Consider the following 56,632-nt stretch of genomic DNA (forward strand, 5'->3'; position numbering starts at 1 on the left):
AGAACAAATACTTGTGTATTTCTGGCGTTTACTTCTAAATTTGGTCCAATGGGGGTCTGTGGTCTAATTTGTGTCAATTTTGGGTCAAAAGTTTGAGAACCACTGGCCATTTTTACAAACAGTTTGTCTCAAAGGGCTTTACACGGCATCATAACAACATCCTCTGTCCTCAGACCCTCACATCCACTGAGGGACAGTGATGTCTTCATGCAGGCTGAAGTGCGTGTGCTGCTGCTAAGACAGGAAGTGAGCCGTCTACAAGGAGACACAGCAAAGACACAGCAAAGAGACAGAGACGAACAGAGGAGCTGTTGAGCTGAAGCCCCAACATGACGGTCACAGAGAGTCTGACGGGATCTCTCCTGCTGCTGCTGGCAGGTTTGGATTTGTCTTTACTGCTTTACACCTCCAGTCATGTTGTCCAGTGGTTTCCAGGGTTAGGGTCAGGTGGCCTCCAAAGGTCCAGGGTGACCCTGTCAACCTGAGAAGCCCATTAATCTGAGTTTTTTGGATTATTATCCTTTGAGACATGCAACAGTTTAATGATTTATTTGAGCTTTATTCAAGTTTTACTACTTAAATTCCACCACTGGATCTGGTTTGGTTCCTGACTGTGTCCCTGGTCTTTGGTTCTGGGTGGGTTTTGATTTTATACATCAAGCTATCTGCATCTTTAAAATGTGCAGCTGCTTTAGGTGATTTATATGTCTATATTTAACCTACTTTTATCAGATTTGATTAGATTTTTGTCTGCTGCTGTTATATTTCACATGCTCACAGAGTATAAATGCTGTATCTGCCCCTTTACCCAGCACTAACATGGAGTGGGATCCCCACTTATAGCACTCATCCCTATAGACTGAGTTTGCTTTCAGTTCTTTTTGTGTAACCTGCAAACAAAGAAAGCAACAGACAGACGGACAGAGAGGAAGTAACACCTTGTTAAACCAGTAGAGGTTAGAGTTTTAGAGTGTGTTTGTTTTGTAATGTAGGCCACAGTGTGACTGTGATAGTCCAGGCAATCTAGCTCATTTTGGACCCAAAAATACAACTAATTGTAATAGAGTTTTTTTCACCATACATCATTTCTATGAGGTGTCCAGAACAACATACTAAAAGTCCTAAGAAATCCTATTGGGAGAAATATGTTTAATTCTCATCAATCCAAGACTAATTTACTGTATAAAGTCAATAAGTCCAGAAAACAATACACCCCAATGGGGTTATTTTTTTCCTTTACTCCTACCACAATGAAACTTTGCACAATGAAAGTATACATGAAAAGTAAAAATTTTTGTATTACAAGTTTCTCTTAAAATGAATTTGAATATGCAAATGAGCAATACACTAATTGAGTTATGGTTTCATTGTGGAGTAAAGTGTATTTTGGGCAAGCTCATTTGCATATTCATATCCATTTTCAAAGAAACTTGTAATACAAAAAATGTTACTTTTCATGTACACTTTCATTGTGTAAAGTTTCATTGTGTTCATTGTGATAGCAGTAAAGGAAAAAATATCCCCATTGGGGGTGTATTGTTTTCTGGCCTTATTGGCACCATAGACTTTATACAGTAAATTAGTCTTGGATTGATGAGAATTAAACATATTTCTCCAACTAGGATTTCTTAGGACTTTTAGTATGTTGTTCTGGACACCTCATAGAAATGATGTATGGTGAAAAACATTCTGTTACCATTAGTCTGTGGGAAAACGCTATTTTGCCTGTACTGTGACTGACTTTGGCCCCTCCAGGTGTGTGGTGTGAGAAAGCAGCAGTGTTTGTGTACAGGAGACTTGGGGACAGTGCCCTGCTGCCCTGCACCAACCTGCTGTCCTCAGACTGCTCCCTCACCAGCTGGACCTTCTACAAGGGGGGGCAGGTGCGCTTCACCCACGAGGTCACCGGGGGGCAGGTGGACGTGGGCTCAGACAAACTGGGCCGCATGTCGGTCACAGCCAACTGCTCCCTGCAGCTCCGGGAGCTCCAGGCGGACGACGCCGGCTCCTACGTCTGCCTGCACGGCGGCGTGGTGGTGACAGACGTCTACCTCTCTCTCCTCACCATCACCGTCCGTTCTGGAGTCAGCCAGCTGCGACTCGGAGGGAGCCTGGCCCTCAGCTGCATCCTCTTCACCTACTACGATGCCGGCAACTGCAAGTCCTACTCCAGCACGTTCAGCCTCAGCTGGGTCAACCAGGATGGCTCTACGCTGCCCACAGACTCCAGGTCAGTGCTCAGTCTTGTTGTTTAACAATGAGCCTACTGTGGAGGGACAAAACAAAGTAAATGGAATGAAGGGAATGATATAGAATCATACACCCACAAACAATTAATTTGCTTCACTTTGGTTCGTTACTTAACTATATTGTGACATCACTGTGTCTCAGAACAGAACTTGTAAGGCCTGCACTGTGTCGGTAGTGGCAAATCCAGTTTCAATGTATGTATGTACAGTGTCAATATAGACTTTTGATCTGCCAGCTTCTTCCAGGAGAGAGGAAAAACCAATGTTATTAATGGAATGGAACAGTGACAGACTTCCTGTTCTATTCTATTCTATTCTATTCTAACTAAAGCTAAATGTTTGTTTGTTTTTCTTAAAGATAACAATTTGACTGTGACTGTGTATTTAAAGGGATATTTCAACATTTTGGCAAATTGGCCCATTGCCATAATCCTTATAGTTTTAGGAGTAGTACCTTTAGCCTATTTGTCGGTGCAAGCTATTTTTAGAACGGCGGAGCAGAGCCGTGAGCTGCTCAGAGCTATGCTACAGAGGCTCATGGGATTTCTTGGTTTCCCTCATCAAATACACAATCCAACAACTCCAAAACGCTCTGGTGGACAAGTTGTGACCTGCACATTCACCACGCTATGAGATAATAACACAACGTTACCAGACAGAGTTGTTTTAGAGGGAAATAGACTGCTTGATGAAAAACTGTCTCTGAAGGCAACGCGCATCAGCGGTTTTGCATGAACTTCCCTCTAAAACAACTCTGTCTGGTAACGTTGTGTTATTATCTCATAGCGTGGTGAATGTGCAGCTCACAATTTGTCCACCAGAGCGTTGTGGAGTTGTTGGATTGTGTATTTGATGAGTTTGATGAGGGAAACCAAGAAATCCCATCAGCCTCCGTAGCGTAGCTCTGAGCAGCTCACAGCTCTGCTCCGCCGTTCTAAAAATAGCTTGCACCGACAATTAAAGGTCATGAACCTATTGCTAAAACTATAGGGGCTATGGCAATGGGCCAATTTGCCAAAATGTTAAAATATCCCTTTAAAAATGTAAAAATGTGACATCATTACTCCTTTTCACTCCTATCCTTCTGTAGGCTACAATATAAGCAAAAACCTATATTTAATAATTTAATTTGTTTTCTAGGGCTGATGTTAATATACGTTAATAATAAGGTGGATGATAATTTACTTACCAATCAATCATCTAACCTTGAGTCACATACCGTGGAATAATTCTTTAAAAGGCACAGCAATGTCCCAAAACAGCAGGTTGCTGTACTTCATGTTTTTACAAAGAGACATGAGGAAATAGCTGATAGAGACAGTTTTCAGCAGCAGAATAATCCGTATGTGGTGCTCTAGCAGGGATTCGGGGAACCAGGATGATGAAGGCTGCTGTTATGGAAATGTTGAATGTTGAATTGTCAGAATAAACTGCTGCTTGTGTTCGTGATAATAAAGGAGCAGCTCAAAAAACATACAAATATATAAAATACTCAAAACTGCAATGTTTCTCTGATGAATTCTCCCTCATGCAGGTACGAGGTGGTTGTTTCCACTCGTTGCAACATGACTCTGGTCACCAAGCTCCAGAGGGAAGACAACCAGAGGAAGTGGAGGTGTCAGGTGACCACCACAGGAAACAGCAGGGCCGTGTTTCAGGACTTCACCTCCGCCTTTCTGTTTGACGATCCCTCCACACAAGCCGTGACTCCATCTGCGTCTGCTGTGGACTGCAGCACGCCGCTCCCCATCAGCCGCATTGTGCTCTGTGTGGCTCTGCCGGTCATGGTGATGATAGTGGGGGTCTTCACATGGAGGACAGACGTCAGGAGGGCCAATAAGGCTGCAGCTGTCCTCTGATCCCTGTCCAGGGCCGTTGCTAGGAATTCTGGGCCCCCTGAAAGAATACTAAAGTGGGCCCCTGACTTTTCCACTTTTTTTCTTAAACTACGTATGTATTATCATTTGTTATTTAGTCTACTTTGTTTTGATGCTAATGCAGCATTACTAGTATTAGTCAGGGTCTTATGCAGAATAATTCAGTCATACAAAGATTAGACCAGTGCTTCTCAACCTTTTGTACATCAAGGACCCCTAAATTGACACAAATTAGACCACAGACCCCCATAGTAGTAAAGTAAAGTAAGTAAACACCAGAAATGCACAAATATTTGTTCTGAGACTGAAGAACATTTTTTATACATTTAAATTAGGGCCAATGGCGTGAATTTTTGGAAATATTATATAGAAATTTCTGGAAAAAAGTGGTCCAATTTCTCTAAAAACATTTAAACATTTCTAGGAAGAAGTGGTAAAAATTCTCAAAAAAAAGTGAAAAATAAAAAAAGGAAAAAAAATTCTCTAAAAAGAGTGGTAAAATTTCTCGTAAAAAATGTTCAAAATAAAAATAAAAAAGTAAAAATGTTCTAGAAAAAAGTGGTAAAATTTCTAAAACAAAAAAAGGAAAAAAAAAAAAATTCTAAAAAAAGTGGTTAAGTTTCAAGAAAAAATCGGGGACCCCCTTCAGATCTCTCAAGGACCCCTAGGGGTCCTCGGACCCCACGTTGAGAACCACTGGATTAGACTACTGGGGTTTTTGTGGGCCCTACTGGGCGCTGGGCCCCTAGAATTATCATCACTTTTCTCCCATATACAACGGCCCTGTCCCTGTCCCTCCTTCTTGTTTTTTCAGAAGAATGTCTCCACTCTTTCTCTGTTGTGACTTGCTATTCAGATTTTGGCTTTTATTTCATATTTTACACATGAAGCTAAGCTAATGACAGTAAGCTAGTTTGCATTTCAGTGTGGACAGGTTCTTACATTTCATGTTTTATGTTCTATTTTCATGTTTTTATCAATGAAGACATAATACAGCAACTTTGTCTGGATGAACCATGGACAAAAAAAAGCACAATAAACTAATTACATCCAACTGTCTGTGTTTATTTATAATGTGGTAGTGTAGCAGGCAGCGAGAACAAGAAGGCTACAGTAGGCTACAGGTAAAAAAAATGGTTGTATTGAATAACATAATATAGATGTAGGAACACTGAAACAGAACAGAAAAAATGGAAAACAACAAGTGAATTTAGTTTTCTGTGTGTCAGTATCTGACATTATAATCATGACAGTGCTATGGAATTTTGCTATTAGAGTAAAAAATGTTGATAATAAACAATTTCTTTGCAGGTATTTCCTTATCAAAAAAGACCAAATAAAATAATTATTCAATTTTCTATTTTGATTCTACAAGGGATATCTAATTTTCTGTTTTAAAAAAGGTTGAGGTCGCACCAGAAGATTTGACTGAAGGGACAACCCCAAAAAAGATCTGTCTTTTTTCTGTGGTGACAGAAGGAACAGAGAGCTTCAACATTTAACGCTATACTTCACAACAGCTGAGTTAACTGGATAACATCTGTGCCATATTTTCAGAGAGACTTGTCGCACCTTATTGGAAACAAAAAACAAAAAATCCCCTCGGTAATAATCACACTTTTAAACCCAGTCTATTTCAAAATCTAAATTGTTCCAGACAAATAGGCTACAGAAAGTTTTTTTTTAATCATTTTTTTTTAGCAAATTTTATTGACAAGTCAAGAATTACATTTAGTAAAAAATAAGAACAATACAATGCCAGGGGGTCGCGGTATTCAAAACAGTATACAAAACATTGCTATTAAATCAATAAAATATTATATAAAATGCATAACTCAGTGGTTTTAATAGCTTTTTTGTTTGATGATTATTGGATAGTTGTGAAGTGAAGAAAAAGTGGTCCAATTTCTCCAAAAACATTTAAACATTTCTAGGAAGAAGTGGTAAAAATTCTCAAAAAAAAGTGAAAAATAAAAAAAAGTAAAAATTTTCTCGAAAAAAGTGGTAAAATTTCTCGTAAAAAAGTTTCAAAATAAAAATAAAAAAGTAAAAATTTTCTAGAAATTAAAAAAAAAAAAAATCTAAAAAAAGTGGTAAAGTTTCAAGAAAAAATCGGGGACCCCCTTCAAATCCCTCAAGGACCCCTAGGGGTCCCCGGACCCCACGTTGAGAACCACTGGATTAGACTACTGGGGTTTTTGTGGTATTTTGCAAGTAGAACAAGCAGGTTGATGATGTAATGATCTTTGTTGTTCACATGATAGGAGTGGAACCCAAACAGCACATTCACTAAGAGACACACTATTCTGAGAAATAAAAGTACAAACATCTTACCAGAAAACACTACAGAAACAGGTCAGACCTCTCAGGCGGCGGAAACAACGTCATTTCCAAACGCGTTTTTAGCTACGGGATTCAAAGAGGGACAATCTGGTGCTGCAGCTGAAGAGCGGAGCTAGCCTCGGCTAACTAGCTGTTCACCACAACATGGCAGCACACCTGAAAAAACGAGTGTATGAGGAGTTTTCCAAAACGGTACAGGTAAGCAGGCGGAGCTGTGACTGCTGCTGGCTGGGGACTCGAACCCGGGACTGTTACCCTGACAACTCACTCACTCATGCTAATGCTAAGTGGCTAACGACCGTAACAAGCAGTAACAAGCAGCAACAACAGCCCGGAGCAGCTCAGTCTGTTGTGTTGTTTGACTAACAACAGCTGAGCTCCAGTCAACAACAGCCTAAAGAACACGTTAGACAGCACTGGGGTCAGCTAACTACACTATGTACACAGTGTGTGGTGTGGTGTTGTGTTCAACAGTCCGTATTGACACTTTGTGTTGAGGTGCTGTCATGCTCTGCTACGTCATAATATGATCAAACGTTTATTATGACTTTCTATGAACTATGACGGTTATCATAGTCAATCAGAAGACGTAGCATTTTATTTGACATTGTTTTGGATTATTACACTGTGGAAAAATTAAATCCAAAAAGTTTCACACAGTAGAAAGCATCCTTTACTGTGCTGTTGTTCAGTGACTGTGTGGTTGTGTTGTCACTGTTGTTACATGCTCTCCCTGCAGCTGTTTGCCTAACACATTTCATTTATTAGTATAGATAGATAGATAGATAGATAGATAGATAGATAGATAGATAGATAGATAGATAGATAGATACTTTATTAATCCCAAAGGAAATTCAGTTTCTCAGCTGCACAATAATAGTTTATTTGAAGTGGACTATTATTCATGAACATACAAAAACAATTATTTGATGTAGATATGCCAGATTTCGCTAGAGAGCTCATTTCAATCCATAGTCTGTAATCCGTACACATGTGTCTAATGTGGTACCTTCAACATCTCTACAGATGGTAGTTTTTGAAGGAACTCATATGAGGCAGTGCCGTAGTAATAAAGGAAGATTGAGGTTTTTGTCTGCAGAAAATATCACACTATGAGGAAGCCATTGTTTTATTATTATTATTTATTTTTCTCCATAAATAATGTTTCAAATCAAGCTTTTGCATTCTGACAGATTCCCCATGAAGAAGCTCCGGCCAAGAAGTTACGTCTGTCCAAACCCAGTAAATCTGCGGCGTTGCACATCGACCTGTGTAAAGCCACCAACTCCACCGACGCCCTGCAGTACCTGCTGCAGTTTGCACGCAAGCCTGTGGAGGCGGAGAGTGTGGAGGGTGTGATCCGGATCCTGCTGGAGCACTACTACAAGGTAGAGGACTACACAGGAACATCCCTGCAAAGCTGGAACAGTATAGATTGTTTGTTTTGTTTTGTTTTATTGTTTACAGATCTGTTGTGCGCATACATAGTCTATAAAGCCTCTGTCTGAAGCTGTGTGTCATGTGAAAGAAATCAAACCGCTGCTGCTGTTGCTGTTCTCTCCCAGGAAACAGACAACTCAGTGAGGTTGAAGATCGCCTCTCTGCTGGGTCTGCTGTCCAAGACTCAGGGCTTCAGCCCCGACTGCATTGTAGACGACACCATCAACACACTCACCAATGAGAGTAAGCTTTCTTTACACACACATGCACTTTAACCCTTGTGCCTGGTCCTCATTTAGGTTCACTCTGACCCGGGGAGAACAAAAGTGTCCACGGAAAAAACGCCATAAACATACTATATGAAGATTGCAAAAAAAACTAAAAATCCATCCAAATCAGGTGTTACTAGTCCAAGACTGGTATAATCCCCCCTCAACAAATCCAGTTTGCATTCAGTATATTGTAAATATCCCTCTTTTTGTGTAGTTTTTTTTTAGCCAATCTTGGTCATAGGACCCTATATACTGGCATTTAAGGGGTTAAAAGTCTGAAATTAATTGAATATTTATTAATATATGTATGCAAAAAAAAAACAACTGGAAAAAACCTTTTTTTTTATTTTAATTTCTTTCTTCAATTCATACATATCATACATACACATACAAAAACATACCCTCTCATACGTGCATATACTGATTAATACAAAAATAATCAATGATGTTACTAATCTTAAAATTGATAATAAGTAATAATGACATAACACAAGTATCAAGAGAGTAATGGAATGAAAGTAAAGTAAATAATATATTATAATAATAAAAACACCAAAAAAACACAACAACAATGGAGAAAGAAAAACACACACTCATACGCACATACAAGAAATCTTAACGTACACTTTTTTTATGGTGTTTTTTCCGTGGACACTTTTGTCCTCATCAGGTGTAACCTTTTTGAGTTGGGCTAGTTGGGTGGACCCCAAAAAAAAATTGGGGGGGAATTCCAAAGTGAAAAATGACTTTTTTACCAAACTTGATGGTAATAACCCTCGAAAAATAAAAATGAACATCTTTGTCCACATCAGGCACAAAGGTTAAATTCATTGTCATTCTTATTCTTCTTTACTTTTACATTCAATAAACCTGAAAGACATCCTGTTGTTGTATGTGTTAGAGACAGAGACAGAGACAGACAGGGTTTAATGGAAATCCCAGTTATTCATTCATTCATTCATTCATACCCCAGCAATGCATTGACACATTTCATAATAAAATAAAATAAAATTTAGTTAAAAACGTGTTGATCTTCCAACTAAAAGAACACACACAATAAGAGCTGCTGTGTCTCCAGAGTCCCACCAGGTCCTTGCTCAGCTGCTGGACACTCTGCTGGTCATTGGTTCACAGCTACCTGAGAGTCCCACACTCAGACAGAGGCTCATCGAGGTGGCCTGCAAGGTAACACAGTACAGTACACACACACACACACAGTGCTCATCATTACGTGTTTGCTCTTGACAGTGAAACACTTGTGTCTCTTCTCTCTCCTCCTCAGCACCTGTCTGATACATACTTTGGGGTTAGGAACAAGTGTCTCCAGCTGCTGGGATGTCTCGGCATGGTGGACACTCCTCTGAACAAAGACGAGGGACCGGGCACATCCATAGGTGTGGCCCTTTTTCATTTCATGGAATGATATGAAACTTTTTCCTTCTTTAGTGTAGGAAAAAGTGTTCAAGACACAGATGTGAAATGATTTTCATAGATGTTTATTTTTGTGTCATTCAACCCCTGTAGTTCATGATGACGTTTCCAGTTGTGGTGTGACATGTTACCATGGTTTTGTTGTGGTGTGTTAGGTGGAGTGAGGGATGTCCAGAGCATCATCAGTGACTACTTTGGAGACCAAGACCCCAGAGTTCGCACTGCAGCCATCAAAGCCATGGTAGGACACCACTGAAACCTGCACTCAGCAAAAAAAAACAAAATCTTTATCTATGTATTTAAAGGGATATTTCAACATTTTAGCAAATTGGCCTATTGCCATAATCCCTATAGTTTTAGGAGTAGGTTCATTACCTTTAATTGTCGGTGCAAGCTATTTTTAGATTGGCGGGGCAGAGAGGTGAGCTCTGTACGCTGCGTGGCATTTCCGGCTTTCACTCATCAAACTCATCAAATACACAATCCAGCAACTCCACAACGCTCTGGTGGACAAGTTGTGACCTGCATATTCACCACGCTATGAGATAATAACACAACATTATGAGGCTGAGTTGTTTTCAAGGCAAATGCAGCCGGAACTACATTCTGGACACGGCTGCTGGGCGAAGTAGTTCTGAGTAGTGTTACATAACTATACGTTATTATCTCATAGCGTGGTGAATGTGCAGCTCACAACTTGTCCACCAGGCGATGTGGAGTTGTTGGATTGTGTATTTGATGAGTTTGATGAGGGAAACCAAGAAATCCCGTGAGTCTCTGTAGCGTAGCTCTGAGCAGCTCACGGCTCTGCTCCGCCGTTCTAAAAATAGCTTGCACCGACAATTAAAGGTAACAAAACTACTGCTATGACTATAGGGATTATGGTGATAGGTGAATTTGCCAAAATGTTGAACTCTCCCTTTATGACTCAAGGGTTGGAGTGTGTGCCGAACTGCAACTCCTTTCATTTCTATGTACTTTGTGTTTCCAGTTGAATGTGCTGTGTGCAGCTCTACAGTCAAATCAGATTCTATCCATTGGAACAGTTGTACCTTGTCTGTGTCCCTCAGTGTTGATACAGTGGGTGGGTGGGGGGGGGGGGGGGGGGCACTTTATATGTATTCTCTGAGTACACCTCAGCTCATTGGGTTTGCTCTTGACTCTTCTCCAGCTTCAGCTGCATGAGAGAGGAATGAAGATCCATCAGATCATCTATGAGCAGGTAACAGCACTGTTTAACTGTGTTCACTTACTGGTTGGCTACAGTGTCAACTGTATTTCTCTATGGCCATATAGTTATACAGTAATGATAATAACAACAAATGTCTGCCACCAGGACGGTGTGGATTGCTGTTGATTATGAGGTTAAAGGGATAGTAGCATTTTTTTAAAAGTGGGGTTGTATGATCTACAAATAGCCCCTAAGTACTTTAATTGCAGTAGAAGACTCTCTGCACTCCTCCCGTTAGCAACGCCAGCCCATAATAGCCCTGCCCAGAGATTTACAACATACAGTGTTGTGAACAGACCCAAAGAAACGGCCTATTTTCACGGCCTAAAAGAGGTTTTACCTGAAAAAAAATACACAGTTCCATTGTTCGCTATAATATAATTTTTTCCAGCCCCTCAAAGTGCAGGAAAAACACAGTTTTTATTTGGAGCTAACCAACTGCTGATCGGCGGGCGCTAACCCTGGGCGGAGGGATACGTGAGTTGGTTAGGTCCAAATATAAACTGCGTTTTTCCTGCACTTTGAAGGGCTGGAAAAAATTATGTTATAACAAACAATGGAACTGTGTATTTTTTTTCAGGTAAAACCTCTTTTAGGCCGTGAAAATAGGCCGTTTCTTTGGGTCTGTTCACAACACTGTATGTTGTAAATCTCTGGGCAGGGCTATGGGCTGGCGTTGCTAACGGGAGGAGTGCAGAGAGTCTTCTACTGCAATTAAAGTACTTAGGGGCTATTTGTAGATCATACAACCCCACTTTTAAAAAAATGCTACTATCCCTTTAAGGATAAAAATATCCTGAATGATACTGTGCTGTATTTGTGCGTGTGAAGGTGTTAAAGTGGTGAATGTGATTGTCAGACTGAAGCTAAGTGTTAAACGGTGTTGTCAGGCCTGCAGGCTGCTGTCAGACGACTATGAGCAGGTCCGCTCTGCAGCCGTGCAGATGGTGTGGGTGCTCAGCCAGCTGTACCCAGAGAGGTGAGAAGACTCTGACTTCCTGTCGCTGCAGGCGAGGCGTCAGCGCAACGTTCACGTCTACAACAAGCTGGTTGTGTGTCTGTTGAATGCTCCCATACAGTCAGTGAGAGTGTGACTGTGTTCTCTCTGCTCCAACCAGCATTGTGCCCATTCCATCGTCCAATGAGGAGATCAGACTGGTTGATGATGCTTTCGGGAAGATCAGTCACATGGTCAGCGACGGCTCCTGGATGGTTCGGGTGCAGGCTGCCAAAACATTGGTGAGACCAGAACACACTGTTGTGACTCTTTATCAAGTCTGAATAAAACTATAAGACACACTGGACACCTCAATGGTACACATCTATTTATAACACACAGATAAAGTACCTGAGGCTTAAAGGGATACACCAACTTTTTTTTCCGTGTCTTGCCTCACTCCTGAGTCCATGACCAGCAGATAGACACCATCCTTTTGACTGTGCGTGCAGTAACAAGGGAGATACGGGGAAAGCTGGCGCACCACTAATTAGCTTAGCTCAAACGCTGGAAGTGTATGGGTAGTGTTAGTCTGCCTCCTACCCCAGCCAAAATCAGCAGTCAGAAGCTGATTTCATTTTAGCTCTAAACTCTGTAAATATATCACTTTATCAACATTTCAAACATGTTTAGGCGAGAAAGTAGCCGTTTAGATCAGCAGTGTGTCGTTAATTTGTCTAAATACCAGCTGTTTACAATTTTGTTCGGACGAATTCGGCGCTACTCAAGCTAGCCGTTGTGACCAACGCACTTCCGGTTACTTTCACAAAATAAAACACCTGTTGCCCTTTACATACAGAAAACCATGACGATAGAATTAGTGCTTTTACTTTGAAATAGGAAGCTAACCTACCCTCGATGTAGCTAGCTTCAACCAAAATAAACCGTCTTAGCTTGAACCCTCCGTTTTGACCGATCTCGTCCCATTACCGGCATTTGACCGCTCAAGATGCCTTACCGGAGAGCTTTGTCAGCTCTGAGACGAAGATCGCCCCGTTTAGAGTTGCTGAAGAGTTTCTCTGATGACTTTAGGTGGAGGCAGGCTAACACCTATACACTTCCAGCGTTTGAGCTAAGCTAATTACGGGCGATACGGCTCTATCTCCCTTGTTACTGCACGCACAGTGGAAAGGATGGTGTCTATCTGCTGGTCATGGACTCGGGAGTGAGGCAAGACACGAAAAAAAAAATGTTGGTGTATCCCTTTAAACATAATACTTTATAGTGAAACTGTGTGTGTGTGTGTGTCAGGGTTCAATGCCGCAGGTCAGTCCTCACTTTCTGGAGCAAACCTTGGATAAGAAGCTGATGTCAGATCTCAGGGTGAGTGCCTGCTTCCTCTCAAGTTGTCTGTTGTAGAAAAGCTCTGGAGGTGGATCAGGACAGCTCCACTCACCCCCCCCCCCCTCCTCTCTGTGTCCAGAGGAAGCGTACAGCCCATGAACGGGCCAAGGAGCTGTTTGCCTCTGGAGAGTTCTCCTCCGGCAGGAAGTGGGCAGACGACGCCCCTAAGGAGAAACTGGACACCAACACCGTCAACCTGATTGCCTCAGGGGCCTGTGGGGCCTTCGTTCACGGACTGGAGGACGAGATGTTTGGTAGGGGGGACATGTTTGAAAGCAGATGTGTAAAGTCTGGTACATTATATTTGTTGATTTCTAATCAAGGAGGAGATGATATGTATCGACGCCTCAGAACTTATTTCAGTTGCTTAAAGGAGAATTCCGACCATTTTTGACCCCTACATCGTTGTCCTGATGGTCACCCAGTGTTGGTGGGGCAAAAAACGCGACTAAAATTGATGCAGGCTAACCGGAGTTACCATGGCTACCTGGCGCTAGGGATAGCGACAACGCTAAAGTATGGGGGCAATTCTTTCAACCACAACAAACACTCAGAAAACAATCAAATATCTATGGTACATGACTGGAATCCTTATGACACACCACTGAACTCATATAGTGTACAGTATAAACTTTGTGTTTTTGCATGTAATCACTCACCCATAGATATTTGATTGTTTTTTTAGTGTTTGTTGTGGTTGAAAGAATTGCCCCCATAGGTTAGCGTTGTGGCTATCGCTAGCACCGTCTAGCCATGGTGTAACTCTGGTTTGCCTGCATCAATTTTAGTGGCGTTTTTTGCTCCAACCAACACTGGGTGACCATCAGGACAACGATGTAGGGGTCAAAAATGACCGGAATTCTCCTTTAATTGAGGTTTTCAATGTGAAGCTTCTCTCCTTTTGCCTTTTATTCCACATATGTTGTCTCACTGTTCCCTAAGGTTTTACAGTGTGTGTTGGTATGGTAACCACTCAGCAGGCCAGAGGCGGTGATGTGATGTTGAACTGTATCTGTATCTTCAGAGGTCCGTATCGCAGCGGTGGAGGCCTTGTGCCAGTTGGCTCGCTCGTCTCCCAGCTTCGCCGAGAAGTGTCTGGACTTCCTGGTGGACATGTTCAACGACGAGATTGAGGAAGTGAGACTGCAGTCCATCCACGTGCTGAGAGAGATCTCCACCCACATCACGCTGAGAGAGGACCAGCTGGACACGGTGCTGGCCGTGCTGGAGGTACCTGAACGCAGCCTCTGTGTTCTCTTACACAGTGGTTCTCAACGTGGGCTCCGGGGACCCCAAGGGGTCCTTGAGAAATTTGAAGGGGGTCCCCGATATTTTCTTGAAACTTTACCACTTTTTCTAGATTTTTTTAATTACTTTTTTTGTTTTAGAAATTTGACCACTTTTTTCTAGAAAAATTTTCCTTTTTTATTTTTATTTTGAACATTTTTTACAAGAAATTTTACCACTTTTTTCTAGAATTTTTTATTTTACCACTTGTTCTAGATTTTTTTTTTAACTTTTTGTTTTAGAAATTTTACTGCTTTTTTCAAGAAAATGTTTACTTTTTTATTTTTATTTTGAAATTTTTTTACGAGAAATTTTACCACTTTTTTTCTAGAAGTTGTTTTTTTTTTTTTTTTTTTTTTTTTACACTTTTTGGTTTTAGAAATTATACCGCTTTTTTCTAGAAATGTTTTACTTTTTTTTTTTTTTTTTAATTTTTACCACTTCTTCCTAGAAATGTTTAAATGTTTTTGGAGAAATTTGACCACTTTTTTTCCAAAAATTCACGCCATTGGCCCTAATTTAAATGTATAAGAAAGTGATGTTCTTCAGTCCCAGTCTGGTGTTTACTTCTAAATTTGGTCCAATGGGGGTCCGTGGTCTAATTTGTCTCAATTTCAGGGTCCTTGATGTACAAAAGGTTGAGAAGCACTGCTCTAACACACTGTGATCTGTCCCGTCTGTCTCCAGGACTCCTCTCGTGACATCAGAGAAGCCGTCCATGAGCTCCTGTGTTACACCAACGTCTCCACTAAAGAGTGTATCCAGCTGGCTCTGCTGGATCTGCTCAAGAACCTCAACAAGTATCCCACTGACCGCAACTCTGTCTGGAAGTACGACTCTGTCTTTCTGTGTGTTTGATGATGATGATGATGGGAAGTTGTGGAAACTGTGTTGATGAGCTGATGATTGATTGATATTTTCTTTTGACTTGGTCCTCAGGTGTCTGAAGTTCGTGGGTTCCCGCCACCCAACACTGGTGCTGCCGCTGGTTTCTGAACTGCTGAGCACACACCCATACTTTGACACTCCTGAGCCTGATATGGATGATCCAGCCTGTATCCTCCACAAGCCTGAAAACCCTTCAAACACACACATATGCAAGTCAGAGGCAGATACACATCCACTTGTAAACGTCTAGTGCCTGAGTAGCAGCTCACGACCATACTGAGCCTCACAGCCGTTACTGTACTGGTGCTGGTGGAGTTATGGTCTGTCATTCGGCGGCTCAGCCTTAAAGGTTTGCAGTTCCATATTATATTCTGACTGCAGAGTAAAGTATTGACGAGGGTGTGAATCCCAACCCTCACGACCATTCAATAGACAACAAAGTCCATGCTGCTGTTTTGATTGGAGTGGATTCAAGGAGCAGGAGGATGAGATGAGATGATTAACACTCACAAAATCAACTAAGATATCCTTAGATATTTTTATTTCTGAGCTCAGCCAGATATTTTTAAAGGGATAGTTCAACATTGTCAGTGCAAGCTATTTTTAGAACGGCGGAGCAGAGCCGTGAGCTGCTCAGAGCTACGCTACGGAGGCTAATGGGATTTCTTGGTTTTCCTCATCAAACTCATCAAATACACAATCCAACAACTCCACAACGCTCTGGTGGACAAGTTGTGACCTGCACATTCACCACGCTATGAGATAATAACACAACGTTACCAGACAGAGTTGTTTTAGAGGGAAATTCATGCAAAACCGCTGATCTGCGTTGCCTTCAGGGACAGTTTTTCATCAAGCAGTCTCTGCATTTACCTCTAAAACAACTCTGTCTGGTAACGTTGTGTTATTATCTCATAGCGTGGTGAATGTGCAGGTCACAACTTGTCCACCAGAGCGTTGTGGAGTTGTTGGATTGTGTATTTGATGAGTTTGATGAGGAAAACCAAGAAATCCCATTAGCCTCCGTAGCGTAGCTCTGAGCAGCTCACGGCTCTGCTCCGCTGTTCTAAAAATAGCTTGCACCGGCAAATAAAGGTAACGAACCTACTGCTATGACTATAGGGATTATGGCAATGAGCCAATTTGCCAAAATGTTGAACTATCCCTTTAAAATGAAAACAGCCTCTGGCCACATTCTGCTTTTTTTTTGCAACATTTTTCTAGAAAAGAAAACTGAAGCAACAATTAAGTGGGATTTCAGTGTGAACTGGCTGCAAAGTGCATATCATACATTCTTTAACCCTTCTATGTCTGATCAGTTTTCATTTTGGATGAATGCTAGTGACTCCCTTACCATTAGGTCACTATATCAATGTGAATTGGTGTATTGTTCCATCCCTAGTCTACATTAGGGCTGTCAGTTTTTAGAAAAATGAGGTTCGAACGATTATTGAATGACCCGTAATTCGTTCGGATATATTCGAATATTACCCCCCCCCCCGCGCAGCACGCACAGTCGCGGTGTTTTATTTTGAAAATTGACCGGATACTCTCGTTGTTTCATGTTTGACTTCCGGCCCAGCTTGATGCGATTGCTCGCGGCTCTCACACAAAATAGACCAGACGCTCCACGGCGCGAGCCGGCCGCGGAGGTGCACGCCGCGAGACCACACCAGCGGTTAATATGGGCACAGAAAGTAAACTGGCTCCGCTTCTCGGCTGTTCGCGGCCCTTCCGCGTCCGGTGGACGTTCCGCGGCGCTATGCAGGCACCGGGCACTGCAGCCAAAGACGGTAAATAGAGTATCTTTGCTGCAGCCTGCATATCGAGCAGGTCAATACTGCTCGAATACGAACTTTCCCCCCCACATTCGAACGAATATTCGAATGTCGAATAAAAAGTGACAGCCCTAGTCTACATAGAGTACACTGAATGAAGACCCAGAAACCATAGGCAGTAAACCATGGCTCAGTCTTGATCCAGTCATATCCGGTCTGGTCCAGTCAGCTCCATGTAGAAGATGTGTTGCTCTCATGTTGTCATTACCAGAGCGTCTCTAACACATGGGCTGTGTATGTAGTGTGTGTTGGTGCTGGGTTGTGTCAGGTTGACCTCTGACCTCTCCTTGACTCTGGCCGTTGCTCTCAGACATTGCAGTGCTGGTGTTGGTGTTCAACGCTGCCAGGTCGTGTCCCACCATGCCGGCTCTGTTCTCCGACCACACCTTCAGACACTACGCCTACCTGAGGGACAGCCTGTCCCACCTCGTCCCGCCGCTCAGGGTGAGCACTGTTGACACCAGTATTATTGGCTGTTCATAGCTGCAGCCAGGGAGTTTCTGTTTTCATCCTTGTCTGTCTTTTAGTTTGGGGGTACATTTCCATTTCTATTAGTTCTTTAGGCTACTGCTTCTCAACCTTTTGTACATCAAGGACCCCTAAATTGACACCAATTAGACCACGGACCCCCATTGGACCAAATTTAGAAGTAAACACCAGAAATACACAAATATTTGTTCTGAGACTGAAGAACATTACTTTTTTATACTTTTAAATTGGGGCCAATGGCGTGAATTTTTGGAAATATTATAGAGAAATTTCTGGAAAAAAGTGGTCCAATTTCTCCAAAAACATTTAAACATTTCTAGGAAGAAGTGGTAAAAATTCTCAAAAAAAAGTAAAAAATAAAAAAAAGTAAAAAAAATTCTTTAAAAAAGTGGTAAAATTTCTAAAACAAAAAAGTTTTTTTTTTAAATCTAGAAAAAAAAAAAACTTCTAGAAAAAAGTGGTAAAAAATGTTCAAAATAAAAAAGTAAAAATTTTCTAGAAAAAAGTGGTAAAATTAATTAAAAAAAAAACTTCCAGAAAAAAGTGGTAACATTTCTAAAACGAAAAGTTTAAAAAATCTAGAAAAAGTGGTAAAATAAAAAAAATAAAAATAAAAACTTCTGGAAAAAAGTGGTAAAATTTCAAGAAATAAGTTGGGGACCCGCTTCAGATCTCTCAAGGACCCCTAGGGGTCCCTGGACCCCACGTTGAGACCCACTGCTTTAGGCCATACTGTTTGAATCTACTGAAACCAAATAACTATTACTATTATACTACTACTACTATTATATCCCAGTTTTCTAAAATCCAAGCTGACACATTCAGGTCACATGTTCCACAGCCAAACACATGATCACACAAGACGATAACTCTATCAACTCATGAGATGAAACAAGAGCATCTACAATGTTGTCCCTGTCTCACCTGGAGTTGTTCCTGTCTCACCTGGAGCTGTCCCTGTCCCTGTCTCTCAGCTGCCGGGCAGGAAGCAGGTGTACGGTCTGGACTCGGTGGACTCGGGATGTGGTTCAGGTTCTGTGGAGTCAGCCCAGCTCTTCCTCCAGCAGAGTCTCAACAGGGTCAGCACCATCCAGAACCTGGAAGCACCCGGAGCTCAGGACCTGCTGGACTTCACCATACGGTATCCACACGCATGCACGCACGCACGCACGCACGCACGCACGCACGCACGCACGCACGCACGCACACACACACACACACACACACAGCCCTGTGCTTTCCTTCATGTTTTCTGGATAATTGTAACTTTACTCAGCACATGTTTGATGTGGGAGCTCCAGAAATGTCTCCGAGGGTTCTGTAAGTTTGCAAGTGACTAACAAAAGGCTGTGGTCATAGTTTCATTGTGTTCACTGCAAAAACTCAAACTCTTACCAAGAACATTTGTCTTATTTCTAGTCGAAACAATCTCATTCTACTTAAAATAAGACTCATCACATTAGAAGTCGCTTATTTTTAGACACTTTTTACTTCTTTCAAGCACATTTTCACTTGGAATAAGTAGAAAAATCTGATAGTGGAGCAAGTTTTTCTTTCTTATTAGAAGCACAAAAAAACTTGCTTTCACTGGCTGATTTTTCTACTTATTTTAAGTGAAAATTAGTTTGAAACAAGTGAAAATTATCCAAAAACAAGATCATTTTTAGGTGATGAGTCTTATTTTAAGTGGAAAGAGATTAGTTTAGACTAGAAATGAGACATTTTGACAAGAAATAAGACAAATATTCTTGGCAAGATTTTGGGTTTTTGTTATTGGTAGAGCTCAGTAAGATGAGTGTTGACTGCACTGTGGAGGCTGAGGCAGAGTTTGTCCTGTGTGTCAGAGACCTGCAGCGTCTGGGGGAGCTGCAGACGGAGCTGGCTGGAGCAGCGGACTTCTGTGCCACGTTCCTGCACTGCCAGCTGCTGCTCATCAAGGTACCACTCTCTTCTGCTTTGTGACTTCCAAGTGTTCTTTGTTTCTTTCTTCTTTTTTTTTTAGAACTTTTAAGTAACTAAATAATAAAATTAATAGATAAATAAAAAGGGGAGAGAAGGAGGGGGATTAAAATTAGTTGCACGTAGCTGTTATTCCTTTGTCTCCACTGTCCAAAGGTCTCGTCTAACGCTCCTGGTCTGAACCTGCAGGTGTGAGAAATCAACAGCTTACAGTCTCCTGTTAAAGTGATAGTTTGGCAAATTGGCCCATTGCCATAATCCCTATAGTCATAGCAGTAGGTTCATTACCTTTAATGGTCAGTGCAAGCTATTTTTAGAACGGCGGAGCAGAGCCGTGAGCTGCTCAGAGCTACGCTATGGAGGCTCATTATGGGATTTCTTGGTTTCCCTCATCAAACTCATCAAATACACAATCCAACAACTCCACAACGCTCTGGTGGACAAGTTGTGAGCTGCACATTCACCACGCTATGAGATAATAACACAACGTTACCAGACAGAGTTGTTTTACAGGGAAATTCATGCAAATCAGCTGATCTGCGTTGCCTTCAGGGACAGTTTTTCATCAACAGTCTCTGTATTTCCCTCTAAAACAACTCTGTCTGGTAACGTTGTGTTATTATCTCATAGCGTGGTGAATGTGCAGCTCACAACTTGTCCACCAGAGCGTTGTGGAGTTGTTGGATTGTGTATTTGATGAGTTTGATGATGGAAACCAAGAAATCCCATGAGCCTCCGTAGCGTAGCTCTGAGCAGCTCACAGCTCTGCTCCGCTGTTCTAAAAATAGCTTGCACCGACAATTAAAGGTAATGGGCCAATTTGCCAAAATGTTTAACTATCCCTTTAACTTGTATTTTTTAACCACATCATACCATATTTGAAATGTTTCTCTCATAATTGAGTTTTCACCTTTAAGATCTGTAAGTTCTTTTCCACTTCACCTTGATGACCCAGGCCTTCCATCTGGCACCAATACACTACGTATTTTAGCCTTCCAAGTTTTAAAGGGATAGTAGCATTTTTTTTAAGTGGGGTTGTATGATCTACAAATAGCCCCTAAGTACTTTAATTGCAGTAGAAACCTCTTTTAGGCCACGAAAATAGGCCGTTTCTTTGGGTCTGTTCACAACACTGTATGTTGTAAATCTCTGGGCAGGGCTATTATGGGCTGGCGTTGCTAACGGGAGGAGTACAGAGAGTCTTCTACTGCAATTAAAGTACTTAGGGGCTATTTGTAGATCATACAACCCCACTTTAAAAAGATGCTACTATCCCTTTAACATGGTGTGAACATGCTCCAGACATTAGACATGATTAGTGGAACAGAAGTGTGCGTGTCCAGGTGAGGATCCTCATGTGTGACCCTGGCTCTGGTTCCTCAGGCTCTGCAGGAGAAGCTGTGGAACATGGCCGTCCCTCTCTGCCCCAAACAGAACGTCACAGCCACGGCAGCGGCTCAGCAGGTCAGCCACTCCTCCCACACCACGGCATCATCGCCACGAGCCACGAGCTTCACATGGCTCACTCTGCTGCTGCTGTGTGTTTTCAGATCCTAGAGGAGACCTACAAGCTGGAGTTTGTGTACTGTGGTCTGGAGAGCAGGCAGGTGGCCGCCATACATCACGTCCGCCTGCAGGCCAAAGCCCTGCAGCTGGTCCTGACGGCCCGCACCAGGCAGGGGTCGGTACACACACACACACACACTGTGACCAACATGTGGATGACATCTGTACACACAGACTCACTCAGCGACCGTGTGTTTGTCAACTGTCTCCAGGTTGGATCCTCTCATCAGCAGCTGTGAGAAGTTCCTGCAGGATGTGGAGTCTTTTCAGAGGTAACGTCGTCATCTGTCATTTAAACCTTTATTTAAAGGGTTAGTTCAACATTTTGGCAAATTGGCCCATTGCCATAATCCCTACAGCAGCCTACCTACGTAGCAGTAGGTTCGTTACCTTTAATTGTCGGTGCAAGCTATTTTTAGAACGGCGGAGCAGAGCCGTGAGCTGCTCAGAGCTACGCTACGGAGGCTCATGGGATTTCTTGGTTTCCCTCATCAAACTCATCAAATACACAATCCAACAACTCCACAACGCTCTGGTGGACAAGTTGTGACCCGACATTCACCACGCTATGAGATAATAACACAACGTTACCACACAGAGTTGTTTTAGAGGGAAATTCATGCAAAACCGCTGATGCGCGTTGCCTTCAGGGACAGTTTTTCAGCAAGCAGACTCTGTATTTACCCTGTATTTACCTCGAAAACGGCTCAGTTTCGTAACGTTCCGTTATTATCTCATAGTGTGGTGAATGTGCAGGTCACAACTTGTCCATGAAAGTGTTTTGGAGTTTTGGGATTGTGTATTTGATGAGTTTGATGATGGAAACCAAGAAATTCCTTTAGCCTCCATATACCCCTTTCCCACTGGCCAAAAAACCCGTTTAAACCCGCTAACAATCGGCTTTTGGTGGCAGTGGGAAAGGCACACCGAGCAAGTCGTTTGACCCGCGTGGGTCGGCAAGCGACGCGGGTTAAAATCGCCTTTAATCGGCTCGGCTCCGAACGGCTTGCAGTGGGAACGCCAGACCCGCGTCAACCCGCTAATTTACGTGATGACACTGAACGCTACGTGACGCCACGTCATCGCGCCGGTCGCGTCTCATATCACGTACCAAAACAAAGCTCTGCTCCGCTCTGCTCTCATCCGAGACTGGGATCAAAACATCAGAGAACACTGACCAAAAACGATAGAAAAAACGAAAAGAAAAGAAGCGACAGTCTGTTTAACTGACGTGTTGTGCCGCGGACGTCCGTCATCCGGCCGCAGCAGACTCTCTGTCCTCCGCGGTCCTGGTGCTCCAGGTCAGCCAGCCAGAGAGTCTGCCTCGGCGGACGGACACTCCGCGGCGGGCGGCTGTGACATGACTGTGTGTGTCTCTTGCACCGCGGATGAGAGCGGGGCGACTGGTTTATGCTCTGTCTGTCTGATCCCTCAGCGGGGGGTCAGACTCGGCTCATTTTGGTCAATGGGAAAGGGGCCAAATGCCGATTGTTAGCGGGTCGACCCGCGTTTAAAAAACCCGCGTCGACCCGCTAATTTTAGTGGGAAAACGGCTATAGTGTAGCTCTGAGCAGCTCACGGCTCTGCTCCGCCGTTCTAAAAATAGCTTGCACCGACAATTAAAGGTAACGAACCTACTGCTATGGCTATAGGGATTATGGCAATGGGCCAATTTGCCAAAATGTTGAACTATCCCTTTAAACATGGAGCCTCAGCACTGCTTCTCTGACCAGCCCTCATGTTCATTTGTAAAGACACTGAGAAGATGGAAAAGGGAATGTTGGTTTTAGTTCTAGACTGTAGCTCCATTCTAAACACACGAGGAACATTATGGAGCTCTGGGAGTCTTTACCTACAGAGGTGCTGAGCTTCTTAAAGGGGAATTGCAATTTTTTTACAACCTTGACCTTATTTCATAGCATAAAATCCGATCATTTACTCACCACCGCGTATATCCGTATAATGGAGTCTACAGGGCAGCAGAATGCAGCCTCGAAATAACACATTATCTGCAGAGAAACTCCTTCATTTCACCAATATTTAGTTATGATAGGCTAGTGCTATTCCCCTCTGAGTCCGGGGTTAGCTGTTATCAACATCCGGGGTCTGTAGGTTGACCTACTGACCTCTGACCTGGATGATGTCATCTCTGAGCGCTACCGGTTGGTTTCTGCGTGTTTCTGACTTGTCAGAACAAAATGAGCAGCTGGATGAAGTTCAGCTTCCACAGGCTTCCTCTCCTCAACCTGGACTCACTAAAGCTCCGGCTAGTTGAGAGAAAAATGGACCTGAATGCCGAAGTGGAATGATTATTATCAGAATGAGCCGGGCAGCGGTCGGAGATGACATCATCCAGGTCAGAGGTCAGTAGGTCAACCTACAGACCCCGGATGTTGATAACAGCTAACCCCGGACTCAGAGGGGAATAGCACTAGCCTATCAGAACTAAATATTGGTGAAATGAAGGAGTTTCTCTGCAGATAATGTGTTATTTAGAGGCTGCATTCTGCTGCCCTGTAGACTCCATTATACGGATATACGGCTCTCGGCTGGAGCTCATTTCATCACAACCACTTGTAATGACACCAAATTTATCTGGGTGAGTAAATGATTGTATTTAATGCTAGAAATAAGGTCCAGATTGTATAAGATTGTAAAAAACAGTAATTCCCCTTTAAGATTGAATCCAACCCTGTCCCTGCAGATGTTTGATATATAGGGCCAACCTGGATGGGGACTGATGGTGATGAAAATGAAAATGAAACTGATGAACCTATGCTGGTTTAAAGAATAGTCTGCTTTAGATAGTGGAGTGTGTGTTGCAGGATTGCCCCGGTCCTTACCGGCTCCGCCCTGTGCTTTCTGCCCCTGCAGGCTGTTTGTGACGGAGCTGCCCCACCTCCAGGACAGTTTTGTGGACAAGCTTTTGGAGCTGATGCCGCGGCTGTCGTCGTGTAAACCAGTGGAGCTGGTGAAGATCCTCCAGACCACCCTGAGGCAGAGCGGCCTGCTGCAGCTCAAACTGCCCCAGCAGGTGGGACAGATGATTCTGAACCGTTGGAGTTGTGGAGTGGGTTAAAGGGATAGTTCACCCAAAATTCATTATCTACTCACCCTCATGTCAACTAAGAGCTGTGAGAATTTTCAGAGTCCTTCGTTCCTTCTCTGAGTTACGGGGGGGTCCGCGCAGCAGTATTTGTCCATATAATGGTTGTCAATGGATACTAACTTTCTTCGTCCAAAAAGACACACCAAAAAACATCCAAATACCTCCACACAGCTCGTCTGTAATGTCCCTCTTGTATTGAAGCCCCGACATGAGAAATTGTTCCGAAAAAAATTAAATAAGTCTATATTTTAAGCTTGTTTGTAGCGGAAGCTCCCAGTGTCTCAGTTCACTGCTCTTCCTGACTAGCGGAACAGTTTCTCATGTCGGGGCTTCAATACAAGAGGGACATTACAGACGAGCAGTATGGAGGTATCTGGATGTTTTTTGGTGTGTCTTTTTGGACGAAGAAAATGTCCATTGACAACCATTATATGGACAAATGCTGCGCGGGCCCCCCCTAACTCAGAGAAGGAACGGAGGACTCTGAAAATTCTCACAGCTCTTAGTCGACATGAGGCTGAGTAGATAATGAGTGAAATTTGAATTCTGGGTGAACTATCCCTTTAAAGAGCTGTGACCCAGCAGCAGCAGTGACTCGTGGGTTAACTGATAACCTTTGCTCTGCGGCTAACAGATCCATCGGGCCACAGCCACCATCATAGAGCCGACGGGGGAGTCTGACAACCCACTGAGGTTCACGTCAGGCCTGGTGGTGGCGCTAGACATCGATGCAACGCTAGAGCACGTCCAGGACCCACAGAGCAGTGTCAAAGTGCAGGTCAGTAAATAAACACTCACTTTTTTAAATGGTGCTGAGCTCTTCAATACAGTTCAGCATCATATATGATGTAAACCCTTCATCAAGGGGGCGACGTAGAGCAGACGCCGCATCAACAGAGGTTCTGGTCCTCGCTGCAGCAGCCCCAGGTTCAATTCCACCGGGTGGTCCTTTTCTCCCTGTCACCCCCCCTCCTCCTCCCCCCCTCCCTGTCTCTGTCTCTGTCCACCTGTCCTCTGGAAGTAAAAGGCCAAAACATGCTGACAGGATCCTCATCAAAGGGACAAACTGAACGTAGATAGAGTCCTATTGACATTAAAGTCATTTAATAGACCTAAAGAATTTGACCAAGCGTATGAATTTATTTTAGAAATGTATTAACTATGATTCATCACATTTATCACACAACTGACTGTAGAAAATAACATTGACTAAATCCATCAATTCAAGGAGATGACGACTCTATGAAGTGAAGTTTTATGCCTCAGTTTCATTTTATTATCTTTTAATTAGCTTGACTTTAGCTTAGCTTTATCGGTGTACATGATTTTATCATTGTTTTTAATAGTAAATGTTTTTTTTTATGAATGATATTATTTTATATCATCACATGACGGTGAGTGTGTAAAAGCACCAGCAGAACTTAATCCTGCTCTAGACCAGGATTGACCGGCAGCATAAGTCACCATGGTTACAAGGCTGAAGGCTGGCATTCAGTTTAACAGAGTTGAGGCCCAGGTTGATGATGGAAGTGAAGTCGGAGCTTAGCTGGAACCATGGTTTCCATGGTAACCGGGGTGGAGCTGATCTTATGGAACTGATTGATGGGAACAGAGCGAGACGAGGCTTCATGGAACACCCCGAACCAAGAACAGGATCGTCACGGAGACCACTGCTGTGCAAATATGAACCACATTCCATAAGAACACGGTTGTTTGTTTACAGCAGTGTTCTCTGGCCTTGACTGAATCAGATCAGCTCATACACAGTTTGGGTTCAACTGAAATAAGAAGAAATGATGTGTTGTCAATTCAAAACCACCTAAGTTCTCTGCAGTGGTGGACAGTAACGGAGTAAATTTACTTGGGTACTGTACTTAAGTACATATCCAGAGGATTTGTACTTTACTTGAGTATTAGATTTATTCGGTACTTATTACTCTTACTTGAACATTTCCAAGACAAATATTTTTACTTTTACTCAAGTTACTTTCTAGGAAGGCTGAAAAGTACTGGTTACTTTCAGGTCTTTTTCTAAAATCCTATTGGACACAAGCTGTGTTTGTCAAAGAAGGAAACCCTAACCCCTAAAAGCAGCACATCAGTGCAGCTGCTTTCAAAGAGTTCATTCTCACAAACAAGAGTTAAAAGCTCCTTAAATTCATTTAGAAAAAATTAGAGTCATTCATTGATGTGAAAAGTAAGAGATGTACTCTTACTCTTACTTTGACTTAAGTAAATTTAAAAGCATGTACTTTTGGATACTTAAAAGCAAGTACTTTTTTACTCTTACTCTAGTAACATGTGGACTGAGCTACTTTTACTTGTAACGGAGTAAATTTTGACCAGTAGTATTTGTACTCTTACTCAAGTACTGGGGTGGAGTACTCTGTGTATCTCTGCTTCTCTAGAGAGGTTAGGTCCATATCCTGGTGTTAACAGCAGCTCTACATGTCTGTAGGTTCTGTATCCAGACGGCCAGAGCCACGTCATCCATCCTAAACCTGGAGACTTCAGGAAACCCGGACCTGACCGACACCGGCTCATCACGCAGGTCTACCTCTCACACACGGCGTGGACTGGTGAGGCTCACACTCAGCTTCCTCTTCACTCTTCACCCTTCACAGGGACACACACACCCCCCCCTCACTGTGTCTCCTGTCTGTCTCAGAGCCGTGTCAGATGGAGGTGCGCCTCCTGCTGGCCTACAGCTCCTCCTCCCCGGCCTGTAAACAGGGATGGAGCGACGGCGGCGACGGCATCCCGCCACCAGAGGCCGCCGTGGAGGGAACCATCCCCTTCAGCAAGCCGGTCAAAGTCTACATCATGCCCAAGCCTGCCAGACGCTGACACACACCAACACAACAACTGAACTTCTACACCGTCACTCAGCCTTGTTGAGTGACACACATACAAGTCATTAGTGTCATTTGTACAAGGAATATTTTTGTACTCTTGTTTCTCATGAAGACAAATGTGATGGAGACTCGTTGTCACATTTTATTTCCTGCAGCAATAGCAATACATTTTCACTTCTGGATATTTATAACCTTAAAGGGATAGTTCAACATTTAGTCAAATCAGCCCATTGCCATAATCCCTATAGTCATAGCAGTAGGTTCATGACCTTTAATTGTCGGTGCAAGCTATTTTTAGCTTTAACAGCGGAGCAGAGCCGTGAGCTGCTCAGAGCTACGCTACGGAGGCTCATGGGATTTCTTGGTTTCTCTCATCAAACTCATCAAATACACAATCCAACAACTCCACAACGCTCTGGTGGACAAGTTGTGAGCTGCACATTCACCACGCTATGAGATAATAACACAACGTTACCAGACAGAGTTGTTTTAGAGGGAAATTCATGCAAAACCGCTGATGCACGTTGCCTTCAGGGACAGTTTTTCATCAAGCAGTCTCTGAATTTCCCTCTAAAACAACTCTGTGTGGTAACGTTGTGTTATTATCTCATAGCGTGGTGAATGTGCAGCTCACAACTTGTCCACCAGAGCGTTGTGGAGTTGTTGGATTGTGTATTTGATGAGTTTGATGAGGGAAACCAAGAAATCCCATGAGCCTCCGTAGCGTAGCTCTGAGCAGCTCACGGCTCTGCTCCGCCGTTCTAAAAATAGCTTGCACCGACAATTAAAGGTAACAAACCTACTGCTATGACTATAGGGATTATGGCAATGGGTCAGTTTGACTAAATGTTGAACCATCCCTTTAACATCACCGACTGTCTTTAAAGAAGTTGTCAAAGGTCAAATAGTGTCTGTGTGGTTTATCTTTACAATGAGGTCAAGGACACAGCTGAAGTTGTTCCTGATTGGACACAGATGTGAGTCTGGATCCAGATCCAGATCTACTATCACACAGTAGTTCTCTGTGCTCCTCTAGTCTGCCAGGGGATCAGCAGCGTTCCCGTCTTCCCACTGGCTGTAAGCAAGCAGCTGAGAATAAAGAGCCATACTAGACTACAGGTGACCCTCATCTCCTGTAGGCCGTCTCGGTGTGTGTGTGTGTGTGTGTGGCGAGATGAGGGACGTCCTCAGCAGGTGGAGTGGAAGACCCCGCCCACCTTGGCTCCCGTTCCCGCCAGCTTGTTGTATTCAGCAACAGCCTTCTCCGTCTGGAAGACCCTGACGTCCACACCCTTCTGCTTCACAAAGTCCAGAGTGGAGGGGGGCACCTGAGAGGAGACAGACACACACACACACACACACACACACACACACTGGAGTCATGTCCACACTGGACATTGAGGAAGGAAGACCTTCAACTGAAGTACAGACCTGCAGGACCCAGACTACATCTGCCTTCATTTTACACACACTAATTACAGGAATTCTGTTCACAAAATGAAAAACAACAACTTAAAGGGATAGTTCAACATTCTGGCAAATTGGCCCATTGCCATAATCCCTATAGTCATAGCAGTAGGTTTGTTACCTTTAATTGTCGGTGCAAGCTATTTTTAGAACGGCGGAGCAGAGCCGTGAGCTTTTCGAGGTAAATGCAGAGACTGCTTGATGAGAAACTGTCCCTGAAGGCAACGCGCATCAGCGGTTTTGCATGAATTTCCCTCTAAAACAACTCTGTCTGGTAACGTTGTGTTATTATCTCATAGCGTGGTGAATGTGCAGGTCACAACTTGTCCACCAGAGCGTTGTGGAGTTGTTGGATTGTGTATTTGATGAGTTTGATGAGGGAAACCAAGAAATCCCATAATGAGCCTCCGTAGCGTAGCTCTGAGCAGCTCGCCGCTCTGCTCTGCCGTTCTAAAAATAGCTTGCACCGACAATTAAAGGTAACGAACCTACTGCTATGACTAGGGAATATGGTAATGGGCCAATTTGCCAAAATGTTGAACTATCCCTTTAAACATGCATGTGAACTCAACAACCCTCACTTCCAGTTGAATAAAAGACTAAATCTGAGCGGTCCATGTCAGTCCCATAAACTGCTGCCATGTGATCTAATGTCTCAGTGGACCTGTTGGACAGACTGGACAGACTGGACAGTGTGTAGGAGCTTCTACCTGCAAAGCTTCACTCATGCCTCTGCCAATAACCAGCAGGTCCACCCCCTTGTTCAGCACCTCCTCCAGATCGGCCGGTTGAACTCCTGGACGGTGCTGCACAAGGAAAGTCCACTGTTATTACTGGAACTAGAATTCTGCAGTAGCTGTAGTAGTGGGACAGGTCTCTGGTGATCCAGGTGGACTGGGGACCTACATCTGTTTATACAGTCACATTTTGACTTGTCTTCATTATGGCAACAAGAACATGACATAAATCATTTCAGCTGAAGTATTAAAGGGATAGTAGCATTTTTTAGGAAAGGAAAAACGCAGTTTTTATTTGGACCTAACCAACTCACGTATCCCTCCGCCCAGGGTTAGCGCCCGCTGATCAGCAGTTGGTTAGGTCCAAATAAAAACTGTTCCTGCACTTTGAGGGGCTGGAAAAAAATTATATTATAGCGAACAATGGAACTGTGTATTTTTTTTTTCAGGTAAAACCTCTTTTAGGCCATGAAAATAGGCCGTTTCTTTGGGTCTGTTCACAACACTATGTTGTAAATCTCTGGGCAGGGCTATGGGCTGGCGTTGCTAACGGGAGGAGTGCAGAGAGTCTTCTACTGCAATTAAAGTACTTATGGGCTATTTGTAGAGCCACTTTAAAAAAAACGATACTATCCCTTTAAAGTCAGGTTTCAGTAGTAGTGTTAGACGGAAGCTTGACTGATCCTGTTCACACTCACGTCGGTCCCGGTCTCCCTCCAGTCCCAGGCCCGGCTGCCTCCAGGCCAGACCTTACAGTCCTTGTAGCTGGAGGAGCAGCCCTTCACCTTCATGTGGCCCCAGGACAGGGAGGCGATCTCTGGAGAGGACATGGCTCTGAGCCCTGCTGGAGGACAAGGCAGGGACACAGACATGAGAGTGAGGAGTCACGTGCCGATTTGAGCAGCCAGTCGGCCATGATGGAAGGAGACGCTATCGGTTGCCAGGGGCAACACATCAGAACAGCACAGAGACGGACTAAATTCTAGCTCTTTTTTGCGCCAACAGATCAACAAATTACAAGAAAGAATACGGAGAAAGTAAATCACTGGAGCAGTTTTTAACACAGCAGTGATTTCCGGCATTGTAAAACAGTAAATTACGGAGTAGACAATTTTGTTTTGCCCATAGACTAGTATGGCTTTTGCCACCGGAATCCTTCCATCATGGCGGAGAAGGGGGGCGGGGCTCTGACATGGATGTATTAGGGCTCTGAGCTGTGACGACAACTCCTCACTCTCAATACTGTTACAGGCAAGGCTGCTTACTAATCATTGGATTTCCAGTTAGGACCTAACCTGAGGGTTGTATAGTTTAGTTGTTGTTTACATCCATGTCTGTCCAGTAAAGTCAGTTTCATATCTCTGGATCACAACACTTTTCTTATGAAGTTTATTGGCAACCTAAAGCTTTGTATGTGAGCAGACATGACGTAGCAACAACACTTCATCTTGATTGGCTGTATCGTCATGCATATTTGGGGTAACGTGTTTCCGGTTTGTGCACAATGAACAGCTACATAATAATATGCAGGAGAAGAAACTGAAACAAAACATATTTAACAGGCCAACATGAAGTCATTTCAAATACATAAACAAACCTAATTTTTCAGATTGACTTATTGTGTTGATGTAGCCTGTTGTTTCACTTCCTTTTCGAAAACGGCAAAACATGGTGTTTTATTAGTCAATTTGCGGTTATGAATATTAGCTAAAAATAATATGAAGTAATTTCTATAATATTGATGAAATTGGGAGGATGGGACTGAAAAGAAACCAAACAATACAGTTTGATCCGCATGACGACAGATGGACGCCCAGCGTTTGGTTGACTGTTCTAGTTAGTTAGCAACGTGCTGTTTCTGCTCTTTGTTTTTACCGCTGTAGTTTGTCTTGATGAAGTGACAGTGAGTAACACACACACACACACACACACACACAGACACACACCAGCTGAGATTGACATTAACGTCTGTCGGGTGCAGCAGCCAAAACACCGGAGTCAGTTCTGCGGTTGAAACCACCGACTTGTAGCTCTGCTCACTGACTGACTGACCGTCTGTGTGTGTGTGTGTGTGTGTGTGTGTGTGTGTGTGTGTGTGTGTGTGTGTGTGTGTGTGTGTGAACGGCCACTGAGCAGACAGACAGTCAGTTGTCGCATTAAACAGCAGGTTAAAGCCGCGGTCGTGTTGTTTTCCTGAGGTTGGACAGAGCTGCTGCTTACCTTGTTGTGTCGGAGCAGTCTGGTGGTCCAGGCCACGCCCCCTGCTTACACCACGCCCCTAGAGCACTGGAATAAGAGAGTAACGACACGCATTGGTCCAATGGAAGCGCCTCCTGGTGGAGGAATATGGGTTTTGCAAAAGCGCCCAAGAACTGACATCTCTGCATTGTTGGTGAATGAGCAAGTGTGGTGTTTTCAATAATTTAAGGACATTTATAGATCACCCACGTTAATAGCATCATTGAGGATCCTTTACAGATAAACATTAACACATAGGCGAGTAAAAAAACAAAAACAAAAAAAATTGTTGTCTACATTAATGTTTCAATCTACATTTTGTAATAATCAAATTATAAGTATAATTTGATATGACCAAGACATCTAAAAACAAAAACACGGCCGTTTTCATCAATTTACAAGCAAGTGGGCAACACACATACATTGGAGTGAATGAGTTTTCTGGGCGCTTTTGCAATACCAATATCCTGCCACTCGGGGCGCAAAACCCTTACCACGGGAGTCAATGGTGGTGTCCTTACTCTCTTTTACAGTGCTCTACCCTCACTCAGCCAGTCAGACTTAAAGGAGAATTCCGGTCATTTTTGACCCCTAAATCGTTGTCCTGATGGTCACCCAGTGTTGGCAAACCAGAGTTACACCATGGCTAGACGGCACTAGGGATAGCCACAATGCTAAACTATGGGGGCAATTCTTTCAACCACAACAAACACTCAGAAAACAATCAGGGCCCGTATTCCTAAAGATTCTAAGAATCCTCTCAGAGAGCTCCTAACTTAACCTAAAAATTCCTAGCAAGGAGTCTTAGCTTAGGAATGATTCCAGAACACTCTCAGAGAACTCTGAGCAAGGAGTGGACAGAAACTCCTATCTTAGTGAGGAGGTGTGGTTGACCCCCGTTGCTAGGTATGAGTCATCATTTCAAACGCTGTGATTGGTTGATCCTAAAAGTTAGATAAAGAGCACCCGCCCCATGTGTTGAGGCTATAGTCCTCACTGCAGGTGGCCACGGTTCGAATCGCTTGTGGAGCAGTCCTATCCTGCATGTCTTTCTGCCTCCCATTTCCTGTCTCTCTCTCAACTGTTCTGTCAATTAAAGGCCAAAATGCCCAAAAAATATACTTTAAAAAAAAGCTAGATAAAAAATATACTTTTGGTGATAATGGGCAAAGGATGGACCCTCAAATCGATAAATTTAACCATAAAATCCAATCTTATGAAGACTGTGTAATTGTAAAAATTATTTCACATAAAAGAAAATATCTGTTAAATGAATAGTAATCTATACTTTAAAATTATCCTACAAAATGTGTGAAACTTAGATTTATTTGCTTATATGAATTACCATGGTAATTTTTGCACTTTCAACTTTCCAACTCAATTTGGTATTAACAAGGGTAAAATGGCTCAGCTTTAATCAGTGTCCGTGATTGCTGACCGGCCTATAAGAAGCAGTGTTGGTTGGCTTTGCAATCTACCACAAACCAGTGAACAGCAATGGAGAAGAAAAGAACAAGGAAATCCAACTGGACAGAGGAACAGGAACAATCTGTAGCGTTTCATTAATTCACTCTCATCCAGTGTTTGGAGAATATCTCTCCTGCCTCTTCTGTCCACCATTTTGTCCTCTGCTTAGGGAACTCCTAAGCCACTTAAAAGTCCTCTTCCCTACTCTTAACAGATCCCACCTTAGGAGCTCTCTTAAGAGCTAGGATTCTTTAGGAATAGCTTTTATCTTTACTAGGATCTACTCTTAACTTTTAGGAGAAATTCTAAGAAAACATCATGATTCTAAGAATTTTCTTAGAATTTGGCCACTAGGAGCAACTCTTTGCACTAAGAATCTTTAGGAATACGGCCCCAGATATCTATGGTACATGGCTGGAATCCTTAGAGACACCACTGAACTCATATAGTAGAGTATAAACAGTATAAACTTTGTGTTTTTGCATGTAGCCACTCACCTCAGATAGCCGAACTCTGAGACATCCTGGAAAGACATCTTTCCTTGTTGTGATGATTTCTTTCCTAAAATAAACGGTCAGAGACATTATGACATTACCACTGCACTGCTCCACCGGTTAATTTTGTAAAGAAATCATCACAACAAAGTGCGTGGTGTTTGCCTGCATCAATTTTAGTCGTGTTTTTTGCTCCACCAACACTGGGTGACCATCATGACAACGATGTAGGGGTCAAAAATGACCGGAATTCTCCTTTAACCTGACCCCACAGAGAGACATGGCTGCACTTGTTACTGTCCCATTCATCTTTATAGCATCAAGTCCTGCAGTTCAAACACACTGTTTTCACAGTCAAGGCAGGTTTATTAGTAGGCTATAGCCCATTTTTACAAACAGTTTGTGTCAAAGGTCTGTACACACTACAGCATCATAACAACATCCTCACATCCACTGAGGAAAAACTCCAAGAGAAAAAAAAAGAGGAGAAAGCTCAGGGTGAGAGACGGAGGACATAGATACAGACAAGAAGACAGTTTACAAGACAGCACATGAACTAGACAACAGTGGTAGCTACGGCCCTGTCTCTGTCTCTGCTCCAGAAGATTAGCTCCACCTCAGTAGCCATGGAAACCATGCTTCCAGCTAAGCCTAATCCTTCCAGCTTAGCTCAGACTTCTGCTCCATCAACCTGGGCCTCAACTCCATCCCATCAAAGTGGTTACCATGAAAGCCAGCCTTGTAACCATGGTGACTTGTGCTGCCAGGCAATCCTCCCCTCCAGCAGGATTAAGGTGAGGCTTAGCTCCAGCTCTGTTCAGTAGTCTGGAATAAAAAAAAACCCAAACACTGCTGCTTTGCTTTTACACACTGGCAATGCAATGATAAAATAACATTAAAGGTTATAGCTACAACTTTTTCATCAAAAGAATACATTTTTCAAAAATAATGCATCCACAGAATGTCTAGAGGGGTGCAGAATAAAAGTATTAATTTTACTGAATTAAAAAAAAAAAGTATATAAACAATTGTTTAATACATTTTGGTGGGTCCGAAATGTGAGTTCTACACCTTCTGGCCAGGAGGAATTAAACTTGTGGCTATCACCTTTAAATGATATAATTTATTAACAATTAAAAAATAAAATCACCTAACCAATAAAAAAAACATTTCAACAGTGTAGAAAAAGTTGATTTCAGATCTTTATCATTCCAAAGAGTCAGGCTGTGGAGACAGAAAGGACCGTCAGAGACAGTAAGACAGAAAGAGCTCATGCTGTGTGTGGACTCATACTTCCATCCTTCTCCATCTGCTTTATTTCCAGTTGTAGTTTCTTGATCTGCAGCCTCTTGTGCTCTATGGACAGCTGCAGGTATGTCTTATACAGGCGTCCTGTGTCCTGAGGGTCTTCTTGTGGCTGTGACGGGTCCAGCTGTAGGATGTGATGTCCCCTCCCTGAGTGGATCCCCTCAGTGTGGGGCCCCTTGTTGAGACTGAGGTCCAGGGTCTCTGATGGTGGGGGTCCTGCAGCAGCGGCTCTGTGTTCCGTCTGTTTCTTTGATGCTGCAAGGCAACGACACAGTCTGTAGGCTACACAGCTGCAGCTGCATGCTGATGAACAACCTTCATGTGCTTGTGCATCACTCACCGTTTGAAAGGATGTTCTTGTATTTTATCTTCACCTGCTGCCAGCTCCTTTTCTGCCCACTCAGGTTGCTCCTGTTTACACACACACACATGCACTTCTAATATGGCCAATGGAGTTGTATGATAAATGTTACATAGTTTGAAATAACATGCCCAAGGCTCCAGACCAACTCTTCCCTAACTTAGCATTTTAGGAGCGCAAGAAGAAAGTTTAGGGTTGCACATTATAAATCAACTTGCACATTTCCTTTTCATTCATGATCCTCACACACATCAGCCTGACTCCTAGAATTAGAGATTCTAGATTCTTTGAGTTGCCCCTTCCATGTTTCACCAGTGTTAAAAATAAAACAGCTAATTCACTGGTTGCACATGTGCAGGTAACATTTACATTGAAACATTTACTTGCACTGTTTCAAATTGTAGGGGGAAATGCCTCCATAGGGGCAGACTGGAGCCCTGATGTCACTCTGTAATCATTTCTGTACTTCTATACACCAACATACAGTCATTAGTTATGTCTGAATAGTCCAGGCAAAATAGCATTTTACGACAGACTAATTGTAATAGAATTTTTTCCACCATACATCATTTCTATGAGGTGTCCATAACAACATAGTAAAAGTCCTAAGAAATCCTAGTTGGAGAAATATGTTTAATTCTCATCAATCCAAGACTAATTTACTGTATAAAGACTATGGTACCAATAAGGCCAGAAAACAATACACCCCAATAGGCTTTTTTTCTTTACTCCTATCATAATGAAACTTTACACAATGAAAGTATCTATGAAATGTAACATTTTTTGTATTACAAGTTTCTTTGAAAATGAATTATGCAAATGAGCCATACACTAATGGAATATGCCCAAAATACACCCGAATAGTAAAGGGGGGGGGGGGGGGGGGGGGGGTACAAAGAAACTTGTAATACAAAAAATGTTACATTTCATAGATACTTTCATTGTGTAAAGTTTCATTGTGATAGGAGTAAAGGAAAAAAAAAAAAGCCTATTGGGGTCTATTGTTTTCTGGCCATAGACTTTATACAGTAAATGAGTCTTGGATTGATGAGAATTAAACATATTTCCCCAACTAGGATTTCTTAGGACTTTTAGTATGTTGTTCTGGACACCTCATAGAAATGATGTATGGTGAAAAACAACTCCATTACAATTAGTTGTATTTTTGGGTCCAAAATGAGCTAGATTGCCTGGACTAGAACCAAAGCATGGAGAAGGAGGACTCACGCGTTGAGGCGGCCGGCTATGCTCTGCCACGCCCCCTCCCTGGCCTTGTTGACGGCCGTGGTGTTTCCTCTGCTGCTGATCACGGATCTGTGCTGCTCGTACAGCTCCAGCAGCAGGCTCTGCTCCGCCGAGGAGAAGGACTCAGCCCGCTGCTTGGCTCTGCTGCTGCTGCTGCTGCTGCTGCTCGGAGCCATGGAGACGCACTGTCAATCTGCTCTCCACTGCTGAGGGCTTTTCTACTGGCTGAGGAGGGGGAGGGGGGCGGGGCCGAGCTGAGGCTTAACAGGTGAGGCTGGAGTTAGCGCCAACTGGAGCCGTGATGGCCAATAAGAAGCCACTGTTACAAGTCAAGGCAATACTATTAAACTATAATACACCTTCTTATTATTGTTTAATGGCAGTGTGCAGCCACAACTCCTTGTTTTCCTTCCATTTTATTTATTAATACACACAGACAGACACTAATTCAATTCACTTATAACAATTATATTCATATGTACACAGATAGGGGTGTTAGCAAACCATATAGAGGCTTGTAATTGTCCAGAGTTGATATAGCTTTTCTGTCTTTCATGTTGTGCAGTAGTTGCATGTAATATTTCTACGGTATTTTGAATTCAGGAAAACTTGGTTTCTTTGGGTCCATTTACGATGCTGTATCCTCCTTGCAAAATGAAAAGATTCAACAGAAACAGTTCCTTATGCTTAAAGCTTTTTTTCATCATATGAGAGAATTATATCTTTTAAGAGTTAAAGGGATAGTAGCATTTTTTTTTAAAGGGGGGTTGTATGATCTACAAATAGCCCCTAAGTACTTTAATTGCAGTAGAAGACTCTCTGCACTCCTCCCGTTAGCAACGCCAGACCATAGCCCTGCCCAGAGATTTACAACATACAGTGTTGTGAACTGAAAACTGTGTTTTTCCTGCACTTTGAGGGGCTGGAAAAAATTATATTATAGCGAACAATGGAACTGTGTATTTTTCTTTTCAGGTAAAACCTCTTTTAGGCCGTGAAAATAGGCCGTTTCTTTGGGTCCATTCACAACACTGTATGTTGTAAATCTCTGGGCAGGGCTATGGGCTGGCGTTGCTAACGGGAGGAGTGCAGAGAGTCTTCTACTGCAATTAAAGTACTTAGGGGCTATTTGTAGATCATACAACCCCACTTTAAAAAAAAATGCTACTATCCCTTTAAGCTGTATGTCTGCTAAGGTTTCAAACATGTATTTAAGTTCTACCCAAAACAAACAGACATAACGACATTCATAGAAAAGGTGACAAATATTTTCCTCCTGTTCACAGAAAGTACAGTTCATATTAACGTCTTTAAATCTGGAGATGGCCTGATTAACAGGATCAAAACTTTTAACTTTTATCTTCTTTGTGCCACATCTGCAGCTTCAAGTCCACACTGAGTTTCTCTATATGTATATTGGTGCATTTCTTTTGTCTGTTAAATTTATACCACCTGTCTTAAAGTGTACACATACATACATACTGTCTCCTCACAATAACATCTACAGTTCCGCAGGTATAGCGTCGATTATGGCAAATACTTTAGGCGTAATTGGGAATGTATACTTTTTAAAAACTCTGTAGCTAATAGCTATCCTTCCTTCTATTAGTCCTGTGTGTTTTAGGAAAAAGAATCACCTCATGTTTGATGACCTCTTGACCTCGGTCCTCTTATTCCCATGTTTTGGGCAGGGAGCTGCAACACTTTACACTATGAGATTTACTGATGTAGATTTTTAGATATGATCAAATCTCATTTTCTTATTCCCTCGTGATCATGTACCAAATGACTCATTTTGTCTTTTTTTTTTTCACTTTGGGGTCTTGGTTGTTCTATCTGCTCTGCTCTCAGCCAGTGCTTTGCTTGTTCTTCTATACACACCTTCTGTTTGAGATGCTCATCCTGGTCTCAGTGAGCTCAACTGCCACCTAGCGTTCAAAAAGAGTACTACACATGATTAAAAAAATATTAATCATACAGTCAGATGGCTACAGCATCTGAGATGAGCAGGGCTTTGTTCAGTAAAGTGGTTTACAGGCTGACCCAGGGCCAGTCATTCTGTACACCTTCTGCAGCTTTCTGAAGATTCTAGTGGCATCAGATGTAGACACGACCAGAGGAGACCAGAGGAGATCTTACCACAGCATTTTAATGACAACATGTTAAAAGCTTCCACTTCAGGCAGCACATATATACAAGGCAGTGGAAGAAGCTCAACATACAATAACTCCAGACAGATCCTTTTATCCCTGAGACTCCCAAGCAAATGTGGCAAGTTCAATTCCAGTTTGAGACCAGAAAATGTCTGAAAGATGTTTATATGTACAACAGATCACCAGCATGTACCAAACATCCGGACACTTTGGTTGAAAAGGCCAGAAGTGTCCTTAAATGAAACTGGTTGTAAACAACAACCAACACATCAAAATAAGCAGTACCATACAGGAGACACGGGAGAATGATGATAATACATGTGTAATTACAGAAAAAGAACTTTGAACAGAGACTAATCAGAGGGCCCTGGCAGCTCAGGCTCTGAATCCTTAAAGGGATACACCAACATTTTTTTTACGTGTCTTGCCTCACTCCCGGGTCCATGACCAGCAGATAGACACCATCCTTTCCACTGTGCGTGCAGTAACAAGGGAGATAGAGCCGTATCGCCCGTAATTAGCTTAGCTCAAACGCTGGAAGTGTATAGGTAGTGTTAGCCTGCCTCCACCTAAAGTCATCAGAGAAACTCTTCAGCAAGTCTAAACGGAAACCGGCAGGCCGATCTTCGTCTCAGAGCTGACAAAACTCTCCGGTAAGGCATCTTGAGCGGTCAAATGCCGGTAACGGGACGAGATCGGTCAAAACGGAGGGTTCAAGCTAAGACGCTTTATTTTGGTTCAAGCTAGCTACATCGAGGGTAGGTTAGCTTCCTATTTCAAAGTAAAAGCACTTCTGTATGTAAAGGGCAACGGGTGTTTTATTTTGTGAAAGTAACCGGAAGTAACTGGAAGTGCGTTGGTCACAACGGCTAGCTTGAGTAGCGCCGACACTAGCTGGTATTTAGACAAATTAACGACACACTGCTGATCTAAACGGCTACTTTCTCGCTTAAAAATGTTTGAAATGTCGATAAAGTGATATATTTACAGAGTTTAGAGCTAAAATGAAATCAGCTTCTGACTGCCGATTTCGGCTCGGGTAGGAAGCAGGCTAACACTACCCATACACTTCCAGTGTTTGAGCTAAGCTAATTACGGGCATTACGGCTCTATCTCCCTTGTTACTGCACGCACAGTGGAAAGGATGGTGTCTATCTGCTGGTCATGGACTCGGGAGTGAGGCAAGACACACAAAAAAAATGTTGGCGTATCCCTTTAACATTGACATGGGATGACAGTCTCATAAAAACTACATTCTCCCACAATAACAGTTGAAATAAAAAATACCATCTTTTCTTTTAATGAAAACCAAGTCAGTGTGACACGTGTCAGCTTTAGAGATGAGAAATAACAATGAAACGAGATGAACATCCACACAATTTACTTTCAGTCAGTATGCTGTTTTCTGTCTGTTTTCACCCCACCCCTACCATAAAGATCCTGCAACAACATCTCCCTCCCTGCACTTTACATAGTCACAGAACATACACCAGGCGTGTGACTGAGGTGAAGTAACGGGGACATGACCAGGACATAACCAGCTCCCACTCTGTCATTTTTATCGTAGTGTATGTACCATTCAATCAGAAATATGTATGAATGAGAATGAATGAAGTATAGTCAAAGTCAAAGTCAACTGTAAGAATAGAAAACCTTCGTTGTATATTGAAATGTTGTATAAGAAAGCTAAATAGGGGATTTTTTAAATAAAGTTTCTGCCATCAAAATGGAAATCCGTGTCTCCATGAGGTGGACTCACCTGCCAGCCACAGGTCTGACATCACCATGTGTTTTAAAAAGAACCCCATCGTTCAAAGACGGGGGAGGAGGAGGAGGATGCTCCTTAATCCAGGTGTGCGTGGCTGTGCCGGCAGCCAATCACGTGGCCCGCTGCTTCAGAGCTCCTCCCCTGCTGTTGTTACAGTCTGTTTCATCACCGTCTCCCACCAGCATGTGAGTCAGCTCTGAGAAGAGAAAGCATCACTTATCATCTAGGTTCTTCTTGTTGTTTTTTACTTTGTATTTAGGCTGGCTGCCCGTCTGCGCTGGAACCTCCTCCCCCTTTTCCCCTTTCCCCCCTCCTCCGGTGCAAGTTGTTTTGAGTTCAAGGCTAACACAATACAAGACAAAAGCATCAACAACAGTGAAAGCTTCTGTCCACTCACCTGTCATCTCCATGTCCACCTGGTCCTCGTCGCTGTGGTTGTCTGCAGGCGACTCTGGATGCTTGCAGCTGTTCTCTGCTGATGGACCGCTCACAGAGTCAGCTGCCTTGGTTTTCACTCCGTCCCGTTTCCCTGCAGCAGCGCTCAGTTTCTTCCCGTCCACGTTGTCCATCTTGACCGGACACAGAGTCTGCAGCAGACCCAGGGAGTCAAAGTTTTCCCCGGAGCATTCGCCTCGTCTCCTCAGCAACTCCAGCACCTGCAGGTTCAGAGACATAGCACATCACTTATCACTGTGATGAACCGTCCCCTCCACTCAGACGGCTTCGGTTCATTGTCGGCTGTCACACCACACCACAACACAACACAACACACCACCATTCAACAGAATCAGAAGCTACAATCATTACTTTAACCCTGACCTCTCCTCCTCTGTGTCTCTAACCCTCCTCTCCTCTATGTGCATTTGTTTTCAATGAGAAATCAATCCATGGAGTGGTGGATAAGGTTATTTATCATCTACCACGTCACCATGTGTATATCTGTGTAGTCTTATCGGTCATCAACAAGAGATTAGTTTTTTATCTAAGTTTTTTTTTTTTTTTAAGAAATTTAACCACTTTTTCTAGATTTTTCTTTAACATTTTTTTTTTAATTTTAGAAATTTTACCAGTTTCTTCTAGAATTTTTCAAAAACTTTTTGAAAATGTGACCACTTTTTGGAGAATTTTTTTTTTTTTAAGAATTCTTACCACTTTTTTTCTAGAATTTGTTTTAAAAAACTTCTTTATTTGAAATTTTTTATCACTTTTTTCTAAAAAAGTCTTTTTTCCTGAAATTTGTCAACAATATTTCCACAAATTCACGCCACTGGCCCTAATTTGAACATTACAAGTCAGTGATTTAACCAGCACTAGGACTCTGGAGCTGGAAACAAGGGACACATGGAGCTGAGTAAAGGTGGTCCTGATCCTGAAGAGTCCCTCTTTAATAATTACCCCATACTAATACTCACATGCTCTAGAAAAGTGGTTCTCAAACTTTTTTACATCAAGGACCCTAAATTTGAAATAAACACCAGAAATACACAAATATTTGTTGTGAGACTCAATAACGTTACTTTTTTAGTCAACGTATGTTCAAATCAGGGCCAATGGCGTGAAATGTTGGAAAAATGTAGAGAAATTTCTGGAAAAAAAAAGTAATATTTCTGGAAAAAAAGAAAAAGTTGGGGACCCCCTTTAACCCTCTAAAGGACCCCTGAGGGTCCCCAGACCACACTTTGAGAACCACTGCTCTAGAAGAGAGGCTGTGAGTCTGCACTGATCTCTTCTTTCTGAAGACTAACTGAGGGGAATGTGTGGTAGTGATGTTGTGTTTCAGAGATATTCTTTGTGGCAGTGGTGCATTCTGGGAGTTTGGACTCTGGTCTCACCACGCCTGCCAACGCACCTTCATGTATTTGTAGGATTTCAGTTCGCTGATGTTTTCCTCCAGGTAGAGCACGTAGAGGGAGAGATCGTCCCATTGGCCGGCCGGGGTGGGCAGGACGCTCACCGTGGGCAGTGATTGGTAGGTTTCCAGGAAGTGGGCGTATCCGTGGCAGAGCAGGGGACGGAGAGCGGCGTAGATGACCACAGGGATCAGTGCAATGAACAGGACCAGGTTGACCATGCTGGACAGAGACAGGGACAGGGACAGTGGGACAGTCAGTATTCACCTCAATCACAACATCACATGAGCTGCAGTGAAAAGGAGATATGTGTCAGCTGACAGCTCCAGGTGGCTTCTGGGAAAAAAAAAAAAAAAAAAAAAAAAAAAAAAAAAATATATATATATATATATATATATATATATTTTCGTAATAATACCACAGGAAGTGGATATATTATATATTATTGAACATGGCCTGGACGCGTTAAAGGGATAGTTCAACATTTTGGCAAATTGCCATAATCCCTATAGTCATAGCAGTAGGTTCGTTACCTTTAATTGTCGGTGCAAGCTATTTTTAGAACGGTGGAGCAGAGCCGTGAGCTGCTCAGAGCTACGCTACGGAGGCTCATGGGATTTCTTGGTTTCCCTCATCAAACTCATCAAATACACAATCCAACAACTCCACAACGCTCTGGTGGACAAGTTGTGACCTGCACATTCACCACGCTATGAGATAATAACACAACGTTACCACACAGAGTTGTTTTAGAGGGAAATTCATGCAAAACCACTGATGCGTGTTGCCTTCAGGGACAGTTTTTCATCAAGCAGTCTCTGTATTTCCCTCTAAAACAACTCTGTGTGGTAACGTTGTGTTATTATCTCATAGCGTGGTGAATGTGCAGCTCACAACTTGTCCACCAGAGCGTTGTGGAGTTGTTGGATTGTGTATTTGATGAGTTTGATGAGGGAAACCAAGAAATCCCATGAGCCTCTGTAGCGTAGCTCTGAGCAGCTCACGGCTCTGCTCCGCCGTTCTAAAAATAGCTTGCACCGACAATTAAAGGTAACGAACCTACTGCTATGACTATAGGGATTATGGCAATAGGCCAATTTGCCAAAATGTTGAACTATCCCTTTAAGGGCTATTGTATTATAATGAGTGAATGAGCCTCTGAGGTGTTTCATGAGTGTACCTCAGGTGTGTTAGAGAGAGACATGATGTTACCTGAGCAGAGAGAAGACTCCCACAGCGATGAGCTTACACTGCACCTTTTCAGGTATACCGGGGTCGGACTCCAGCAGGCCCACGCGCAGCGAGCAGCCAAACTCGTCTGTGAGTGAGGCCAGGCGCAGGTAGTAGCCCAGGTAGATGCAGGCACACAGCAGCGTGATCAGGGTCAGGCCCCGGCACGACAGGTAGTACAGCAGCATGGAGCGAGAGCAGCGCTTGGTCATCAGAAACTTCTCCACCAGCGGGTAGTTGAAACATCCCTCGCAGGGGTCGCTGCCCACAGAGTCAGGAGAACAGAACATTAGACAGGTTTGGAAAACAACAGTAAACAACAAAAAGGCTGAGCTGAAATAGTCTCATTGCATCAGTTTCCTGACTCAAGGCTTCGGCCCTGTCCCATTTCCCCCACTTCCACTCCATTTTGACCCTAGCACTCGGTTCTGCGCGTTCTGGTGTAGGGGTAGTGTGTCCCAATTCTTTGAAAGGGATAGTAGCATTTTTTTTTAAAGTGGGGTTGTATGATCTACAAATAGCCCCCTAAGTACTTTAATTGCAGTAGAAGACTCTCTGCACTCCTCCCGTTAGCAACGCCAGCCCATAGCCCTGCCCAGAGATTTACAACATACATTGTTGTGAACAGACCTAAAGAAACGGCCTATTTTCACGGCCTAAAAGAGGTTTTACCTGAAAAAAAAAAAAACACAGTTCCATTGTTCGCTATAATATAATTTTTTCCAGCCCTTCAAAGTGCAGGAAAAACACAGTTTTTATTTGGAGCTAACCAACCAATTGCGATAGACTGGCGACCTGTCCAGGATGTACCCCGCCTCTCGCCCAAAGTCAGCTGAGATAGGCTCCAGCTCACCCGTGACCCTAGTGCAGGATAAGCGGTATAGAAAATGAATGAATGAATGAACTGCTGATCGGCGGGTGCTAACCCTGGGCGGAGGGATACGTGAGTTGGTTAGGTGTTTTTCCTGCACTTTGAAGGGCTGGAAAAAATTATATTATAGCGAACAATGGAACTGTGTATTTTTTTCAGGTAAAACCTCTTTTAGGCCGCGAAAATAGGCCGTTTCTTTGGGTCTGTTCACAACACTGTATGTTGTAAATCTCTGGGCAGGGCTATTATGGGCTGGCGTTGCTAACGGGAGGAGTGCAGAGAGTCTTCTACTGCACTTAAAGTACTTAGGGGCTATTTGTAGATCATACAACCCCACTTTAAAAAAATTCTACTATCCCTTTAAAGTTCGCTGACTTAGTGAAAATTAAAACTGCATATAATATACAAAGCAAAGAATAATTTACTCCCTAACAAAGTTTAAAGAATGTTGCTACTATCCCTTTAAGAGCAAGGGGAAGTGCTTTCCAACCCTTAAAACTATTCCTTTAATCGGAGGGAGGTCGGAGGCAGAATTAGTGCAAGATGAAATCACCATCGATACTTTGTCAACTGGTTCCGTTATTGCAGGTGGCACCGGCTTTTCCGGCACATTATCGCCACCATAAACGTCGGAATTAGGGGTGCGTTGGATGAGGTCAGCTTCACTCCCGTCAGTCTTCACAGACAGTCCACAAAGTTGAAAGAGTTTCTGATCACATCCTCGTCAGTTTGTTCCAGGCCACAGAGTTCTTTTTTTTTTTTGACCCGGCTTGTATTTAGGGCCGACCTTTATTTGTTTGTGTAAACAATTGAATACCGGCTGTTATTTGTGGAAATGCGGTATGCTATTATAAAATAACTTCAAATCAAATCTTTATTCATTGATAAGTGTGCGTCTCTCCCCCGGCCCTCCCAACAAAACCCCGCCCTTCTGGAGGCCACTTGAAACCGAGTGCTAGTGTTAAAGGGATAGTTCAACATTTGGCAAATTGGCCCATTCCATAATCCCTATAGTCATAGCAGTAGGTTCGTTACCTTTATTTGTCGGTGCAAGCTATTTTTAGAACGGCAGAGCAGAGCCGTGAGCTGCTCAGAGCTACGCTACGGAGGCTCATGGGATTTCTTGGTTTCCCTCATCAAACTCATCAAATACACAATCCAACAACTCCACAACGCTCTGGTGGACAAGTTGTGACCTGCACATTCACCACGCTATGAGATAATAACACAACGTTACCAGACAGAGTTGTTTTAGAGGGAAATTCAGAGACTGCTTGATGAAAAACTGTCCCTTACGTGTCCCAGTTTGTCAAAAATGTTGAACTATCCCTTTAAGGGAAGAGAAATGGGATTGGGCCTTAGTGTAACAGCAACATGTCCAGTAGACTGACCTGTCCGTGGCCATGCGTTTGGCCAGAGTGACGGCTCGGTTGTAGCAGCGGTCCAGCTCCTCCATGATGAAGCCCAGGTCCGACTGCAGGAGGGGGGCCGCGGAAAACCTCCAGAACAGCGCTGGGGTGTACATGAGCACGGCCACCAGCAGCAGGATGTAGGGGAAGAACTGACACACACAACCAGGTCAAGTCCACTTGTTAGCAGGAACATTAAAAATATATACATTCATATTATATTCTACTTTCATTGACCTACATCTGACCTCATTATTGATATCAAACTCATTTCTTATTAATTTATTTCTAATTGACTAATATTTCTTGCTACCTGCCAACTTAGATATTTATGCTTCTTTATTGATCTTATTAGTCTTAAAGCAGAAGTGAGTGATATTTTTGTGTTAATATAAGTCTTAAATAGTTCTATCTTCCGACAGCAATCACTTACATAGAGTGTTTGGACTGAAACACGGGTCTCTCAGTCCCTCTGCTCTGCTCTGAGCCGAAGAGAAAACATTTATCGTATCCTACAGTTTTTATCCAATGAGGAGAGAGAACGGCATGCAGGGCTGTGTGTGCAGCCAAGGAACGCCGTGAATGTGGTGACGTAGCGACGAGGACTGTTATGGTGCGTTCAAGGAAACTCGTATTTTTCCGACCGTGAAGTGGTACCAGTTCGATCTGGTACGAGTTCACCGGTCGGAAGTTACGAGTGGCCGTTATAGTGACTTTCACCGGTAAAACAGGTCGGAAAAACACGAGTGGGTTGCCTGGAACGCTACAAAGTCGTAAGTTGTGACTTGAAGCTGTAATTTACGATTTCAAAAGCCTGCCTGGAACGCAGCATTAGCCAAAACGACCGGATCACTCACTTCTGCTTTAGTCTGAGTATTACTACTGTTATTATTTATTTGTATCTATTCATACATTCATTTAAGATATCATTTGTTCCTGCTGCAATCATTTTATATAACACATATACACATCTTTTTTGTGTCATTGTTGTGTGAGCTACTGGACTAACTTGAATTTCCCTGCTAGGGATGAATAAAGTATTCTCTATCTATCTATCTATCTATCTATCTATCTATCTATCTATCTATCTATCTATCTATCTATCTATCTATCTATCTATCTATCTATCTATTTATTCACTTGTTTATTTATTTAGCATCTTTTTCTCTTCCTCTATCAACCCTCTTTTTTTTCTTTCCTTTTGTCTGTCTTTTTTTTTTTTTTTTTACTTTTAACTGTATGTGTCCATCTGCTGGGGCTGGGTGCCAGAGGGATGGGGGTGGGGGTTGGTATCTGTTCTGGGGTGTGCTGAATTTATATCTGTAATTACCAGGGCCGTATAGGGGAGAAAGGTGATGATAATTCTAGGGGCCCAGCGCCCAGTAGGGCCCACAAAAACCCCAGTAGTCTAATATTTGTATGACTGATTTATTCTGCATAAGACCCTGACTAATGACTGCATTAGCATCAAAACAAAGTAGGCTAAATAAAAAATGATAATACATACGTAGTCTAAGAAAAAAAAGTGGAAAAGTCAGGGGCCCACTTTAGTATTCTTTCAGGGGCCCCAGAATTCCTAGCAACGGCCCTGGTAATTACTATTGTAAGAAAACGTAGGGGTTTTCTAATATGTAAAATTCAATAAACAGATTGTAAAAAAGAAAAAAAAAGAAAAGAAAAAAAGATTGTAACGCTCTAAAAGCCAGGTCTGTGTCATGAGGCCACTGTGTTTTATTAATGGGATGGGGGGGGGGTTTCTAGGTTTTTTTGTTCTAGTTTTTTTTTTTTAAGTCTAGACTTTTTGTGCATCATTATTTTCTGTGCAGTGTCATACCGTTAAGCAGAAGAAGGGTTAGGGTTTCATCAGGTAACTACGTATAAATACATTACAGCCAACACTTCTAGGCCTGACGTGTGAACCAACATCAGCCAATCACACACATCAAATGTTGATTCATTTTTCAGAGATTTGAGGAGAAGCCTTAGAACGGCAGGTTTGTCTTTGTTTGGGAGAACCTGCTCTGACTCTGATTTGACTAAACCTGCTCCGGTAGATTTGCATGGAAACCTGAGCCCACAATAAAAACACTAGAAAGACAAGACAGGAACTATCATGTCAGCTGTGGGAGTGGCCATTGTTACCACTGAGCCCAGAGGAACTACAGTCACACAGCGGCACAGAAAACACACAACATGTCTGATGAGACACAAGACAGAAACCATCACACACAGTATGTCAACGGATAAGACTGAAGACAAAGGTTCTTGATCTTCACTTGTCTGCATGTGTTATGTGTCAGAGAGAGTGTGTGTGTGTGTGTGTGTGTGTGTGTGTGTGTGTGTGTGTGTGTGTGTGTGTGTGTGTGTGTGTGTGTGTGTGTGTGTGTGTGTGTGTGTGTGTGTGTGGCTTTGGTGGCTTTGGTTTTTACTTCCACTTTGTTTTGCTTGCTTTTGTCAAGCACTTTGTGCTACATTTTATTTGTAAGAACAGTGCTCTATAAATAAAGTCTGACTGCCAGATCAATATAAACCTGTCATACTGTTCTTGTAGAAGTCATTTACAAAGTATTTCCCATTGCATTGCAATGCATTGCCATCCCAGTGCATTTCATCATAAAACTACTAGGCAAGGCAAGGCCATTTTATTTGTATAGCCCATTTTTACCAACAGTTTGTCTCAAAGGGCTTTACATGGCATCATAACAACATCCTCTGTCCTTAGACCCTCACATCCACTGAGGAAAAACTCCATAGAAAACCCTTTTAACAGGGAAAACCAGGAGAAAGCTCAGGGTGAGCAACAGAGGAGGGATCCCTCACCCAGGACGGACAGACGGGACAGAGATGTTGTTACAGACAAGAAAACTGTTTATAACACAGAATGTGGTTAGCATCATTACAACAATTCTATTCATATGTATGTGTGTGTGTGTGTGTGTGTGTGTGTGTGTGTGTGTGTGTGTGTGTGTGTGTGTGTGTGTGTGTGTACCTTGTGAAGCCACAGAGGTAGAGTGTGTGTATGCACAGCAGCCCAGCAGTATGAGTCCACGTAAGCAGCCTGCCTCCAGGAGAAGTTGGTTGGAGCAAAGCAGCTGATCTGAGTCCCTGAAAGAATCACACACAACACACACACACAGACACACAAACATCCAGCACGAGTCAGAGGGATGGTCTCAGTCATTTCATTTGTATTGGTTTTATCTGCAGATTGATCTCTTGAACTGTTCATTAAAGCTGCTCTTAAACCCATCATGTCAAAAAGTAGAATTCATTATTATTCATCATTTGTTTCCAACAGAGTGAGTGAAAGACTGACTGGGAAGCTAAGGAGTCTGGAGAATGACACAAGTATTTACTGCTTCAGTGTTTTTACATCTTTTCTCAAGTATAATTACAAGCATTTCATAAGTGTCAAAGGCTTTTATTGACAATTACATTAAAGGACAATTCTGGGCAAATTCAACTCGGGGCTGTATGTTCCTAACATTTTAGGTCTAAAAGAAGGAATCTGAAGATTTTCAGTTTAATGTCTCCTGTTTTGCGGTAGTTGTGTCTGTCCCCGCATCGCCACGGCAGCGATGAATGGGAGCGGATGGAAGTTCCACTGCTTAGACTGTTTACATCCCTCAAAGCCACAGACAGCGTCAGATGGCGACTCAAACATGCACCCAGAAGTTTATTTACTTCAAGCAAGCCGACATGTTTGTAAAACTAGATCTAATTCAAAGTCTTGCGCGAGACCCAAGTTGACGCTCGGTGTGTTCATGTGCAGTTGGAAGCTCCCGTTTGTGTCATAAACACAGGAATATCAACTCTGGACTTGCTTGAAGTAAATAAACTTCTCGGCGCATGTTTGAGTCGCCATCTGATGCTGTCTGTGGAAAAACATGTACACTTCAAGCAAGTCAAGAGTTGATATTCCTGTGTTTATGACACAAACGGGAGCTTCCGACTGCACATGAACACACCGAGCATCCTACTACCGCAAAACAGAAGCAATTAAACGGAAAATCTTCAGATTCCTTCTTTTAGACCTAAAATGTTAGGAAAATACAGCCCCGAGTTGAATTTGCCTGGAATTGTCCTTTAAGTGTGTAAAGTTCCTTGGATGTCTGGGAGAAGTTGCTCTTGGAGGATGATTTGGTTCTTCATTCATGGAGTCAGAATGTAGGACTGATGGACTTCTTTTAGAGAGAAGACTGTCCCCCGGTCCTCAGCAGTCCAGTCCCTGGACTCAGCTGGATCTACTGCAGGAGACAGTTTCTGGGGCACCCTGAAACCGTCAGCCTTTCTATCTCCAAAGCCCCACTTGCTGTGGCCAACGGTCTTCTCTATCTATCTGTTCACTTTGGGGAGACCAGAAATAGAATGGTTTTTTACAATAGGTGTTGCATTGTTTGGAGACAGCTTGTAGCTTTCCAGTAGCTAGTAGAAAGGCTATCTTGGACTCAAATGGAAGCTTATGAATTAAGGAAGTTTTCTATATACATGTTAGGCATAGATATTCTCCATAAAGTGCTGAAAAATAATAAATTTCATGAGAATTTGTCAGGCGAACAGTACTTTTTTTTTGTCTTTTTTGGGATGTTGAGGGTGATATCTTAAAATCGAGTTGCAACAAACCCCAGAATCTTTTTTTCCTGCCTTCCCCTATGTGTCAAGATACTCTCTGCCAAATGTTATAGTTGTATGACTATTTATACCATTACCTAAATATTTGCATTTACATCATTTCGCCAGCAAAATGACCCAAGAAAGCCCCTGTAGCTTTCCAGCAGCTAGTTGACCGGGTTGTCCACCCAGGTTTTAATCCTTCAAGTTCCTACATATCATCTCTGCTGTCAAACCTTTTACAACGCTCCCTGTCTGTTTTTTTTGCTTTGCCCCCTGGGTATACGTATATAACAGCATCAACACTGAGGCAGCAGACTGTGTCATTCTCTCTCCTGTGTCTCCACTCACCAACAGAAACCTCCTGAGCGAAGGCCAGCGAGATGAGCAGCAGGGGCAGACCCACGGCCACGCAGGTCACCATCTTGTCCACGGCCAGCTCGGTGCGGACGTTGCGGTATCGAGCCTGGTTGGGCTCCTTCAGCAGGAAGTCGCTGAAGACGTACTCTGTGGCCACGTGTGCGATGGCCATCTCTCCGCTCTGCTGTTAGCTGGCTGCAGCACAGAAACAACACTGTTATGTCTGTCTGCTGACTGCTGCCACTTGACTTACATTTCCTCTTTTGATGAACAACCTAACCAACCTCCAACCCCTTTACATCATGCAGGATACAACCACCACACCAACCTTTTCTTTATCATATTGAGAGTATTAAAGGGATAGTATAATTTTTTTTTAAAAAGTGGGGTTGTATGATCTACAAATAGCCCCTAAGTGCTTTAATTGCAGTAGAAGACTCTCTGCACTCCTCCCGTTAGCAACGCCAGCCCATAGCCCTGCCCAGAGATTTACAACATACAGTGTTGTGAACAGACCCAAAGAAACGGCATATTTTCACGGCCTAAAAGAGGTTTTACCTGAAAAAAAATACACAGTTCCATTGTTCCCTATAATATAATTTTTTCCAGCCCCTCAAAGTGCAGGAAAAACACAGTTTTTATTTGGACCTAACCAACTGCTGGTCGGCGGGTGCTAACCCTGGGCGGAGGGATACGTGAGTTGGTTAGGTCCAAATAAAAACTGTGTTTTTCCTGCACTTTGAGGGGCTGGAAAAAATTATATTATAGCGAACAATGGAACTGTGTATTTTTCTTTCAGGTAAAACCTCTTTTAGGCCGTGAAAATAGGCCGTTTCTTTGGGTCTGTTCACAACACTGTATGTTGTAAATCTCTGGGCAGGGCTATGGGCTGGCGTTGCTAACGGGAGGAGTGCAGAGAGTCTTCTACTGCAATTAAAGTACTTAGGGGCTATTTGTAGATCATACAACCCCACTTTAAAAAAATTCTACTATCCCTTTAAAGTTCGCTGACTTAGTGAAAATTAAAACTGCATATAATATACAAAGCAAAGAATAATTTACTCCCTAACAAAGTTTAAAGAATGTTTGCCAGAATAATGACTACATTAAAAAGCTTGTGTTGTGTATCTCTGTGGCTGCCACAGGAGCTCCAACAAAGCAAAAACATAACACAGTTTACAAAGAAATGAAAACATAGTATGATAGAAAGCTATAAACAGGACTGATCGTTTGGGATCTGACTGCAACTTTAATGCTGTTGATTTATTTTAGCTTCATCTGTTGATCTGATGTATAGGTTTATGTGTAGGCTGCATCTGAATCAGAAAATGAGCTAATTGCTGTTTTGGTTCATCCTGTACAGTTCTGTCAGACTCTCATCCAGACTGGCCAATCATTTCAGAGTATGTCTGTGTTGGCTTTGTACTTTCTTATTCTTATTCTGTCTCTTTTGTATTGTGTTTTTTTGTGTGATATGGATCCCCTTGGGTCTGAAATAAAGAATGAATTGAATGTAAGATTTATGCTACTTTCTCCATAGGTTTAACTGAAAAGAAGAATTAAAGGGTCTGCACTTATAATAATAATAATAATAATAATAATAATAATAATAATAATAATAATAATAATAATCTTTATTATGGACTCGAAAAAGTGGTCCACTCTCATACACATACACACTTAGGCTAACATACAAGACAAAACCAAGTAGACAAACAACCAAACAAATAATATAAAATACAGTAATTTGTCACTGTTAGTTTAAAAGAAACAGTGCAAACTATTGTGCCAGTGCTTACGAAGCCTGGATGGATGTGAGCCGATATCCCATCATGGGGCAGGTTAAGGCCTTGATAATACAGTTAACAGATAGGTCCAAACGACACATGAAATTGAACATCAGCTTGCGCAACAATGCAGGACGTGTTGGTACATTAGAAGATACAAATAACTAGCTGGCACTGTGCCACCTAGGAACACGTAGCAACAACCTCATGGCGTCATTATAAGCCACTTTTAGCCTCTGCATACTTTTCATTCTGTAGGAAGACCAGAGATGAGCTGTATATAGGGGGGTGACATTTGAACAGAGCACATTTGACATCAACAGAACATATAGAAAATGTTCTTAACAGCATATTGGCCTGTGCATATCCCTCTATGGTACGCATTATGATACCAGTGGGGAAAAAATGTTTGGAGTGTTTTTATGTCTCAAAATAGACTAAATAAACATAATCTAAAGACATTTTTAAAAATTATTTATTTTTGGAAGTTTTTGGGATTTTTTGCCTGTAGGCAACATTGTACCATTACAGTTCATCATATACTGTATTAGAAACACCAGTCTCTGTAGACTTTCACCTTCACTGGCCTCATCCTCATCCCAATTCTCATTCTCATCTTCCTCATCATCATAATAGTAGCCTGATGTTTACTTTACTGCATCCAAAATCACATTTATTAAGGATAAAAAACAAAATTATGATGAATTATATGTTTTTGAACATTATATTTACACCTAAACACACACTACCATAGTCTCATAATGCAATTTTGATTCCATAATGGTCCACTGTTGCCTCAAGGCAACATTGCAATTTTCTATAATGGTACGTTGTTGCTTTCGGGCAACAGGTGCATTTTAACAGGTTTCCATTATTTAATAAGTATATAAATTGCATGGAACTATTAAAAATTAAACTTTACTAATCTATCAGTGTAAATATATTTTTTTCCAGATGAAAAAGGGCCAGGAAGTTGTGTTTTCAGACCGTTTTAGTGGAGCAAAATGGCAAACCTGTTTCTTTGAAAAAGTCTGCAGAAAAGGGTTTCAGTATGGCTTCTTGAAAGTCATGTGATAAATTAAAGCATTGTTAGTGGTTCTCTAAGGTCTCCTCTCTTTTTTAAAAAAAAAAAAAAAGTATTACAGCATTAAATGGGATGAATTGTGGAGATGTGAGAGGCCAAAAAGTGGTATGTTGCCTGAGGGCAACATGGTACGTACTGTATATAAGCTGAATAGCGTCAGCATACACCTTTTCTATCTATGTAATATTTAGGAATTAAGTTTGAATGAATGAATGCGTTATTGAATGTTGTGACGCCTTTCTGTAACAATCGGTGCACCAGATGTACTACTACTACTACTACACAGCAGACCTGTTGAGTTACTACAGTCACGTTTCTCATCATCTGCTGAAGGTGAAACATGAAGGATTCTCCACCGTCCAACATGTGTGAGAGAAGTCTCCAGCTCCAGCTCCAGCTTCACATGCTCAAACCTAGTTTCATTTCTAAAACCGAAAACAACTCGTGACAGTCAGTCGTCAATGGATGGAACAGTTCCTGCAGCTCTGTTGTCTTCCTTCACATTCCATTATGTAACCACCTCCATTCTAGCTGCGAGAGCGATCTGATCTGACCCCAAGAAGCTGTTACAACACCACAACCTGACTTCATTTCAAACTTACAGCTGATTCCACACAGACATACACTGTAAACTGTTTTCTTGTCTGTAACAACATCTATTGCACGTCTGTCCGTCCTGGGTGAGGGATCCCTCCTCTGTTTCTCACCCTGAGGTTTCTCCGATTTTTCCCTGTTAAAAGGGTTTTCCATGGAGTTTTTCCTCAGTCGATGTGAGGGTCTGAGGACAGAGGATGTTGTTACGATGCCATGTAAAGCCCTTTGAGACAAACTGTTTGTAAAAACGGGCTATACAAATAAAATTGCCTTGCCTTGCCTGGAGACAGACTACTACTACTACTACGGCTTCAGCTCGGTAGACTTGACTGTAAAACGGGACAATGGACAGAAGTAAGTTAACTTACCGAGCCGCTCCCGTTAAGAACAGTTTTAGTATCACAGTGACATGGCTGCCGCTGCATTAAAGAGCAGCCAGGCCGTTAGAGGAGACAGGACACAGCAGCTGGGAGGTCCAGTCCACACATTCAACAGATGAAACTACCAACACGACTTTCGAAATGAACCTTCTTCCTGTGAAGGAAAAAAAAAACCAACTGTCCTTCCGGGCTCCGCCGATGCCTTCAAGAACAGCTCTGATTTTTCAACTCTCGTGATGCTTTCAAATACAAATCGTGCGTTTCTCTACTTTGGTATGTCGAGTGAGGTCAAGTGCCATTGGGTGGATGTTGAAATACGGAAAATGTCAAAGTCTAGTCATCAGATAACAGACAGCGGAGTTTATATTGCTTAAATATCAAATGTAAAGAAATGTGGAAAAATAACCCTAACTGAGACCTAAACTGTGTTGCTGCAGACAAATAAAAGCTGAAATGAGAAAATGTGATTTTTGCAACCACAGTAGCATGTGTCAGTAAGACTATGTGACTTTTTAAAATGTATTTATCACTTTTCTATATCAAAAACATTGAAATCATTGGTTAAGCATTCCTTACACAAGTTGTCCCAATGTGTCTTGACCATATCATAACAACAATCTGGACCCAAAGTCCCAACGTGCTTCTCAGTTTTTCATGGAACTTTTAGATTTCCCCTCATCCAATTAAAGTCACGTTCTGTCCCTTTAGAACGTTTTTGTAAAGAATGAGAGAGGGGGGAAACTGAACAATACAAAACAACAACAACAAGAAAAAGGTGCTATAGGCTACAAAAAAATAAATGAAAAGAAAAGAAAAAATCCTAAATGGCTATCAGCGGGTTCAGAGTGGTTGACCTTGGTTCAAATTATTATGTTGGAATTTTATATCAAGACTAGGCCTACATAAAGTACATCACTAGCCCACATCCTAATAAAACACATGAAATGAGCTCGTTGTTGATGTATTATTTGATTTCACTTGAGTCCAACTTGTTTAACACAACTATGTAGGCTATTTTATTTTTTAATCTATGATTTGGAGGTATTTCCAGTAGGCCGCGAAGGCAGCGTGACTATCTACGCAGCATGCAGCACTGGTTGGTTACTAATTGTCTACTGTACGTTCAGCTGCAAAACAAACAAGGGGTAAAGGGGGGTCGGTGTGGTCGCTGTGGTTCCATCGCCCCTACACTGCAGTGTGTAATGCTGGTAGTGGTCTAGCTGGGGGTCTGGGGGTCTGGGGGACTGGAGAGACGCTGCTGGGGGAATATGAAAGAAAACCATTTTGGACTGTTGTTGTTGATCTTTCGCGATGAATTGTGGGCATTTCTCGCTCTGCCCTCCCTGGTCCTCCCTGGTCCTCCCAACTTCTTACAGCTGCGTCAAGCGCAGACACGATACACACGATGTCACCGGAAACTCACTTATTTATTTCAAAACAAAAGGGGGAAACGCACGTCTTTGGGAAATAAAAGTCATTAAGTAAATTAACTAATTAATTCAATGTTTTATTGGAAAGATATTTATGAATGTTCTTTCCCTCCACACTATGGATAGATTATAATTTCATTTAATTTACTTTGGGGTTTTTTTAATCGCTGTTTTTAAATCCCCTTGGTGAAAGCACAAAATGTTTCTATTTGTACCTTGAAACCTGTATGCAGATCAGTGTTGTGTTAGAAACAAATATTGATTTGATGAATAAAATACTACTGATGACTTAGAAATACAGTCTAAATTCACAACATCCATGCTGGAGAAATTGTGGCGAGCACAATGCAAACCACTCACACATTTTCTATTTCTGCCCATCACTAAAACCATTTTGGAAAAAAATTATAGAATCTATTTTTTCGACATTGGAACCACAATGCATTGTTTTAGGAATAACACCAGCTGAACTTACAACAGAAAAAGACAAATACTGATACAGAATAGCAGCTCTACAGCAAATAACAAGAAATTGGCAAAAATCCATATCACCTTCTTTTAATAACTGGATATTAACTTTAATATATAAACAATATTTTGGAAATGGAAAAAA

The 56,632-nt window shown here is 42.5% G+C and overlaps 4 protein-coding genes across 7 annotated transcripts; 2 read left to right on the forward strand and 2 right to left on the reverse strand.

The window, feature by feature from the left end:
- Nucleotides 1-329: 329 nt before the first annotated feature.
- On the forward strand, nt 330-4,108 carry LOC310995747 (uncharacterized protein; the record flags this gene model as incomplete). The annotated part of the gene is made up of 3 exons (XM_083984871.1): nt 330-378; nt 1,756-2,230; nt 3,784-4,108. The coding sequence occupies 3 exons, from the start codon at nt 330-332 to the stop codon at nt 4,106-4,108; spliced, it is 849 nt and encodes a 282-aa protein (XP_083840997.1).
- Nucleotides 4,109-6,534: 2,426 nt separating this feature from the next.
- ints4 (integrator complex subunit 4) lies at nt 6,535-27,815 on the forward strand. The gene is made up of 24 exons (XM_083984994.1): nt 6,535-6,667; nt 7,663-7,857; nt 8,035-8,152; nt 9,260-9,366; nt 9,464-9,575; nt 9,768-9,853; nt 10,784-10,834; nt 11,734-11,822; nt 11,962-12,082; nt 13,092-13,163; nt 13,264-13,438; nt 14,209-14,414; nt 15,159-15,301; nt 15,411-15,526; nt 17,508-17,641; nt 18,661-18,827; nt 19,531-19,624; nt 21,029-21,109; nt 21,196-21,326; nt 21,424-21,483; nt 24,086-24,245; nt 24,955-25,098; nt 26,779-26,899; nt 26,989-27,815. Exons 1-24 carry the CDS (start codon nt 6,614-6,616, stop codon nt 27,165-27,167), a joined length of 2,916 nt encoding a protein of 971 aa, XP_083841120.1. The 5' UTR covers nt 6,535-6,613; the 3' UTR covers nt 27,168-27,815.
- A 79-nt stretch (nt 27,816-27,894) lies between these two features.
- On the reverse strand, nt 27,895-31,645 carry aamdc (adipogenesis associated, Mth938 domain containing). 4 transcript variants are annotated; one of them, XM_083985032.1, is made up of 4 exons: nt 31,600-31,645; nt 30,078-30,220; nt 29,353-29,448; nt 27,895-28,503 (listed from the first exon to the last, which is right to left on the reverse strand). In XM_083985032.1, exons 2-4 carry the CDS (start codon nt 30,207-30,209, stop codon nt 28,363-28,365), a joined length of 369 nt encoding a protein of 122 aa, XP_083841158.1. In that variant the 5' UTR covers nt 30,210-30,220; nt 31,600-31,645; the 3' UTR covers nt 27,895-28,362. The 4 variants fall into 4 exon arrangements, with proteins under 4 accessions (XP_083841158.1, XP_083841157.1, XP_083841159.1 ...); XM_083985031.1 differs by having other exon boundaries at nt 30,078-30,223; nt 31,600-31,634; XM_083985033.1 differs by lacking the exon at nt 31,600-31,645 and adding an exon at nt 31,522-31,545.
- Nucleotides 31,646-38,669: 7,024 nt separating this feature from the next.
- LOC310995852 (pannexin-1-like) lies at nt 38,670-54,731 on the reverse strand. The gene is made up of 8 exons (XM_083985016.1): nt 54,578-54,731; nt 50,736-50,939; nt 48,763-48,878; nt 45,756-45,925; nt 43,476-43,754; nt 42,263-42,485; nt 40,811-41,069; nt 38,670-40,609 (listed from the first exon to the last, which is right to left on the reverse strand). Exons 2-8 carry the CDS (start codon nt 50,914-50,916, stop codon nt 40,524-40,526), a joined length of 1,314 nt encoding a protein of 437 aa, XP_083841142.1. The 5' UTR covers nt 50,917-50,939; nt 54,578-54,731; the 3' UTR covers nt 38,670-40,523.
- Nucleotides 54,732-56,632: the final 1,901 nt, after the last annotated feature.

Source organism: Trachurus trachurus (genome assembly GCF_905171665.1).
Source record: "Trachurus trachurus genome assembly, chromosome: 13".
In the NCBI taxonomy this organism is placed as follows: Eukaryota; Metazoa; Chordata; class Actinopteri; order Carangiformes; family Carangidae; genus Trachurus; species Trachurus trachurus.

Bases quoted from the DNA above. Each gene is read 5' to 3' on its own strand.
- ints4 (XM_083984994.1), top strand. From the start codon at position 6,614: ATGGCAGCACACCTGAAAAAACGAGTGTATGAGGAGTTTTCCAAAACG. The intron at 9,854-10,783 runs GTAGGACACCAC...ACTCTTCTCCAG, and splicing joins CTGCAGCCATCAAAGCCATG to CTTCAGCTGCATGAGAGAGG. The intron at 19,625-21,028 runs GTACCACTCTCT...CTGGTTCCTCAG, and splicing joins GCCAGCTGCTGCTCATCAAG to GCTCTGCAGGAGAAGCTGTG.
- aamdc (XM_083985032.1), bottom strand. From the start codon at position 30,209: ATGTCCTCTCCAGAGATCGCCTCCCTGTCCTGGGGCCACATGAAGGTG. The intron at 29,449-30,077 runs GTGAGTGTGAAC...TTCCTTGTGCAG, and splicing joins GGAGGGAGACCGGGACCGAC to CACCGTCCAGGAGTTCAACC. The intron at 28,504-29,352 runs GTAGAAGCTCCT...GTCTCCTCTCAG, and splicing joins GCATGAGTGAAGCTTTGCAG to GTGCCCCCCTCCACTCTGGA.
- LOC310995852 (XM_083985016.1), bottom strand. From the start codon at position 50,916: ATGGCCATCGCACACGTGGCCACAGAGTACGTCTTCAGCGACTTCCTG. The intron at 45,926-48,762 runs GTACACACACAC...TGTGTGTGTCAG, and splicing joins TACCTCTGTGGCTTCACAAG to TTCTTCCCCTACATCCTGCT. The intron at 42,486-43,475 runs GTAACATCATGT...GTCTCTGTCCAG, and splicing joins GGAGTCTTCTCTCTGCTCAG to CATGGTCAACCTGGTCCTGT.